Genomic DNA, 69,258 nt, shown 5'->3' with positions numbered 1-69,258 from the left:
AGGTGTTCACGCAGTTTCTCGATGTCCTCGCCGAGTCGCTGTGTCGTGTTCTCTCTCAGTTCGCGCCTGGGGCGAGACTTGCCAGCGCCGCGCTGGTCGAATAGGACTACACGATACGCGACCGGGTTGAAGAATCTGGTACTCCCCGGCGTTGTGTTCGCACCGGGACCTCCGTGCAGGTAGACGACTAGTGTTCAATAAACTCTCAATCTCGGCGCATTCAGTTTATGAGTAAGAAATCATTTCGCCACCGCGCGCTGTCAGTACGGAAGTCTGGTCGGTTGACCTACCTGGTAGACCTGTTTTTGACCCGTACTGGGCATAGTACAATTCGTGAATTGAATCAACTCGCAGAAACCCAGAGTCAAATGGAGGATTATGACTGTACCCAGCCGTGCTGGGCTTTGCAGGAGTGTACGACATTCTTCTGATCAAGAGTAAAACCCACCGGAAGTCAAGTAATTGATCGAGGGTTCACGTTCAATCCTGAAAGGTCAGCTATGCGTGGAACTTTATTCTCTCTGAGAAGTAGATTGCAAGTTCCTTATAATAAGCCATCTAAATATGTATGTATTAACAGTCGCCCGCGCTCAGAGCCCACCGCGGGATCCGGGTGCCGTAGCCCTTCGAGGCCGGACCAGATCGGAGTTCACACTCCGCATTGATCGTCTTCGAGCTTGCCTGTAAGTGATAATGTGCGAATAAACAAAAAGCTGACACTGGCTGGTATAGGGTTGCAGGAGAGGTACGTTCTTGCTGTTAACAAACAACCTGCTCCCACTGTATTAGCTCTGAAGTGGGGCCGCTGGGCTTCCAACATCGCTGCCGCTGTGATTATGTGAACATTTCTCCACAGCTGGAGCTCCCCAAGTCCACGGAAGGTTTATATTTACTCTGGGAGTCAAATAGGAGCCATCGTGGAATGAATTAGACGTCCATATATTCACGATCTTGGCAAGTCGAACCTCTTCTTGGCATGAAAGTGTAGAGTAAAGGCCAGGGCGAGTCGATCAAATAGGAAAAAACGTCATGCATCTATGATATATCTTCAAGTTCCGGAGCAAGGGTCAATAGGTTGGAAGAAATTCTCTCTTTCTCTCATCTATCGTATCTGCGTATCTCTTCTCCTCCTCTCGTCGCACGGAGACAGGATGGGGGTATCAGAGCGCACCTAGTACGCGCCTTCCTGCTCACCGCGACATAGCTCTCTCCCCTTCCTCTCTCTCCATCGACACCACCAAATCCACCAGTGAATCCAAATCCGTTCGTGTATCTTCAGCATCAAGCAACTAACCACCAGTTTCAAATCTTTCGCGGACTTGAATCGGTGAGGTATGCACCAAAGCCGGACGGACGGATCGGAGAGGTACACGAAGAGATTATACAAAGAATCCCGGCAGGCCCCTGAACATTTTATACAGGGGCTATGACAGCCACTGTCCAGCAAAAGCCATATGTTTAGCCTGAGAAGGTAGTCGGAAACAAAAAGAGGCCGCTATGATCTGAAATGGTTTCGGCAGACTAGAGTAGGTGAGACTCGTCGATCAAAGACTCCGGGCCGGGGAGAGGTCAAAATAAACGCCAAGAACTCCATGACCAGTAGAGCAAGAGGCGGCCACCAAGAAGTTCGTGGAAATGCCGAGATCGGCAATAGTGGTGAAGTAGTTGTATGTTGGTTGGTGTGGGGTGTCTTCGCCAGTATTAAAAAGCGATACAAAAGGAAGAACAACGGAGCTTGCCAGTGAGGGCTGGTGCTGTAATGGCTGGACAACAATACAGGGTGCTGAATGCAAGGCTGAGGTAAAGGAATTCGTTACGTCGTCAGTGTCAGGTTTAAGTAGTGTGCATGCTCAGGCTAGTCGGTATGGGCTGGCCGGATGTAAGTTATTATGCTAGGCAGCATGGAGAATCATGATCTCCAAGTCACATAGGGTCGTGTAGAGAATATACGACTGAGGCGGACAACTGCTCCTCGAAGGTGGGAGTTTGTTGAGGAGGTTAAGTGGTAATCGAATAATTGCTGGATCACATCACTATACAGCAACCACAGCCCCCTTTCTCTTTCGGTTCTTCTTCTTGTGGCTCGGGGGCCCTGATCACGGGTGAAGGGTGGGCTTGTTGTATCGGAGTTCGAGGACTGGCTAGCGGGCTCATATTCGGCTTCTCCTGGATCTTCGGGATGGTGGAGTATGAGCCCGTCCGACCGGGCGGCATAAGCGTGGGACTGCGGGCCTCTGTCTTCAAGGGCCACTCGTCTGGTTTCTCGTTCTCGTCCTTGCTCGGTTGAATCAGATCTGGCTCAGGCGGCTCCAAGAAGCCTTCATCGGTCAGTGGTCGGAACTCTCTATCGTAGATGTTGCCAAATTTACCCTCCTTCTCCCACTTCTCTTGCTGTAGTCGTCGGGCCACAGTCGGGAGCAGCTGCTGATCGGGAGGCAGTCGAGGGTCGGGACGGTATGCCGAGACCATCCATGGCGGTTCGCCCTCGGGCTGCTTCGCACTGACGGCACCTGGAGACAGCTCCCGCTCACCAGATCTCGTAGATGGCCGTGTACCACCACTGCTGCTACCAGAGTTGGTATTCGGGCCACCTCGAGTCTTGGGTCGTCCTGTCTGATTGTTCGCCTTTGCCGGTGCTGAGGATTTGCGAGCTGCTGCCGTCGTGGCTGCCTTCTTCGGTGATGCATCAGTGGCGGAGCGTTTCGGCTGCGTGAGCGTAGTTGTCGTGGAGTCAAGGCCTTTAAAACTACCACTTCTTGTTCGCCGTGCCTTTGGCATGAATATGCTATTATCCTCGCCTGGACTACTATCCCTCTTGCGGATCATTGGCGTGTCTCGCTCCAGCTGCTCGAGTGGAATTGGTACGGGACTGGTTTTCGCAATAGGGATCTTTGACGAGCCATTGGTGCCGGGGATCGAAATCCAATATCCCTCCCCTTCGGCTTCTATTTCCTCAGGGAGTCGTAAATCCCAACTAGGGACCGGCGCTTCTGGAGTCTTTGGCTCGACTGTTGTGATGGTTGAATTCTTTCTTGACCTTGGATGATCACCTCCCTCAGCATGCTTTCTATGCCCGTTCATCTTCTCTGTACTCTGCTCTCGCCGTGGTTTGCTGCGGGCCCGCGCCTTCGGTAGGATGATGCCGGCGGCCTGCAATTCTTCGCTCTCTATCCTGGCGAGCTTGTCGCGATGGATCCATTTGGAGCTCTCATCATCCAACACAAGATCATCCCGAGACACTTCTTTGTTGGGTCGTTTGTTGTCAGGCGGTGGAACACTCCGATTGTTCCCATAGAGGTCTAGCAAACTGTCGGCAGGGCTAGTAGAATCCTTCGTGCTACCACCGTGTTTACCCTCCGGCCCATGCGGAGGTGATAGGTAAGCTGCTTCTTTTGAGAATGCAGCCGAATCTGTGCCATTGACCTTTTTGAAAGCCGAGTCCGTTCCTGTGTTCCCGCTGAAGGCCGCTGAATTGCCGTTCTGTGGGAGAAAAGGTGACCTGGGGCCGCTGTTGGCGCTGTCTTTTCTCGTCGTTCTCTTTTGGGGGCTGTGGGTCGGTTGCTATAGGTGAGAAAGACGTCAGTAAATGAGTCAACCTCTAAAAGACAGCATGGGGTGGAGGGATATGAATGTGGTTTACCTCTAGGTGACTGGCGGAGGAGACATCCCAAGGAAAGCCATTTCCGTGGGAGCTACTGGGAGGAGTCAGAGTGGAAGTGCTCTGTGCAGCTGACATGGCCGCCATGGCGATAATCGGCGGCACGATGCCGTTCGGATCGTGGGTAGGGGTGCGAGGATGAGGTGGTCGATGGATATCGGGTGACGGGGTACACGGCGTAAGCGTCGGAGGGCCGAAATTGCGGTCTCGAGATTTGGAGATGCGACACAAGACGCGGTCGAGGAGCCAAAAGGCAGATGCTGAATCGCTATCTGTTTGGCTGTGGTTGTTACCAGCTATGGCTCTCGCACCAATCTTGTCGCTCTTCGCGAAAGAAGCATGTCCATCAAAGCCGGTCAGAATCCAGAGTGATGCAGCCGAGAGCGCGCGCGCAGGAGCCCCTATCCGTCAAGCTCCGCGTCGAATGCTGCACCACACCGGTCGGGTGGGTTTTGCTGAAGAGAAATATCGCAACAAATGAGAAGGAAAATTGCGGTCGAGGCGGGACCTGTGTCGATAAGAGGCAAATGATCAAGGAGCGTGGTCAATTGTAGGTTGATGGCGCGGGTATCTCACCGGGCCGTGGATGGTGGTGGTGGTGGTGATTTGAAGGAGAGGATCGAGGCGAGAATTGGGACTATTCTTTTTTGAGGGGGTTGGCTGGGCGGAGTTGGTTAGGTTACTTTAGGTTACCTAGTGTTAGTTGGTTGGCTTTGGCTTAGTCCAGTGGATTGGACTGAGAGGTTCAGTATGTGGAGGAGGAGGTCCCTGTCGCCTCAGGAGGTGGTAGGTGCTCCTCGCCTTAGGTTTAGCTAAAGTGTCAAGTGTCAATATCCAGCCAGGTCTCGGATTGTTCCTTCTTCTCTCTTTCCAAAATCCCCCTGAAGAAATCAAAATCAAGATCAATCAATCCATCAATTGAGTTGCGGAAACGGTCAGGGACCGGTCGGGTCGGACGGCAGCGGGAACGGCTGACTAAATTGGTGCGGTTTTCTACAACGCAAAGGCATAAGATTCACACAATGGCTATTGATGCTATCTTTCATTTGTTGCTGCTGTACAGCCAGCACAGTAAGGTGAGATAACTCCACGGTACTGTACTGTACGTATGCCAGCGTGATCAGGGGAGGGTCTGAGAGCCCTGCAGCTCATCTGTTTTCCTGCCGTCTGTCTGTCGCGGCCCACCACCATCTTGACATTGCAGCTATACCGCATACACTGCAGCAATATCACCCAATAACGTTAAGGGCTGACCATCATCGCTGGGTCTCCCACCAGCTCCAGCGAGTCGGAATGCGCAATGCCAGATGAAGTGCCGCTCACAGACAGCCAATGCCCACAGTCCAACCCCCAAGGGCTAGCTGGGACTGAACGAGCTAACGTAGAGCACATACCGTCTCCGGTCCGTCTGGGAGGGTGAGAAAAGGGGACGGCCGCCTCTGAATGGCTCACTTCCAGAAGGCCTCGAAGGGCCAGTGCCCCCTGGCGATGCAGGGAATTATCGACCGGGGGAGGGTTACGATATTGATATTGCGTCCTGCAAATAGGGGCGTATCCCACTCATGGCACTGTGCGGCGACAACTACTTGCAACATTAAATCAGATCTATGCTCATCGTATGTTTAGCATCGGAGTCTACTATACCGGCGCAGTTCAGCCACATCTTTGTTAATGTAGAGTAGGCTGCAAGCCTCTAGCATTGACATTCTGTTCAAGTTAGGACCTGCCTGAGTATTTTGGTTGGAATATATGCTGAGATTGGGAGTGTGCAATTCGCCGTAATGTCACAGTGTTGATTACCACCCACCTTCCACTGTGACTTACCAGATTTCTGAGCCTCCTTTCACCTCATCAACGAGAAAGTGTGAAGTGTCACATTTGATATTGGCACTGAGACCTCCAATCTCCGTCACCTCGCAACACCTAAGATATCAGCATCTTCTCAAGATATCAGCTAGCTTGAACCTACTTTTCCGACACCCTTATCTTCGGCCTTCAAGCGCGTCATCGAATTCACAAGGCGATAGCCAGGCAGCCTTGCGATTACATGCATTTCCCGGAAACATTGCTTCCACTGATCGCCGTCCATCCTGGAACAGGCCCTGCTTACCTATAAACGCAACTTCATGCGATCAATGCTTCATTGCCGTCCTTGACCGACTGCCAGAATCATCCTCATAGCCAATATTCGACAGATTCAAGACTTGGAGAAACCAGTAGTCGCCAAGATATCTTCTACTAGCATCTCTACGGAGTCGACAGACCTTAACACGGCATCTCTACCTACGAGGCTTGCATTTCCCGATAAATTCGCAGATTGTCCACGCTGCTGGGTTGTGCAATTTACCCAATTCCTGGAAACCTGGAAATTCGACGTTACGTGGTCTGCCAATCCTGGTTCCCCGGAACAATATCTCAGCCGCATATCGAGGCCATGCAGCATGACATCGACAGCCGCGCCTGAAATTGCTCCACGCCTTCGCCGGACTAGATTTGTCTGCATCTCGGACACGCATAATTGCACCGTCAAGCTTCCCAAAGGCGATGTGCTGTTGCACGCAGGCGATTTGACAAACCAAGGAAGTTACTCAGAGGTGGGATCTTCCCTTTAATATCCATGTTCAACGCGAGAAGCCCTCTTCTGCTATTGCCTATGAATCCACCTCCTTTATCCATGTCCGCCATCAGATACGGCCAGTGGCCGTGAGCTTGGACTCCTCGTACAACTAACAGGAAACAATATAGCTCTCCAAAGCGATCCAATGGCTCGAGAAGGCAGACTTCGAGACCAAGATTGTAATCGCAGGTAGGCTGTCAAACCGCCACAATATGTGACATGTTCGATCAGGCTTTGACTCACACAATCTAGGAAACCACGACGTCACTCTGGATCAGGCTTTCTATCAAGAGTTTGGGTCGTACTTCCATAATCAGTCCCCTCAAAGTCCATCAGACTGCCTAGCTCTGCTGACAGATAGCCCTACCATCACCTATCTGAATCACCGCGCTGCAACTATTCGACTCACAGGCGACGACGGGCCTCGCACGACATTTACCATCTTCGGCTCCCCATACAGCCCTCGCGATGGCATGTGGGCATTCAGCTACGAAAGAGAGCAGCCCCAGCCTTTACCGACCTCACCGTGCAGCCATCACATCGCCTCCTCGACACCTCCCTCAGCTGAAGCCATTTGGTCTGCCATCCCACTAGACACCGATATCGTCCTCACCCACACTCCGCCACACAACCACTGCGATGAGTCGGCAAGACGACGGCGAGCAACGGGCTGTGAGAGCTTGCGTCGAGCTCTCTGGCGGGTTCGCCCTCGATTAGCGGTCTGCGGACATGTGCACGATGGGCGCGGTGCTGAACGAGTGCGATGGAACATTGAAGGTGGCTCGCACGCTGCATACATGGAGGCGAGTCTGGAGAAGTGGGAAGATCCCGGGGCAGGACAGGGCAATAAGAAGATCTCGCTTGTCGACCTGACGGGACGAGGTGGGCGGCGGGCCCTGGTTAACGATGGAGGATCAAGCGATCAGCAGGGCAGATCTGGCAGTGACCTTACACGGGACGCCGGGGCCGGGGACGCGTCCGACTACGGTGATGGCACGGCGCTTCCGGGCTCCGGCACCCTTGGGGTGGGCGGGGATCCTACGACTTCGCTACGGTGCGACCGGGCGGCATTGTACGGCCGGATGGGCCGGCGAGAGACATGTATCGTCAACTGCGCCATCGTGGCAACGAGCTTTCCTCATACGGGCGGGAAACGATTCAACAAGCCTATCGTGGTGGATTTAGACCTGCCGGTTTGGGAATCGGACGAGAGCGAGTCAACGCAGCCATGATCGCAAGCTAGTAGGCATGTTCTAGCCGTGGTCTCTACATTTGCCTCCGTGAATGATATGCCGACGCTTCCGGTCTCTGTCTTCACCCACGCCGAAGGTAAGACAAGGAGAATGATGGCGCCGTGCATCAACCGTTAAGGCAGACGTGGTCACTTGTCGCGGGTTCTTTGGAATCACGATGGCATCTAGCACAGCCCCCAGTCGCAACGATGCCGCAAACGGGCTTAAATCACGCCGTCGTCTGCCCCGTATGACGCGGCTTGTGCTTGCCACTATCTCGACGGCTAGGCACCGAGCATGGCGTAAACTGTCTAGCTAGAGACACTATGACGAGAACATGGAACCGTATCTCTCAGACTGGATCTAAAAGAATGTCTAGTAACACATCTGGTATGGCCGTAAACGCTGCAAACATAGCAGCCGTCCAAACCCACGAAGCGTATACGCGGATTGATGTACGGCCGCCAGTCTCCGGGCTAGCCGCGCGCGACGCTTGTACGCTTCAAGCTATCAGTTACCAGAGGGTGAAATCTCGCCATGGGAGCACCGTTACCCGAGATCGTCGACTATGTCTATTTTGTCTGGTAATACAGGTCTTAGGTAAGTGCGGATATGCCACGGCACTAGAGGCGCCGTGGATATCAACGGCCCGCTGACGGACGGCCTGGGTTCTGCCGTTCGACTAAGCCCGCTGTTTCACCGGGATCACTTGACAAAAACTTAGCTGCGGAAACAGCCGATCTCTTTCACGGCCGGCAAGGACTTTGGTCTGTATGTCTTTCTTGGCTTTTCACAAGACTACGAGGTGCATATCACAGAGTTCAGCCATGCAAGAGGCTCCGTGCCATCGACGTACGGGATGCATTCAGCATGCACGGAAAACTCGTCCGATGTTGCCTGAGCGCTTCCAAAATACCCAGCAGCCAATAGAGCTCGTTTTCCGGGAGCCCAGATGGGTGGTAGGGTAGGACAGACGATGCAGCTGCGCAGAAAAAAACTGCACACAAACGTTGCGCCATTAACTACGCGGGGGACATCTATCCAATAGCATCAAGCCGTGACAAGGGGGGTTTTTCACCATCCCTCTCGCTTTCCGCGATGCACGTGTGCCTCAGGAAAGGGCGCCCATGGTAGTGGCAAGCAGTGTGGATGGATCGGGAACAAATCCTTATCAGGCAGCCAAGGGGCTTCTCTCGTGATTCGCTCAGGACGGTCGTCGAAGAGCGTTTCTATCGGTGAAAACGAAGAGGGGAGGCAAGAAGTGGCTTGAAAGAGTCTTCTCGTCGAACCATTGGTAGAAGAGGAGAGTCAGGTCTTTCCCCGAAGCATACATTCACCGCTATCTAGAGGACGATATTGGATGGTGGTCTGTCGCAGAACTTGAACATTCGGTGAAAGAATGGAAAGACAGATGGATGGATGGATGGATGGATGGGCTTCTCCCGAGCTTACCAGCCTATACGGCCTCCTGATATGGTGATGGTTTTTAAGTGCTTACCACCCCACGCAGAAACTCCGCTGCGGCGAACTCGAGTCAGACAGAATCGAAGAAGAAATCACTGGCTTCGGTAGTCTCCAATGCCTCGCGAAGCTGATAGTCACAGTGTCGTGTAAGGCTTGGAAGCCGCATTCTGGCGCTGGTGAAACAGGCACATATCACGCGAAGGAGGGGTACCGACAGACATTAACGGCCCCCATCCTTGCGTAGTTAGGCCTCTTGATGGCGGGGTAAGTTTGGGGGTCCTCATACCAGCACGGACGGCGTAGATGTCTTTCTCCTGGACATTGCAGATTCTCAAGCAACCGGCTTCAAATCCGTCGAGCCGTTGCTTCCTGGCTCTCATTATCATATCTCAACTTGTGTTCTTGTAAGGCTCACGTGTCGCCCCTGGCTCGTCTGGCATTCTCACTGCTTCTCCATTCCCTAGAGTGATCGTGGAAACATCACAAGTCCCCGCGATCGACGAGCGTTGACGTCTTGATCAACCCGCTGAAAAGCAGATCGATGGAGTTGGCACGAGCTTCAATCCACTTGGCAGCAGGCCGATCGGGATGAGGCCAGACGAATGGGAAGACCGGCATCCTGAACAGGCAAGACTGGCAGGACAGTCCAGCAGCCGATTCAGGTGATCATCCGCAGGTGGGCTCTCTGGAAAGCAGACGATTTGCTGAGTGGCACGAGGGAGCCTTGCCTCCAGCAAAGCGAATCCATCCGCGCACCCGCCTCCCGAGCCTCAGGACAGCACGACGGTTTGCGCTGCAGACCGCCCACTGATGATCATCGTTATGAAACCTCCTTCTGGATCTGCCGGCAGCCAACGAGATGCCCGATCTCAGAGACTCCACTGGCACCAGCGGCGGGCAGTGGCTGAGCATTCAGTGGTCGTAAGAAAACCCACCCACCAGCTGCCTCTGATTTGCTGGGGTTTCGACGACCTGCAGTTGAGCCAGGTGCGCCGAGAATCTGGAAGGCAGTCTCTAACACCACCCTCTTGAGTGAAGCCTTCTGAGACAACCTTTATGGATTCAGCAGGGTCTCGACGGTCTTACTGGCCGTAGCCATCTCTAACTGATACTTTGATGCCCTCCACTTTCTAGTAACGGCAGCGCACGCGGGCCACCATGTTGATGGCCGTAGTGGGTGGTCGACTTGAATCTACCTTGGCCTGTCGTAAGACTCAGTACCTGCGTTGAGGTCGTCGATGAGGTCGCAGGACCGCTCAGTCGGCCAGTAACCTGCTCGAAGGGCCATCCAAAGTATCACGTCCATCAATCTGTATGTGACAGAAACTGCAGTAGTTTATTGCTCCAGGTCACGGATGGTGTCATCAGCCCAAAACCCCAAGCAACGGCGTCGACACCTCAGGCTTGATCATGGCAAAGCATTTGACAGCAGACCACCTCTTATGTGGCCGGCCAGCTGGCCATTCTGGCCACGACCGCAGCCCCCATGCTAGACTCGATTCTTGAAGCAGTAAAGATAGCAGCTAGTAGACATCGAGAGGGCGACCTCGGCGCTGAGTGCGGCCAATACTGCCTATAACCAGCAATGTGGAGAGTCTCACGAGCTGCACGTGAGTGAAAAGGGAATAGCCTGTTGACGAAGTCCACACGGCTGCGGCCAAGTAGCTCCCATGCCATGCTGGCTACGTGCACGCCTCTGGATGGGGCAACTAGGTACAATCATGCCTTCGCTATCAAGATTCACTGCATTCCGGGCATGAACGTGAACGGGGCGACGGGCGATTGACTGCGGCCCACCGTGCCTGACCTGTGTCTGTGTCGTTCGGTGGGCACAACCAGGGTGACGACCTTCATGTCGTTGCTGACGAACTGCTGCAAGAATTCAGCGACTCAGCGAGACGAGGTAGGCGAGGCTTACGGCCTGACCTGTGCTAGACCACGAGCAGCCCGGGTCCTGGTGCAGGAGCCGGGCGAAAGAAAAGGGGCACAGTTATCGACTGGTGAACCAGAAGATGCACGACTTGCTGCCGATATCAGAAGCCAAAGCGTTCGATCGGATTCTTTTCTGAATTCGAGTTAACAAGTGGACAACCAGACCATTTACCCTGCTTGCTACAGCCAGTCGCTACGCGTGGGCAGACACACTCTCTCCACTTACACCGAGCTGGGGAAGCGGAGCTGGTCTTTTCGAGTGTGTGTGGACTGTAACGGACGAGTAACAGCAATAGCTCCCCTTGAAAGCAACCGAACACCTCAGAACTCAGGCAATTGCGCGTTGTAGTTATTATTCTTAGTTCTGGCGACGATAGTATGCCCTGCCGAGTCGTAAACCCCCCGGCCGTAGAGTACATTAGCGGACGGGTCTGTCGCTCCTGAGGACCCTCTTGAAGCTGCAGCTAAGAGTCCTTAGATATCCGCACCAAGCTACTCCCCCCTCATACGAGAGGCCTCGTGAACAGGACAGCTCTAACGTGGGCTTCTTTTTCTGGCCGTGAACAGCAGATTGTCGGCCGACTATCGCGTCCCGCCCTGTGTCAATCTATTGATTTGATTGTTTTGATTCCTTTCTGGGCAGAAGATCTCCTGCCTTGCTCTGTTGGCCAAAGCTGTACGAAAGTGACCTGTTTGCTCGGTTCATGTCATCCTCCCTGGGTCACTTGGCGCGTTGACTGACTGAGAGCTGCTGACTTTTGACTATTACTCCGAAAGAGTCAAGCAACTACAAACGACGAAAAAGCCCGCTGCAGCCGCACCTTCGCTCACGCCGAAATAGTAACGTCCAACTCATTATTCGTCACTGTTGACAACCAATTCATCATCAATCCTGAGTCATACGGATTGTAGTGCTCACGACACGTTGTATTGAGTTCTGAGCCTTTGACCGAGGAAACAAACAAGTGAGAGGAGTCGGCGAACACGGCAAAGTACCTACATACCCTGCCCACATTTGGAGACGCCAGACGAGACACAAGCTCCAGCCGCCAACCGCGCGAGGATCACCGTGCTCTTACACACCGCCATTGCCAATTACCTCATCCGCAGCCGACGGAAACAGCATCTGCTACAACGCCCTGGGGCTTAACTCGAGTTAGTAGTTTAGCTGCAGGTGGCACGAGGCAGAACGAGAGCGAGTGAGCAGGCATTCAGTTGCTCTGCCATCCATTCTCGCTCCGCTTCGTGACTGTTTTGGTTGATGCTCTGACCTTCGACATTCGAACTCCAAACCAATTCAGTCATTTCTCTATTTCTCGCCAGGAACTACTTACTCAATCCTTAACGACCTCGCAATCTGAAGAGGCGACCTGAAGAGGCGACCTCGGTTCGTTCGCAACTTGCCGCTAGAGGTATTGCCACCACCACCCAGCCACCACAGAGGTACCTGTCCAATTGCTGGAGACACGCGTGCACGAGAGCAGCCAACCCCAGAATTGCGTTGCAGCAAAGACGCAGAGACGCAGAGAAGGTCGTCATTAATTAGGCCACGAAACACCACATAACGCATTCGCCATCGACATTGGCAAATTCCGATCAAATCCATCCGGTTCCAGTGCTTGTCTGTCTCTTGGATCTCCATTCTCGGCCCCTAGTCCGCTCTTGCAAAGCATCCGTTCATCATTGACACTTGCTCTGCTTTCATTTTCTGCCTCTCATTCCTCTGCATGGCCAACGCGATCGACGTCAACCGCCTCAGGTCAGACTCGCAAGCCAGCTTCTACCTGTCGCAGCTGTTACGTGTGCTACCGATACCTTTCTTGCCTATATCTTTCTTCTCCGCGACGTCATCGCCGCCATCATCCTCAATTAGCTGTGTCTTTTGGTTTCACCCAAGCATAGGACGGACCCGTGTGCGTATGTGTGGTGTGTCATCCCGGAGAGACACAAGACTCATTGCTTCATAACCGGTCTTGCTTCTTACTCTGCTTGTTTCTTGTCTGGCTGGTATCTGTCTATTCATTCGACAATTTCTGTTTGATCCTCCCAGCGAGTCGAATCACAAGCCAGCCGCAACCAAGCAAGACTCAAACCTGTGTGCTTCCTGGCGGAAGATCTTGTGTCCCCCTGTATTACATAAGACCGCGAGCGAAGCAAAGAGAAGAGGGTGTGTAGGACCTGCAGAAAAAGGAGCCGGCTTACCTTACCAACTCTGCCTGGGCCTACTCTGCCCTTCCACTACATTACCTTACCGCCCAAGAGGTGCCTCGCAGCCATTGCACACACACTTCTCGCACTTGCAGCCAGTGGGCATTGCCGAATCAGCTCCTGCTCCTGGCCTATCACCCCCTACGCAGGTGCATTTCCGCACGTCGAGCGTGAATTCAGGCAGTATTACAGGCACAGACAGACCGAAAAAGGGCGACAGAAGCCGACAGAATAAGAGGGAGGTCCGCCATTGCATCGCGATATTCTCCGAACGACATAATCATCATCACCATCTTCGTCACCAGCACCAGCACCAGAACACGAATATACCTACCACCGACCGGCTTTGTCTTTGCTTCGCATTGCATTACGAAAGACGGACGGATCTGTAAGCCATAACGCTATCTCCATCCTTACCAGATCCAGGTCGAAATCCCAGGGGTGGCTGAGGTCTTTCTCCAAAGTCACTCGTCTCACTCCAGACCTCTCTAGCGTTCCGACACGGGCCATCTTGGCACGCCTTCCTCCACGTAACGCAGTGGACTCTTTCTCTCTGAGAGGAGAGTCAAGGCTAGCCTAGTTCTACTGGTACTGTGTCAGCGTGCTGAGGAAAGAACGCTCTCCGCTTTTGAGGGCCCTCTTCTGGGTCGTGCCTCCCCGTTCCGCCGTCCAGCAGCGCCGCCTTCCTTCCATTTAGGTTGTTGATCCATTGCTCATCCTCTAAGTCAGCAGGAGTGCTTGAGGAGAGGGTACTTACCTCACTTGACTATTGTTAGGTGTTTAGTTAACTTAATTATTAGTGTAAGTCGCTCTTTCCTTTCCCCCCATCCACATCCACATCCCATGCCAGACCATACCATCCCACCCAACTAGCATCCATCAATCATCAGCTCTCCCACCACCTGGGCACTTTCTCTACCTACCCTCCTTTGGAGCCCTGTACTGTACTGTACGTACTGTACCAGCCAGCCCAACCCCTACCACCCACCACACTCTAGCCACCACCCCCCTTCAAGCCTCGCTCCCGCCCACCACCTACGCTACTACGACGGGCCTTCTCTCACTTTCCGTGCCGCCGCCGCCAGGCGATCCGAAGTGATCTCATCACCTCAGCGCCTCGCCCTCCACTCGCTCTCACGCTTCTTCCCTCGTCGTCCGTCCCTTTGGCACAAGGCGATCCCCGACAGCCGCCGTCACCAAACCAATCCACACCATAACGAACACTCTAGACCGATTGTTTTCGTCTTCTCTTCACTTCCAACTATCTGCATTGCATTGGCTTGCCTTGCCTTACCTTACCTCATGATTCCTCACTCTTTGTCAACTTCGTCCTGCCGTCTCTTCAGCTGGCCCCAGCCTTTTCTGCATTTTCGCCCCCTCTTATAAGCCTGCCCACTCGCTCGGTCGCCGCCTCAACAAAACGCTGACAACAGCAGCCCACGACCTCAGGAACGGCCTTCTGTTTTCCCCTCTATCTCGCTCTGCGCCATTTGATTTGATTGTGTATCGGTTTTGGTGGATGCAGCCCAGAGCAGCGACCACCTCACAACGCAGTCTCATCCATCGTCACACGTCCGGCACGTCACCATCACACGATCCCCCCTTCGCTTGGCCAACACCCCCCCTTCCCCAGCCGTAACACGTGCTGGGCCCCCATCCTGCCGACCACTGTCTGTTGATCCACCAGTAGCGTCGTGGTCTTCATCAGAGATCACGATACTTCCGCAACTACAACGGCGACAACACTGAGGCCTTATTCTTTCGCTGCTGTCCGGCAGTCTTGTCGACAGACTACGACAACGGCGACTCTTTCTCCACACTCTTGGACTCCACCGCCAAGATGAACGCTCCCTTACCACCAGATCCCTACAAGGCCCTGGGCGTAGACACGAGCGCTGATCCCGCCTCCATCAAGACTGCATACAGGAAACTGGTCTTGAGATGTCATCCCGACAAGGTCCTAGACCCGGCTCTAAAGGCCGTCAAACAGGAGGAGTTCCAAAAGGTGCAACAAGCATATGAAATCCTCGGCGATGAGGACAAGAGGAGAGAATACGACCTTGAGGTCAAGGCACGGAGGTTACGGGAAGAGCTCTACAAGAACGGTCCTGCCGCCGGGACACCGCCCAAGAAGTACTACAATGTCAACATTCGAACTGCGGAGCCACCGGCGGCGTCGTTCAGCGCTCCCCAACCCCCTCCCCCGACCAAGGCTTACAACCCTTATCCTCAACCTCATTTCTCACAATCGTGGGAGAGCAGGGATATGCCCCATCGCCCTTCAAAGCAGCCGGCATTTGAGGAAAAGACGGCTCGTCGAGCTGCCAGCTATGAAAAGTCAAAGCCGCGAGAAGAGGACCTCAAGGAAGAGCGGAGGCGTCGGAAAGACGAAGAGCGTGAGAGGGAAAGGGAAGAATATCTCAAAGAGAAGGAGAGGGAGAGACGCAAGGAGGAGAGGAGAGAACGAGAGAGAAAGGAAGAGAAGGAGAGACAAAGAGCCGAGGCTGAACGCCGAGAAAAGGAAATCATGAAGCAAGAGAAGAAACGCCAAGAAAGGGAGCGTGAAAAGGAGCGCGACAAGGCTCGAAGACGAGAACAAGAGGAGAAGCATCGGTCGAAGTCAAAACCTGCTTACGTCGAGCCCTACTCCCAGTCGGAAGATGAGATCCCGGTAAAGTCGATCAAGAAGTCGTCGTCAAGCAGCAAGAAACACGCTGAGAGCCCGCCACGGGATAAGTCTTCCCGAAAGGAGCGGGACCGCTCGACACCTCGTGTTGCACGGGAGGAGAAGCTGCAAGATACGCTTGCTTTCGCAGCGGATTACATGGATATGGCTCGCAGAAAAGTCAGCAAGGTGCCGTCATCGCCATATGGCGAGCCGCCAGTACCGAACTACGCCTCGGCATATCCCGATCCGGAAACATGGACTGGACCGCCGCGACGAGGCTCCCATGACGCCAAGTATGCTGCCAAAGGCGATCCTGTCATTATTGACTCCGGTAGCCCTATGCACAAAGGCCCTGACGTTATCAGTGTCTCGCCGCGTGGTGAGCCGCCGATTCCGAGTCTACGAAAATCATACACTTCACCTCCAGGGACTATGGCTCAGCCTCCATCTGCTGCACCACCCCGGATACCCACGATGCATCGGGCTCAGACAATGCAGCCAGAGTATGCACGCGACAGGGGACCGCCACAAGCCCCTGCAGCTCCACTGCCTGACAAGTATGCCAAACACTCAGAGCGACGAAGGAGAAATTCCTTCGACGGCTATCCTGAGGATGATCTTCCCCCGCGAAGCAGTGGGCATCACCGCAGCAGCAAAGCCCAACCCAATGTGAAAGTATATTACGTCGACAAGGAGGAACCTCGTGTATCAAGCTATGACGAATATTACCCCAATAGCGGCAGCTTCCCTAAAGTCAAGGTTGCGCAGCAATACAGACCTGAGCAGGTCTACACCGCAAAGCGGTTCACAGAGGACGACGTCAGATACTCGAACCAGCCACACTCTCAAGCCCCGTACACACAGCAATATGCGCATGCGTATTAAATTACGCCTGCGCTTATATGCACAACGCGAGGTGCCGTGCGCGACATTTTGTGGCTAAAAATGTCTCAACCTTAAGTCACTGGTCAGACTTAACTGCTACCCGTGTCACAAATTCAGGGGCCACCTTCGTCATTGCCCCGAGTTATGGGACGCCACGGTGCGAGCGCCTAGCATTTTCGCCGAGTTGTGCGAATATGTGACTGGCGCTCAAGGACTCGAACGCATCTGTTGTCGGGTTGTACAATTTTTTTATGATGTGATGCGGTAGTCCGTCCTTTTTTCCATCATCATATATGTGAAGACATCAATCTCTCTATATCTTGGCGTTTTCATCAGTCAGTTTGGGTTTTGGTATTCATGGGTACATCTTTTCTTCTGGCGCATCGGGGTCTTTCTACTTTTCTTGGTTCTACTATTGGACATGAACGAGACATTTCATGAAATACAGCAGTAACGAACCATTTTGTGTTATCTAACGATCATGACATTGGGGCTGCATAGGCTGGACGTCGGCTTTAGGACATACAGACGCTGAGATATGAGACCCGAGGACGAGTGGCGCGGAATGGTCCCGAAAAATTGGCCTGCATAACGGTGCAGATCGACAAAAGGCTGGAAGGAGCGGGACGCCTGCTTCGGGGGGCTGGTCGCAATATATTGGCCTCGAAAGGTGACGTGGCCGCTTCTCGGTCAGGTCGACGATTCACCGCGAATCAATAGCTACCGAGTGCAGCCTTGTGGCCGCCTATTGAGTTTTGACCTGGCCTCAAACCTTCACACCAACTCAGCCCTCGCGTCCCTTATCTGTGCATTTCGGTGTCCCAGAGCTTGATCGTCCAGCCAAATGTACGCAAACAACACATTGCTATATGACGATGTATCTTCTTGGGCGGATACCCCCACATACATATACAACAGAAACTTGCATAGCTACGGGAAGAGGGAGGCTATAATGTCGGGCATCGTCATTCATTCGTTTATATCATTCTTGGCGTTCTCGGGCACAGAGGGCGGCAGGACAGCGTCAACACTCTTTAGAGCAGAGCAAGGAGAGGGGGGGCAATTGACGATTCGTCCATTGTGGACGCACAAAACAGCGCCTCGGCTTTGGTCTTTTCTGAGACTCGGACTCTTCTGTGTCTCGGGAGGCTGGAGCGAGATGCTTGTTGTGTGACAGCCTTGTGCTGCGGTCCGCTGGGAAAGCATTGGAGAGGGCAATCCTAAGGCCAATGACCACCCTAGATTATCTACCATGTTTTGCTGTGGTAGCTAGCTAGTTTTATGAGCATCAATGAGAACTCATGACCATCTGGTATACTTTTATCAGAAACAAATTTGTCTCAGCTTGCACAAGTGTGGTTTTTGTTCTTATCATGACTTGATTTTTCTATTTGCCATCTACTAATGATGATGTTGATGCATGTATTGCCGCACCTTGAGTGCAAACAACCATCGCTGGAGAGTATGCTAATGATAATGTGTGGGTATAGTACAGGAAAGAACAGAACGCCGCCTGACTTGATGTTTGTAGGAAAACGCGGATACTTGTATGTGCAACCAGTCCCGATATTTCGAAACGAGAGGAAGATGCCGAGGGGAAGATGTGCGCAATGTATATCTATCTATAAATACATGGGTAATCAAGATTGCCCTTCTAGGTTTGTATTTTACCTGATTTAGACAAGAACATAGAGCGAGCAGATCTATTCATCTCATGTTAGCATTAGGATCGATACAAGTCTCATAATTGAACGAAATGAATGACTTACCAGACTCAAGCCCAGGATCATGGAGCACCAGAAGCAGACATTGTTGAGCGTCTTCTTGCCGCGCACCCACTTTGTGCGCTGCAGCACGACGATGGGCAGCTGCAGCATCTGGCAAACGAAGCCGTAGCCGCGCAGCTTCTTGGTGATGCATGCCATGACGATCTCATGGCCGACGGCGCTGATGAGGAAGGTGATGACGGTGGCCAGGGGCTTGCCGACGTGGGAACGGCTGGCAGAGTAGACGTGGCGACGCAGGAAGCTGTACACGGGCACATTCCACTCGCGCGAGAACTCCATCCAGTCGGTACTGTTCCACCAGTCGCTGTAGAAATGGCGATCGGCGAAGTGGGTGATCTCCGCGAAGGCGCCAAGCACGTACTCGAAGATGACCAGGAAGACGAGCAAGAAGGTCAGCATGAATGGGAAGAGCAGCCAGGAGACCGACTCGGCCAGGATCAGCAGCGTTTCTGTCGCACTGGGCTGGCTGGCCAGACGCGCGGATGAGCCGGCTAGGATAGGCAGAATGAACTCCTCTGAGATGATTGTCAGGAGGAAGATGCAGCCGAACACTGCAATTATCTTGGAGATCAAGTTCTGCCAGTCGATGGACTCGTTGCGGGGGTACTCCAGCTCATAACAGAGCGTAGGGCACAAGAGATAGTCGATATAGTTTGACCACGTCAGGTTACGCGGGTAAGTGACATTGCCCATGGGGCTCGTGAGCTCACGGGCAAGATCTTCACGTAGTTGCACAACCTCGTCATCATCTCCGGTTCCCAATCCCTTGCCTGCAGACTCCGCCCGCCTAGGGCTAACAACAGTGCCACTCGGATTGTCGGGAGTTGGGTAGAAGTAGGCGGGTTCTTTGGATGCCGTAGACGGATTGTCGAGATCCTGGAGACGCTTCTGAGTCTCCGATAGATGTCCGTTGTAGAATGCATAGGAGTGCATTTTCATCAACAGCACCATTGTGTGCAGCAAGAAAAAGACTTGTGCCGTCCATGTCCACTCAAGGATGAACGGCAGCGCAACCCACAGTGTCAGCCACGCCACCTGGTAGATGCTCTGTAACGCCATACCGCCCTTGCCCCAAGTCATCGCGCTTCCGGACTGAGCTCGACGGAAGACCTTCTGGAGTGGAAATGAGACCGCCGTGCTAGCCACCATGGCGAAGTCCGCGAGTGCGAGATGCCATAGCTTTATGGTAAACAAGCCCCAAATCTGTACTCTCATGGGGTTTCCTGTCTCTTTGATGTTGCGTAGCATGGATGTGATAGCCATAATGGCCAGCCCGATCCAAAATAGATTAAAGAAGCCATGGAAATCTCGATAATCGGAGTTGGGATCAAAGTGCGACACTCGTGAGGCGAATTCGATGGTCGGAAAGATGCGCCGCCGTTGCTCGGCGCGGACCTGTTTTCGAGCGGAGGAGAGTGACTTTGCTGATGGTGGTGCATCTTCTGGTACCGGTGTTGAGCGTCCGCTACGAACATATTAGCTGGTATATCGAGGAGTGGTGGGAGAAAGGAGACAGACCTCGTCATGCCGGTGGTGGCGCCGTTCTCAGGTACGTCAAGGTGCCCATTGCTCTCGTCAGACAAGTTGCTAACATGCGACAGCTGTGAATGCACTGGCTTCCGCGGTCGCGGTCTCAAGACGTGATCATATGCCCCGTTGGATGCGGGCTCAACAGCCGTCGCCATTATGAATCGGGATCGTGTGGGCGTCGTTAACAGGGTCAAAACCCGGGTGCGCGGTTCGTTCGGGATACCCTGGTAGGAGGAAAGACGGGATAAATAGCCTTGATTTAGCTACGTGATGGGAAGCTTAAAGCTAATCATAAGCCTAAAACGGCCGCAGAGGAACAAAAGACCACAAAACAACGAATTATTTTGCTTAAGCAGAACAGTTCAGAAGTGAAGGCATCTCCATGTTGAGCTTGGATGTTTCAGACAGCTTTAGCTTTTCTATCTATCGATCGATCCTTCCCTCGATGGAACCTCAAGTCATCCCTCTGTCAGTCAACAAACAAAAGTCGCCTCGGCAGGCGTCAGCCTTAATCGAGTTACGTCACGGCCACGTGATTAGTGGGATGTCGTGGGCATGGCGCTTTCCAGGTGGGAATTGGGAAAGTGCCGCTGGCGTCCTTCTCCGGAACTGCGGCGATTAACAGCTTCCCGCTAGAGTGGTCGCCTAATTTCCTTCATCTCTGATGCTAAAGGTAATGGCGGCAATCCAGAGGGATGAGAGGCAGAGGATTCGAAGACGTCAATCTGAGCCGGATTCTCTCAAGGCGCTGCCTCAGCTGGGCTGTGATGAGACGCTCCTCCACCCTGGATTAGGAACAGCCACCCAAAAGCCACAAACAGCAGTTGCGAGGCACGTCTGATCACACAGTCCGGATTGGGTGTGATCAACACGGCCGGGCTCCCAATATGGTCGATGACATATTCAACGACATGTTGCTACTGTCCTGTCACTTTACCTCACTGAACGTCACTTTCAGCTGCCTGGATTTCCTTGACGATCATCGCTGCTAGGGCACACAACCAAGACAACCCAAGATGGCACTGGCTGGAAGAGCCCCAGCAACGCCAACTCATACATTGCGCACCCAAGGGGACCGTTGGGGAGCCTCAATCAAGTCTCAAAAGGGTGGTCAGAAGCGGCAAACGAGTGTCTGCAGCCAGCCACCCCAGAACTATCCCGCAAACTGGAACTTATCACGGACTAGAGGCGGCTCTCAGAAGCCCCAGACAAGATCAGTGCGATGTACACGAGTCTATGGCCCCCAAGATTGCGTTAACTAAGCAATCCAGAACTTCCTAGGCGAGCCTTATTGATGAGGGGTTCCGGGAATGCCGTGCGGCCCAACCGTTTGGGGGCCGCACTATGCAGGATCGAGTCTATCGTGCTATCGACATGCCCTGCATTGACTTCCGGGTCTGTCATGGCTAATTTCCGTCCATCCAGTCATGTCCTTGTCCTGGCCATGTACTGTACAGTTTGATGTCTTTCTTGCCAATGATTTGCAGGATGTGACACAGAAGTACACCACCGTAGGAGCATGACAGTCCTGCCAGGGAGTCCTACAGGTTCAACAGGGGGGCCAGTCTTATGCTCGAGCTGGTAAACTCTAAGCATACCGCAGCCTTGTCTGTTTCAACACGCAGTCTATCAGCTTTGGCATTCGCCCCCCCCCCCCTTCCCCCATGAGGGGGTTCATAGCGTTAAAAGCCAAGCCCCCGATGCCATATCAGCATATTCACTTCCCATTGAGGGAGTGTTAAGTCCATTCACGAGCAACCAGTACAGCAACTGTCACCACGATGGCGCAACAAGGACACGCACCAAGATGGGCAAGCAAAGAGGACTGGCAACAAATCCGACCGTTACTGACTCAGCTCTATCGCGAGATGTCGCTAAAGGATGTCAAACAAATCTTGGAGAAGCAGCACAACTTCTATGCCACGTATGCCAAAGCCAGTGCTTTTGCGATCGTCACCCAATCTCCAGGCTAACAAGCAGATTGAAAGATCTCGCATGTATAAGGCGCGGTTCAAGAAATGGGGTCTGAGCAAGAATTTCCAGACAGAGCATGTCCTCTCATTGTTGCACTCCCAGCAGCAACGCTCTCTCGAGAACAAGACATCCGAGTTCTTCATCCGAGGAGTCAAAGTCGACTCCCGCAAGCTTCAGGCTTACTTGAAGCGGAAGCCAGATGTTGTTGAACGATTCGAAAATGGCGCTTGTCCTACAGTCATCGCGGCGGGGGAAGTTGCATCACGAACCCCTTCCCCATCACCGCCTCCAGATTCGATACCGATGCCACTCCCGAGATCCAACACAAAGCAGAAGGAACTGCTCGATGGCCTCACCTTTTATATCGATGATCTGTGGCCGACGGATGTCTGGGAAGACGGCTATCAAGACTACCCAAGTACAACGGCCCGCCCCACTGACTATATTGAGAGCCTAAGATTCTTGTGGGATGTCCTCGTCCTGCCACTTGAACGTTTCACCACCCACAGAACGGCCCATCTGTGCGATCTCACTGACCTCGTCAACAGTCCTCTACCAGGAGTATTGCTCGACGAACCTCCGTTGCTTCTCAGCTGGGCGCTCGGGTTAATGGCTTTCTTCAACCACGTCGCAAGTCAGAGCATCTTGCGGGAGTTCATGGCATGCTTGGTACATCTGACTCAAAAGAGCTTGGGCGAGAAGCATAAGCTCGAGGCTATATGGCTGTTAGCGTACGAAACGCTGCAAGAACGAAGTAGCGAGGCATTGGACGACGTATACAATTGTGCTATGGTCATAATCACTCGATCGCGGAGGGTAGGCGATGGCCTCGTCATCGAAGGCGTCAAGGAACTTCATCACCTGTGGAAGCCTGGAGGTGGCCGAACATATTTGATACCCGATAAGACGGCATGAGATGCGTCACTTCAGAAATGACACTTGGCTAGACTTTATACATCAGGATGTCAATGAGCGGGTGAGCGAGCATATTATATGCAGTTTGATATTCTTGATCCAGGACGCACAACATCATCGTATATAGCAATGCACTTCTTACCAGCACATATGATTTCTGCTCATGTTTGGCCTTAGTGCCGCATTTTTTTTTTGGACTACATATTGGGGTCTAGTAGCTGTTGGCCAACTCCAACAGACTACTGGGTGAGAGTCCATTCGCAATAAACTGTTTTCGGATATTCCCTTCACATCATGTTCCCTATTTATTGAGTGTACCTCACACATTGAACAAGTGCTGTCAATCAGAAGGTTCAATAATGGTCGCCAAATTCCAAAGCACCGCCTACCTACTTAACGGGAGCTTTACCAACACTCTAAGGTCGCTAAGTGTATTGCGTTCAAGGAGGCTAAAGTCAGCTTTGCTCGGTTTTATCTCTCAGGAACATCACTGATGATGTCATAGCCGCCATCGTCGGGCTTCAATGCATTGAGGCTCACCCAAGACCTTCAGGGGTGTCGAATGCTCCCATCGACACTGGGGAAATAGGACACTGCCTCATACAAGCCACGAATCTTGTTAAGCACCAATCAGTGCCAGATATGATTGTGATTGGTATTACCTAAGTCCCGTTAGCCAAGCAAGGACTACAAAGTTGTGGCCAATTTCTCGGCCTCGCGCTCTTCACTGCAATTTTAACCTCACAGGAAACCTTCCCAGAATTCCTTTCGAAAATGAAAGAATGCGTATTGGCTCCAAAACAGTCTCCCAAATGCAATGTATCGTGCTAAGCACCAATCATAGTCCCCATCCAAGCGGCAGGCAATTGAGCTGCACTGCACTTTAGCTTCATCGGAGACATGTTGAGCGGGAAAGCATTTATCTGCACCTTTCTCAAAAGCGGCAACGGCGGCTAGCCGTGCAGCAGGGCTATCGTTCACTGCAATCTTAGCATACAGGGGACACTCTGCGCAGCAGGAGACTTAGGGATCCATCATCCTAGATACCATCCGAGTCCAAGCATAGCATCAAACACCAGGCTGTTTAAGAGGAGGGCATTCGCCAACCCATCCGTGAACATAACACGGAGGGTGAAAGAAAGACTTGACGTTCCTATGTTATTGCAAGCAGGAGACTCAAGAACCGCAGCCGCATGGGGTCTAATCGGTATCAAACCTCTCCTTCGTTTACCACATCACACAAGACACAGATACAATCTAGACCAAGAGGTATTCAAACAAGTTTGATGTTTTGATATCATTTCATATCGAGACACACTATCTGGCCTTCCTTCATTCCTTCTTCCCTTCTCAAGTCACCAAGCCGCCGCCGATTCTCCATGCCTGCTTGCTTTACGTATCTAAAGACAGACACAAGCATCTAAGAAACCAAGACATAACGTCGCTCTCCCCCACGCAAGAACCAAAATGATAGTCTCCGTCGTCTTCGCATTCCTTTCCCTTCTCTTCTTAAGTCGTACAGGTCATCATATTCCTCCTCATATCTCAAAGCATCGAGGGCCCATGCCATGCGTCAGTGCGTTCAAACCCCAAGTCTGATCTGGTCTGTTGTTGCGAATCTCCCACCGCCCAGTCTCCGTCTCTTGTCTTTTTATTTCTATCCGCAGGTCTTAACCAAACAAGAAATTGGAACAAGTGAAGGAGAAAGCTTGCAAGAAGCAGCATATCGATACCGAGTGTGTAAGAAAGGAGTGTGTTTGAGTGTGAGTTTTGATTTATCAAAGAGCCGCCCACACGCTCCTCACTATCGTCATAAGACCTCCTCGCCCTCCTCCTCCTCTCTGAACTTGATCCCGCCCTCGACCTGGATCCCGCTCTTGACCCACTCCATCTCCGCGACCTTGCTGAGCGGCCATCGGCTCCTCGCGCGCTTCAGCAGGCCCTCTGTGATCTCCATCGCGCCAAGCAGTCCGCGCTCCTCGAACTTCTTGACGTCGCCCTCGTGGTCGCCGTCGTCTCCGGCGTATTCTATCCATCGCCACTCCACACGGGCGATGCGATGGCTTGTGCGGCTGCGCATGCGGTGGGCGTCGCTCATGCCTGGGTTGGGGTCGAAGGGTAGACGACTCTCTAGCAATGCGTAGAGGAGCACACCCAGGGACCAAGCGTCTATTGCTCGGCCATCGTACGGCTGGCCCATGATGACCTCCGGCGCGGCGTAGTCATCAGAGCCACAGCGGGTTTCGAGCTTCTCGTCATCTGCTACCCTGCGGGAGAGGCCGAGATCAGTAAGCGTAATGACGCTATAAGGATATGTCTGCCAGTCTATTGACTTGTTGGACAGCTCTGACGGTGAGAGGTTTACAAGGACGTTCTCTAGCTTAATGTCGCGGTGGACAATCCGTCTTTCGTGAAGATATCCCACGGCCCCAACCAGCTCGGAGAATATCCTTCGTAGGAGGGGTGGTTCAAGTAGCTCCCGGTGTGCGGTTGCTACGTCAAATAAATCACCGCCAGGGCAGTAACTTAGGACGAGAATTGCGCGAGTCAACTCAATATTCCATGCCCTCAGATCGACGAGTGATGGGTGATGAATGCTCATCATAATCTCGAGCTCGCGCTTGAGGCTCATCTCGATCCTGTCTTCTGAAGCGCCACCCTTAGGTCCATGTTCGCAAACCTTGACGGCAACTAATTTCCGTCGATCATAGTTGATTTGAGGTTCTGGGGTCAATAAGCCAGTGTCTAGACTCTTTCTTTCGGGCTGTCCATAGTCCTCCTCGTCAGGGTAAGCCGTTTGGCTCGTTGCAAGCATTACACGGCTGAATGTGCCCTGACCGAGCATCTTGATAACCCTCCACCTGCGCAGCTTTCTGTCTTTTCGGCCACGGGCCTCAAAGTACTCATGCCGGCGCTTCTTCTCCTTGAGCGCAGTAGACTCAGAATCCTTTGCGCTCTGAGACGACTCGCTTGGCGGTGGACTTGGCGGCTTCTCTATCGGTGTAAGACCCCGCGCTTCTGATAAATGCGGCTCTCGTCGCAAGTTGCCCTCGAAACTCCCCTCCTCCGGCTTGACGTGCGAGCCAGACACCGTCACCATACGCTTCGGTATGCTCATTGGGTCCGGGATGTACTCGCTGATACTCCTATTCCTCGTATGCGGCCGCTCGTCCTGCTTGTGGGCAATCTTAGCGCCACTCTCGCCGTCTCCCGTCACCAGCCCGGCATACGCCTTTCTCTTAGTTTGGTGGGCCATGGCTGCTGCTATTGACTCGCCGTTTGTGGACACTAGAACCGACTCCGACAATATCGTTGGCAGGGATGGCGACTCCCGCGACGGCGGACGCGCCCCGAGCCGCTTCCATGGCCCGGGGGAGTCGCTCGAGAGCAACGGCGAGGGGAGAGGCGTGACGTCGCCCATGGCGGATATGACAGGGCTGGGGACCGTAGAGCTGGCCGCAGAGGCAGAGCCAAAGGCGTTAGCTAGGGCTGAGGTCTTGAAGCTTGGTGTCCTCGTCACGGGCTTGAGGTTTGTTGCAGATGTCTTGCGCTGTAGGGAGAGTGCGCCAGGGCGACTGGAGGTAGAAGCGGCCGAGGAGAGGTTCGCGTTGCTGTTAAGGCTATCGGTGCGGACTGGAGTTGTAGGCCAGATGTCTGTCTGTATACGTAGACCGTTGCCCGCGGGGCTACTCCCCAGCGGACTCCGCTGGTATCGAGACTGGTCGTCGACGCCCGAGTCGACTCTCTGAGGTGTAACTGCCCCCGACGGTGAGTCTATGAGAGGTGGGGACGGCGCTATCGTATTGGAACGGAATTGGACCTGGTTCGAGGGCAATGGAGGGGTTGTGAAGGACGGAGAGGTGTTGGAAAGCGAGTCTACAGTCGGGGCAGTAGAAGCAGGGCCGAATGGGTCGATATTTGCGTTCTGAGCAGCATTGCGCCTGTTGAGAAGTTGAGCGGCGGCTGTCGCAGCAGCCGCCTCTAATATGTGGGAATGGGAGGTTTCTCCGACAGGTCTGTCATGGTTATCGGGTCCCAAGGTACTCTGGTCTTCTGTCTGACGGAGGACCGGGGGCTTGCGGGAGGTCATGGCTGTATGTATAGTACCCAGACAGGTCGGTCTGGTGGTGGTGGAACCGCTCAGCCCAGGAACCCGTGGTTAAGGGCGAGTTTGAGCGGGAGTCAGAAAGGTCGAGCCCGCTGCCCTGAGGGAGGGTGGCAGGAGAGCGCGATTCGCAGCGGCGTGGGCTTTTGCGAGTCACCCTATCGGGGGGCATGCGAACCTTGCCCAGAGAGCCCAGGCCTAAGGTTGGCTGCTGCACGGGTAGCGATCGGAGCTTGTTTGCTGCTACTGCTGCTGCTGCAGGCAGGTCGGTAAGCGGGCCTCACGTCAGTGATCAAGATAGGCGCAGCGGACGCTGTCCCTGGTCTGGGATGTCAGCAGAGCGTAGCGCAGCTGTGTGCTTAAGCTGGGAATTGTGATGTGGATGCCCTCCTTCCTCAGCTTGTCGTCGAGTCGAGTCGAGTCGAGTCGTGTTTGTCTGTATGTCTGTATGCGTGTCTGACTGTTTGGAGTTGGTGTTTCGGCCGACGACAGAGCAATAGGGCGCGTGCGGTGATTCTCCGGTAATTGGAGGTAACGTTAACGTGAATTAGCTATTCAATTGCAGTGCAGGACATTGCAGTGCGGTCGGTCCAGCAGAGTAAAAAATGGTGGATTTGGAGAAAAAGAGGGGTGCCGCTGCCTGCTTCCTGCCTGGTCTCTGCCGCGATTTCGAAATTGCATGCGAGCCGCCTGACCTCGAATCGGCCGGTTGGGTATGGCTTGTGTCGGAGGCTGTGTATGCACCTGCACCTGCACCTAGAGAGAGCGAGTGGGCGAGTGGGCGAGTGAGGGTATCTCGTATCGTAAAATGGTAGATTAAGGTGGATTGGGAGTGGTTTACCTTGGAAGGTAGATGAATGGGAAAGAGGAAAGAGCAAAGCTTCATCGCATTGGCACTGGCATTGGCACTGTCACTGCAGTGTAATTGCAGTGCCAACCAGCTCTTCGATCGATTTGACACTCACGGCCTTCAAGTGCCGTCTAGACTGCAGAAATGTGGGACGGCCAATTGAGCTATGTAAGTTCCGGCAACTGAGAGACACAATCCAGGCGCCGCCATACTATGTAATTAGACCGCGAAAGTCTACACCCTCGCTAATTACTCGACTCAGGCCCAAAGCAGTTTAACTACGGCGTGGAGATGGCGAGATGACGATGATGCAGGTACTGACACTGACTAGAAGCCGCGGGAGGCTCCTTCGCTTCGATCTTACTCTTACCCAGCAAGACAACGGGAGGCTCTTCAGATATTCGACCCGCCGCCATCACCAACTTTGGCTTCAACATGCCATCTCGGCCAGGCGATTGATATAGAGTACGTAAGAAGAATTAAGGTATTTCTGGAAATGCCCGTGCCAACCATGGACCTGCTTCAAGACACGAACAGCGGGTACGGGTACGGGTCCGGGTTCTGGGCAAATGAATGGAGGCGTCCGTTAGCCGATGGACCATGCCATGCCATGCCATGCCATTCCTGTCTCTCTTTCCCTTCAAATATTCGGGATTGTCTACACGGCAACTAGAAACGAGATGGCCATTGATACAATGTACTCGAATATCCAGGGTATCACGTCAAAGGACTGAAAGCTGTGCCGTCTTACCTTCGGAGCAATATCATCGCAGCCCGCCATCTACCCCCGATCCGTCCATACAGAGATACCCCAAATAAATCCCACGCTACGGGGGGTCGGCTAAGCTTCCCAAGGTTCACCCAGGCGGTTCTCTAGGGCAGCGGGTCCTGTCTTGTGGCACTATTGATTGGTCTGACTGCGGTGCTCACTCGACGGTCTTCACTCATCTCATGTCGCGAGAGGTTAGACACACGCGGCAATCCCCAGAGGGCGGAGACTCTTCAGATTGCATCTCGTTCCTCAGAGGCATTCGCTGTCTCTGATGATGTGGCATGCGTAGGAAATGCCCTCCATCATCATCTAAAGAGAAGGATGAATCGCAATTGAGGTGATCGGCCTGGGAGAAGGACTTGGCTCGAGCGGCTCCTTTGACCGGTCTGCAGGGTTCTCTCTCTCTCTCTCTTCGGGCGTCTTTTCAGGATCCAATTGCCTGCTTATCTTGCATCTTTAATTAGACGTCGAGATAAGCAGCGCCGTTGTCGGCACACACACTCTCTCTTCAGCCCTGCTTCGCTTCGGCGACTCGACGTCAATCCAATCTACTCGAGATAGGGAGTTCCTTGTGGATGCGTTGTGCGACCCGGAACTGGACAAAGCAAGGCTCAATTACGTCTTCTCCGTCTTTTGAATTTACCTGATTTTGTTGCAAGTGAAATCGCTCGTCCGTCATGCCGTCCGTACACTCTCGATTCGTCGCACCTCTCGAGAGCTCGACTTTCCCCACGGTGCCTTTCCCGCTAATTTCATTCGCCCGCCCGCTAACGTGGACTAGCTCGCGCCGCATCTGGGCACTGGCTGCTGCTTTCGGACTCGCGACTGACTCGCTTGTCGCCTGCTCTCCCACACGCCCACGACTCGAAATAGATTAAATGTATGACTCAGCAAGGCATCATTGCCTTCACAGCGCGAGGCTCTTGTAGTTCGATCGATCAAATTGGTAAATTGCTGCGATCGGAGTGATGGCGCACACAGGTATACACATAGGGACTCAGCAAATCCGCCAAGAGCTCTCAGCCCCAGTGTTTCTCCAACCTCCATGTAAGCCGGTAGGGCTGAGCTATATTGGCCAATAGGACTCGCAATTGCGCAGCAAATTCGGTGTCCTGGCGTATGACAGTCGCAAGGGATTCTTACAGTCAGACTCGCTGCCGCAATCTTCTTCAGCCGCTCGATGCTCATGTAGCTCTGAACTTGGTCGATCTCGGCGAAGCAACGAGCAGTTTCATGCCAAACGTCGGTCTCTTGGCTTGGAGGACGTTGTGGTTTGGTGGTTGTGATATGCATGTATGGCTATCCGCTTGTTGGCAGTAAATCAATTAGTTGGAGGATGGGCTCGATTTTGTATCCTTATAGCTTATCTCTCTCACGGTTACTGCCCTGAGAAGAATAAAGAGTCTTCTTCACCTTACAGAATACCCCCAGAGTCCAGCACCAGCCATGATACCCCAACAACCACAGTATAAAACGAGACAAGGCCCGTGCCAAGCCAGCCCACAATAGGTACGTACGCCGTCGCCGCCAGAGCAAGGAACAGAAACGGCACAATCGACAGAGCGTTGAGGAGCAGCGTGAGAAGCGAATACAGTATGCGGAAACCATAGGTGCCCAGTCTCTGGAGCAGCCAACCCCTCTCTCGCGGGTCAGAGCAGAGAATCTTGACAAAGACAGAGATCCCCATCAAGGTGGTAAAGAGCAGCCAGCTGATGCCTATGAAGTTGCGAACGGTTTCTTTTCGAAACGTCGGGGTGCGAGGCTTGACCGTCTCAGCTGGGTCGGCGATCTCAGATACTAAGACTGTGAAGGTGATTTGCCCGCCCAAGACAGCGATGCCGATGATGCCTGTGAGATACCCGTCGAGCCAGCTCCAAAACTCTCTGTCTTCGGGCATTGGCCCATCGGCACGTCGCGTCAGGCTGTGAACCGGGTTTATTGTCGAGTCTGCCGTAGTCATTGCGTCGATACGAACAACTCAGGAGTTGGATGATAAAGCAGTTGAAATCGAAGATAATGGCAACAGTTGAGTCTTCGCTGTGAGATGACTTATAGCAGCTGAGGCTGAATTGAATAGTAAGCAAAGCCTAAGATCCGACCGCGAGCCTCTTCATACTTTACAGGGTTTCCAAACGTGATCTCTGTTGAAGTATTTCCGAAACAAAACGACAATTTTGCATTTGATCGAGGGACAGAGTTCCAATTATATGTATTCGAAGTTTTGAAACATTCTGTTTTCTTGCATCAAGTTTGACCATTGAGATGTTGACCAACACGTGTTGCCTGAGCTGCGGCTGAGATATTGATTCCTGTACGACAGTCTTGATTCGTATTTGGCCTTTTTGGGGATTTCGTTGCCTTGTCGCCCCTCCACGAGGTCAAGATTCTGATTGCGCCAGTGAGTCCAATGTCTCATCACTTCGTGGCCCTCCCTGGTATTCTAGTTTAGTATAGTTTCGCACAACCACGCGTGTGTCAGCTCGGGAATGTCTATAGCCTCTCAAGTGGTCGACAACACTAGGTCTTTCATAAACCCGTGAGCCACTACAACAGGAGTACCGCCTTTGCCAAGTTGCCACTCGCCCTGTTCGTCATCCAGGTCCGGCAATGCCATGCGAAGCAAATGTAATTTGCTATCTGCCTGTCGAGCGATCCTGCCAGACGCGAAGCGCCCACGTCCTTGAAAGCAGTCTGATAGCCGCTCCACCATGAGGCTTGAGAGTATCACGATGAAGCTGATGCTTAGAGTAATGATGACGCCGAGGGCATTGAAGTCCCGTGCCCCGCCTGCCAGAGAGACAAGTTGGTTTTGACATTGCCTGTCGTCGACATCCTCCAATGAAAGGTTAAAGATTCGCATCTGATCTGTAGATTCAGGGCCCTTGGAAGCATATTCAATCATACTAGCTTGAATCACTACTAGGCTGGTCAGATACCAGCCGAGAGCTTCCTTCTGCCACTGATTTTGGGGAAGAGGAGGCGAAAACCCCAAACCATAATCACTTAAGAAGAGATTTTTGGCCCACAGTGCATCTGATCCCAAATACTTCACTTGAAAGCCAGGATCTCTGAGCTCAATGAACTTTAGTAGTCGTTGCGTAGTCACGTTCTGCGCGGGGCTCAAGGAGAGGGAATCTAGATTGGGAAACATGCGGAGGTGACCATAGGGAGGCGTACACCTACTCAGTGTCGGATTGCATATATTCCACTCCATAGCACAACCCAATGCGCTTTCCCTCTTCTTGGAGTCACAGTCTTCCCAGTGGCCAGAGCAGTCGGTGACGGAGAACCATGGGTCCAGAACCCGCTCATCGTATATCATATCTCCTGAAGTGCTTCTGTTGAGAAAGAAGAAAAATAAATCAGAGTCCGCGCGATTGAACTCAGATGGGGGTCCCCTGAAAATCCAGTCGTAAAGACGGTCGTCGGGGTCCTCTCTGTCATGCCACATATCCAGACTAACTTGCTAGGTCAGACTCAGCAACATTCAGCTTTAAACCGATTTCAACTTACAAGACGTTATAGAATGGAATCGGCGCATGATCTGATATATATTGTATGATGTCCCCAAGAGACAAATCAGAGAAGAGCTTTTCTGGATCCCGAAGAGGGGAGCACGTCATGTTGACTTGGAAAGATATACGGTCTTCGCGTGGGGCGTTGATACCAGGCATTTCGTGTGAATTGATCTGTCCAGAGATCATGGAAAAGGCGCCATCTGGGCCGAGAGTACAGCTCGTAGCATCTGGGAAAGGACATGCAGCGGTAGTCGAAACATAATAGGGCAATTTCTTGTATTTGAATATAGACCGTGGGTTGCTAAGAGTCGATGTGTTGAGGTGCATTTCAGAAACGTAAGCTTTTGCTTGTTGCAGCTCTTTCTTGATCTTCAATGGAGGGTACCCTTCGTGATCCAAGGGTTCGTGATCCGGGGATTCAGTCTGAGTTATATCTCCACAAAAGTTTGGAACCATGCGACCTACTAGGTTTCTGGATTCTGAGACTCGAGATACTAATATCGATGAGACCAGAAAACCAGTAAAAATGACCAGAGCAGGAAATAGTAAGCATATTGTTCGACGTAGCAGTTTCCGGGGCCGGTGTTTTGTCCATGTGTAGTAGAGTTTGATAAATTCAAAGATAGACTCTGCTATACTAGCCGAATTACGAAGAAGCACCTGGTGTTGTAAATCAACCAAATCTACGGCCTCCTGGGCAGCTTTCCGATGGTGAAGGTAGAAGGTCACAAGACGCCATAGGCTAGATAAGGCAACCGTGACTACGACGGTGAGTGCTGATAGAAGTGCGTTTGAGTAGCTATTACGTATAGTCAGGGTCGCTCCTATGGCAGGAGATCTCGAATGATCTATCCATAGTCCTGTTGCAATGTCAGGCATAGGGCGAGTAACATGTTAAGTATCTCCGATAGCTGTACAGGGCAAGAACGAGTATGAATCCTCACAAGAGATGGGAGTTATAGAGGCTCGGAGTCATTCTTATTTGCCGAATGCTGTCTAGAATGAGGATGACAGCAACACCACTTGCGGCACGTCTGTTCGCCGTGTCGATTGTGAGATGAAAGTGGAAGGAAACAAAGCAAGTGCCAATACGACAGACTTGCAGACAGAGATACTTCGGCTCACTACACTCGGATCAATGAGGTGAGCTGGATAAGCCTTGCTACTATAAGCTTACCCTAGGCCATTTCCTTGAAGTAACTGAGGTAATCTCCAAATGATTATTATACAACTCGTCCGGTTTTATAAAAGCGACTAAAGAGTATGACTTACTAGGTATTAAGCTGATTTATTCTTGATAATAGTATATTCTCCCTTGTTCAGGCTTAGATTGCTTAGATTAAGACGCTTGTTTCTTTTTTATTTTAAAAAAAAAGGTAGCTTTGGGAATAAGTGGTGAAGTGATTAATTTGGCGGTATAGTGTTGAGAAGGTGGGGCTCTGATATATATGGTATGTGAGGAATGGTGAGTGTACTTCTTGATTGTCTCTAGATGTCCATTTAGGCACTCCAGTTTCTTGCTTATTCATGGATGCTTGGCCCACGGCGTACATATTGCTTAGCCCACGGCCAATAGATTGCTTACCCCACGGCCTACAGGCTCCTTGACCGCAGACTACAGATCGCATCAAGTCTCCTGATATGACACTAATACTGCTTCTGCATGAGCCTTTATCAATACTATCCACTTGACTATCGATATCTTCTTTCTTAGTGCAACATAAGAGATGAGGGGTTTTTGCCTTGGGGGGTTGGTTCCTGGGGTTGACAGTTGGCGTCTATGGACATGGTACCCATCGAAGTCCCGTCTCGGCGCGGGTACGAGCCTACTGTGGCACTAGATTGGTTTCCAATACTCTGACCATCTCGTTGTTTTCTCAATATGTGTTTGCGTCCATCTACCCCACAATCGCCAACAAGGAACCGAGTGATGACATTTCCTTATCCGAGCCATACGTAGGCGTGGGTTGGGTAGACTCAAAATCGAATTTCCCGTCAACCCAGTGACTTTGACCTGGGAATAATTCCGACAGTGTAAGCTTCCGGTGTTCTGTTCCACTTACTTCGGGCCGGGGGCCGGTGTGAGATGATCACATCGGGGGCAAGTGCCGGCAAGGTCGTATCGTGCTGGAGAACCTCCGTACAAAAGTCGGTCAAACCCGACGGTGAGCCGCCGATTTCTTGAATATCCTGCCCCAGCCCACTCAAGATAAGAGAACAGTGACATGATCTATGTAAACTGCAGGATGAAGCCTTGGCAATTCAGATACGAGGCAGCGTTATCGGACTGATGCTCTTAACACTAGAGATGACGGGTTGCCGTTCATGTACTATGCGAGATAGGTCCAAGACTTAGAAGAGTTGCCACTTGTAGGAACAAGGTATATATAGATCGAACATAGTCTTGCGTCTTCACCTATGGTCTCCGCTGCGTAACACTCAACTTGTGCTCCGTATATAGTTCTCCCTTAAGCTGCATCGTCTTGGGTTGTATTACGTGCGACGCCTCCGGCTGGTTGGTCAACGTTCTTACATCTCTTGATTTATGCACATATGCTCAAACTTCTTGCTATCTTAGACGGCAGTCATCAATCACCAAAATGAGATTACGAGACTATACCAACGTTTTCCTCATTGCTCAGCTGGTTCTAACAACAGCAGTGGTCAGTCAACTAACACATATGCACGATGGCGTATAATTAATATGATATTCAGAGTTTAAGTATTGTTGAAGCCACCATTGATGACCTTCAAGATGCTTTGAGTTCAGGTCAGATCAACGCTGTCCAACTGCTTGCGAAATACCTCCATCGTTATGCCCAGTATGACCGCCGGACTACTCGACTCAACTCAATCCCAGTCATCAACCCTACGGTCTTTTGGGAAGCTCAGCTCTCTGACGAATACCGAGCAAGCACGAATGGAAGCATCCGCTCCACTGTGGAAGGCATTCCGTTCACGGCTAAAGACAGCTACATGATGTCAGGCTTACCAGTCGCTGCTGGCTCTCCGGCGTTTCGGAACTTGACCGCAACCAAAGACGCGTTCACAGTCGGCCGACTCCGCGATGGCGGTGCCGTAGCTCTAGGCAAGACTAACATGCCTCCTATGGCCAATGGTGGCATGCAGCGGGGTGTCTGGGGTAGAGCAGACAGCCCATACAACAAAGATTTCCTTGCTGCTGCCATTGGTTCGGGTTCATCAAACGGCTGCGCAGCATCTACTGCCGCAAGCTTGGCGGGCTTCGGCATGGGTGAGGAGACCGTCTCCTCAGGCCGCGCGCCGGCCTCTAACAACGGGCTTGTTGCATATACGCCGTCCCGAGGCGTTCTCTCAATCCGCGGGAACTGGCCTCTCCAACCGAGTGCAGACGTTGTTGTCCCACAGGCTAGAAGCGTCAAGGATCTGATGCATATCCTGGATATTCTAGTTGCCACGGATAACGATACGAATATGGACTTCTGGCGGATGCAGACGTGGGTCGACCTTCCCAGTCCTGAAAGTGTGCGTCCCGATTCCTTCCTCTCGCTGGCTGACGCCAGCGCCCTGAGTGGCAAGCGCATCGGCGTGCCGAGGATGTTCATTGGCGAGTATGACAAAGCTGCGCAAAAAGTCTTTGTCGACCCTCGAGTGCGTGAGCTGTGGAACGACGCCCGCGTCACTTTGCAAAACCTTGGTGCCATCGTGGAGATCGTCGACTTTCCTGCTGTAACAAACTTTGAGATAGCTCCCGCTTTAATTCAAGTGGCCACGAATTACCCTCTTCCGAGCTACGCCAACGGCACCACCGACCCAGACGGGTTAGATGCATATGCTTGGGATGACTTTCTGGCCATGGTCAACGACACTGGCAGTGTCACCACCCTCACCGAGGTTGACGGGGCACTTATTTTCCCCCAGATTCCCGGCACTCTTCCCGACCGATACACCAACGTGTGGAACAACCGAACTACTTCGAATATCGCAGCTGTTGATAAGGTAAAGGCCCGTAACGGCACGAAGCTTCTGGAAGTTCCCGGTCTGGAGACCTTTGTTACGGGTCTCGAGAGCCGCCGCAAGCATGACCTTGAAGACTGGATGGACAATTACTCCCTGGATCTCCTTGTCTGGCCCTGCCAAGGCGGTGTCGGTCCACAACTGGTGGAAGATGAAGAACGAGCCGCAGAGCTTGCTTGGCGGAATGGCATTGCCAGGGCTTTTGGTAATGCTGCCATCCGCAAGCTAGGAATCCCCACGGTCTCTGTTGCCATGGGGGCCATGAGCGGTATCGGGATGCCTGTGGACTTGACATTTGCAGGAAAGGCTTATGATGACAGCTCTCTAGTCAGCTACGCCTACGCCTTTGAGCAGGCCCACAATGGCCGTTTCCCCCCGCCGCGAACCCCTGAATTGCCTACCGACGCGATTCCACCCAAGGGGAACACGACCATCTTCACTGGCCAGAAAGCTCCCAAGGTGCAGGCTGGCGCCTTGCGTGTTGCCGAAAACACCATTCAGATCACGGGTAGCATTGACACATCTGCGTGCGGTGACGTCGACATTGAGCTTGAGATGTACCTCGACGGAGTCGCTGTCGATTCCGTGCCGCAAGGTACTGACTCGTTCAGCGTCACAGCTAATATCACTCTGCCTTCGCCTGGCGTCACCTGGTATGGAGAAGAGAACGTGCCGAGTATAGATCTGGCGATGGTTGTCGTGTTAGTCACGGCATCGAACGGTCGTTCTGACGGCAAGATGCTTTTTGTTTAGAAAGGGAAAAAGGTCCTGATAAGTCAGGGGCCGCGCAATAATTATATGACCATACTGTCTCGGAAAGAGCCGGCGCGAGAGCTTAGAGGTAGATGTCAGTGCGCACCTTGGTTACTGGAGAAGAAACTAGACTTTTTCTTTAGAGAGTAAATCTCCGTAAGAACGAGCAAGGCTGAGCCTCTCGGTTGCCTGACTTTGACCAGTACAGCATCAACCAGACCATTTCATTAAGACAAATGTACAAAGGCCACTGTCTTCACGATAAACAGCAAGGAATCTATTCTGTCACGTATATCCAGACTGTCTAACCCTTCGTTCAATGTTATTATTTCACAGCTGGTACGATGGCCCAAAATCTAGGACTCTTTTGTACAGTTACACTTACTCTCGGTGTCCATAGTAACCTGGGTCGGTGTGAAGGTGCTGGCAGCGTGACAGCTCCTCATTCCCAGGCTGAGACTCATTGTACCACCTTCTTTTGCAGCGGAGCCCCATTCCTCCACGGAACCTTTCCCTCTTTGTGACCAGTCTCCTCCACGAAATCCAACACAATTCCCTTCCTCACGATCGGAGAGGCCAAGTTGTCCAAAAGCACGATATCACCTCCGAGTTTGGGAGCGACCAGATCGGCGAACTTGTACAACGGATTCTGCCACGCCACTACACGCGTGTACATGCCAGAGAACTGCATCACCTCCTTCGCAACCTTTACTCGCCTTCGCTGATAGTTCTTGAACACCCCGGTGAGGCGCTTGAGATCCGGATTGGGATGCTTCTGCAGTAATGCATGAAGACGATTGGTCAGCTCCACCATGCCCTGCCATCCGGTGTTTAAGCTGAGGCCAGCGTTGGGCGTAGTCTTGTGTACGGAGTCTCCAACCAGAACGATCCGCCCGTAGTACCATTTCTTGAGAAAACCTTCCTGGTAGTCAATCATCTTCGCCCATGTCTTTGCCTCCCACAGGTTTCTGAACTTGATATCCTTGGTAATCGGTTGATTTAGTACCTTGTGCGCCAGTGCCTCAGCGTCGACGTCTGTGTATCGATTCCCATCATCGCAAGGATGGTCGAGGCAATTGTATACGAAGAAATATGCGTCGTCAATACCCGCAAGGACGTGGAAAGATTGGCGTGCACCGCGGACCTCATAGACTGACCCCGATTCTAACCCTGGGATCTTCGGCAAGTAGCCAATTAGTCCATTGTAGTAGGTCTTCATGGGCATCTCATCATCATCCACACGCTTGTTGGACTTGAGCATCATCTCTCGCATGATTCTCCGTACGGAACTGTGGACGCCGTCGCAGCCGACCACGATCGAGCCAGCGTACGAAGCCCCGTCTTTGCAGTAGACCCGAACGCCATTGGTGTCCATGTCGATTCTAGTGACATCAGTCTCTGGGAACACATGATTCTCCTTGTCGGGGATGCTGTTATAAAGTAGTTCGAGCAACTCCGTCCGGCGGAACAGCATCCAGGGGTGTCCATGGCTGTCAAACTGTCAGATGTCCTCCCCGTCCACCATCACACTCCTTTCCGGGAACTCACTTCGTCTCAATCGCCTGAAACATATCATTCTTCTCCCTCAGCGAGCCGTCCGGGCGCAGGTTGTACTTGGACTTGATGGGCATGTACAGCCGCCGCGCCTGCTCCAGCAGCCCGAACTGGTCCATGATCCTTACGCCATGCGGCCACAGCGCGATCGACGCCCCGTCCGGGTGCACCACCTCCCTGCGGCGCTCCAGCAGCACGTAGTCGATGCCCGCCAGCGCCAGCGCGTGCGCCATGCCCAGGCCCGCGGGCCCGCCGCCCACGATGATCACGCGGAAGTGCGCCGGCGGCAGGATCGGGCTCTCGGGCGCCGGCATGGTGACTGTGGAGGTGGAGGCAGAGGCGGATGAGGGCGGCGACGGGCGGTGGTCCCCATTCGAGTTTAACAGGGGCGCCTTTCTGCGGGAGAACAAGGGGAGTGACATGTTGGTGAAGTGTGGGCTTGCCACTGGTAAGAATCGACGGCGAGTTCACAAGCTGCTCTGCTCTGCTCGGCTCCTTCTCTGAAAACAAGACCAGGAACAGCAAGAAGCAACCGAGAAGAATGAGAACTGCCTGATCCTCGAGAATTCTGAGGATGGAGCAGGGGAGCTCCCACCGGCCCTTATTCACCTGCTCTTCCGTTTCAGGCAGTCACCGCGCAAACCGACTCCAGCAAGCGTCAGAGACTGTGTGCATTACTGGTTCGTATCCTTCAGCCCTATCATAGCCGTTTGCTGTTCTTCGTCAGGGACAAGCATTCATTCACTCGGTCAGTCTGATCTCTTTCTGGGAATCCGCGGTAGGGTAGCAACGACACTTGCCGGACAGGCATCAGATAGGCTTTTTGGCCCACGCATAACCGAGCCATCTTCGACCAGACGAAAGAATTTTGACTCTGTCCAATTTTGTTTGCGCCAAGCTGGCACCTTCAGATTGTCCCCGCGGAGAACAGTAGCTGTCATCATGTATTTGTCAACACACTCAGGTTGTGAAAGGGGGTGAAGTGTGTTCAAGATACGGGACTTAGCTCCAATTATATGCGAGACTGCCGTATCTTCGATCACTGTGCCACCAACCCTAATACATAAGGCCGAAGATGAAGGGCTCAGAGCTTAGATTTGTAATTCACGCCACTTCACAAACAATAACAGACATATCACAGACACGTTGCAGCAAGGGGAAAGAAGACAAAGTTCTTTAGACGAATTCATTCATGTTCTACCTGAGTCATCAAAGGCGGTGTATCATGCGAAACTGTAAGAGTACATCCCGGGGAGGTCCCAATCCAGCATTATGGTAGAAAAAGGTAGCAAAGATGCAAGTCGGGGTGTCAAAGCCGAAAAAGATCCGTTCCAACTCCGAAACCACTTTTATGCCTATCGCCTTTAACCTTTAACGACAGCCATTTAGTCGACCTCCTCCATGGCGCTGTCGCCAGTCTCCGCCGCAGGGGCAGAGGCATCGGCGGCAGGAGCATCGGCGGAAGCCTCGGGCTCCTCATCGATGTTCAGGCCGAGAGACACCAGCTTGTGGATGCGCTCGGCGAAGCCAGCAGGCTCGTCAATGGTGAAGCCAGAGACAAGCAGGGAGGTCTCGAACAGCAGCTGGACGATGGACTTGACGGTGCGGTCGTTCTCACCATCAGCCTCGACCTTCTTCTTGAGCTCCTTGATGATGGAGCTCTTGGGGGAGATCTCGAAAGTCTTCTTGGAAGACATGTAGCTGCTCATGGAGGTGTCACGGAGAGCCTGAGCCTTCATGATACGCTCCATGTTGGCAGACCAGCCGAACTGGCCAGTGCGGATGGCGCAAGGAGCACCAACCAGCTTGTGGGAGACGACGACCTTCTCAACCTTGTCGCCGAGAACGTTCTTCAGCGCCTTGGCGAGATCCTCGTACTCCTTCTCCTCCTCCTCACGGGCCTTCTTCTCCTCCTCGGTCTCCTCAAGCTCGAAGTCCTTGGTGATATCAACAAGCTTCTTGCCCTCGAACTCCTTGAGCTGAGTCATGGCATACTCATCAATGGGGTCGACCAGGAACAGAACCTCGAAGCCCTTCTCCTTGAGAGAGTCAAGGAAGGGAGACTTGGAGACGGCCTTGATGGACTCGCCAGTGATGTAGTACATGTTCTTCTGGTGCTCAGGCATGCGGGTGACGTAGTCAGCCAGAGAGGTCTGCTCATCGCCAGACTTGGTGGAGTTGAAGCGCAGCAGCTTGGCAAGAACGTTGCGGTTCTGAGAGTCCTCGTGAATACCCAGCTTCAGGTTCTTGGAGAAGGCGCTGTAGAACTTGTCGAACTGCTCCTTGTCCTCAGCAATCTCCTGGAAAAGCTCCAGGGACTTCTTGACAATGTTCTTCTTGATGACCTTCATGATCTTGTTCTGCTGGAGAGTCTCACGAGACAGGTTCAGGGGAAGATCCTCAGAGTCGACAACACCCTTGACGAAGCTGAGCCACTCAGGAATGAGGTCAGTGGCATCATCAGTGATGAAGACACGGCGGACGTAGAGCTTGATGTTGTTCTTGGTCTTCTTGGTCTCGAACAGGTCGAAGGGAGCACGCTTGGGAACGAACAGGATAGCTCGGAACTCAAGCTGACCCTCAACTGAGAAGTGCTTGACAGCAAGGTGGTCCTCCCAATCGTTGGACAGGGACTTGTAGAAAGCAGCGTACTCCTCCTGGCTGATGTCCTGGGGGTTACGAGTCCAGATGGGCTTCTGCTTGTTGAGTTCCTCCTCCTCGATCTTGGACTCCTTGATCTTCTTTGTCTTGGGCTTCTTCTCCTTCTCCTCCTCCTCATCGTCGACCTCCTCGATCTTGGGCTTCTTGTCGTCGCCCTCCTCAACCTCCTCGGCGTCCTCATCAGGGACCTCCTTCTCGGTCTCCTTGAGGACGTGGAGGTAGATGGGGTAAGAGATGAACTCGGAGTGCTTCTTGATGACCTCCTTGATCTTGCTCTCGTTGAGGTAATCGGTCTGCTCATCCTTCAAGTGAAGGATGATCTTGGTACCGCGGCCAATCTGCTCGCCCTCAGTATCGGCAGTGATGCTGAAGGTACCGCCGGCGCTGGACTCCCAGATGTACTGCTCGTCATCGTTGTTCTTTGAGATGACGGTGACACGGTCGGCGACCAGGTAGGCAGAGTAGAAACCAACGCCGAACTGACCAATCATGGAGATATCAGCGCCAGCGGTGAGGGCCTCCATGAACTGCTTGGTGCCGGAGCGGGCAATGGTACCCAGGTTGTTGACGAGATCCTGAAGCGTGATGTTAGCATGATGCTGTGAAAACCCAATGGGCAATCGATTCATGTGTACTTACAGCCTTGGTCATACCGATACCGGTATCCTGGATGGTGAGGGTCTTGTTCTCCTTGTCGGGGATGAGGTCGATGCGGAGGTCCTTGCCGGAGTCCAGCTTGCTGGGGTCGGACAAGGCCTCATATCTGATCTTGTCCAGAGCATCTGAGGCGTTGGAGATGATTTCTCTCAGGAAGATCTCCTTGTTGGAGTAGACGGTGTTGATGATGAGAGAGAGCAGCTGAGAGATCTCAGCCTGGAACTCGAAAGTCTCAGACATCTTGGGTAGTGATATGTCGTGACGGTCGTGAAAACTGATAATGAGGGATGTCAGTTGCTGATGTCCACAGGGGTTGGTTGGAGATTTAAATTTTGGTGAGAAGGATCAAGAGGGTTGAGGCGGTGGTAGCTGTGGAAACTGGTGGAAACTTTGCCAAGACCAGGCGGACAAGGCAAGGCGAGGCAAGGCTCCAAGCTCAGTCTGCAGACGCAGGCACCAGTTTTTCTTGAGCTCAGGAGCTACAGAACCGCAAAGCAGTTTCTTGACAGTGGACAGAGCGAGGTTTTCCGGGAATTGTGGAAGGAGTGCAGGGAAGAGCAGCAATGGCAAGGCTGATAAGATGTATATGTAGTGATAGGTTGGGGACGAGAGAGCTTGCTTGCTGACGGCGATGAGGGGCACCTGTATAAGCTTGGGAATGCACTCACCAGTATGTGTATTAGGGTATCACTGTTTGGGGAGAAAGGCCGACTGAACCTTTTCTGGGGGGGAATCTAGACGCTTGAGAGAGGCGAATAGAGAGTGAGGAGAAGCTTCTGCTGATGCGGATGATGGAGGAGAAGGAAGATTGGGGAGAGAGAAATAGCTGGAGGAGGAGGAGGAGAGAAAAAGTAGCTGCGGCAGCTAAAAAGCTGTCTGGGCGCACCCCCTGGGCCTTCGTGGGCCTTCGTGGGCCTTCGGCTGTGCAGGTCGAGATTCTATCGGATTCTATCAGCCAGCCTTCCATGCTCTTCTCTGATTCGCTTCCCATCGCCACCACGGCAACCACCCCATCCTTTGAAGCCCCCTGATTGGCTGCTTACCTGGCGGGTGAAGCTTGTGCAGCCAGCCAGCTGGGGAAGGCACCAAAAGGCACCACAGGCACCTCCACCTATTTTTTTCCTCACTACGAGACTACCTAGGACCCTGCAAAAAGAGCCCCAACTGCCCGCTCAAAGCTCCCGGGTTGCCTTGCAGAAAGCCAGCAAACCAGCCCCCAGAGAAGACCAACAAATGGGAACCAATTGATGGAGTCTTGAAGCCTCGCAGAAAGCAAACCGAAATGCATAGAATCTTCCGTTCTCTTCCCAACCTCTCCAGCCGCTCCTTCTCCCGTCCATGTCCTGGCTCCTGCCTGTTTCTCCTGCCTAGCAAGGCTGAACTGGCCCAATTGCTGGCTCTGTAGATCCTTGCGACCACTTCCACGCTTCCAGGCAGCTCCCAGCCCCATCTCACCCCATTCACATGGCTGCCGGATCAAACCCTTTTTCCGATCCGAACACTGCTCCATCACCATCAATGATGAACCTTTGCCTTAATGACCAGTACTTATCAAGTTGTGTCTTTTCGTCTTCCTAAATTTCAGAGAGCATGTCACGTTGGTCGAATCTTCCGGGAAACCCTCAATGTTTCCTTTTGAAAAGTAGCTATCATTGCTTCTTGTGGTCAGAGTGGTAAGGAGGAGCGGCGTTGTAGAGCATTGCACCACATAAGCCGCCGATCGCCTATAGGCCGTCAAAACCACGATCCACAATGCATTACACGAGACGGTTCGCTTCAACTCACCGGACCAATCCACCATATCCAGTGGCCTGGACCGAGCTCGAGTCAGCTCATGGATTACCTTGAGTCCCACCTATGAGACCTACCTTTGAAGCCACCTCTGGCAATGGACAGCGCGAAGCATCGCGCCGGGTTGACGCCGGCTCCTGTGTATCCTGGAGTTGTGCCCGTCGTGGCCGTCGAAACGATTCCGAGAGCGAGACCAACCAGCAGTGGGCCTAGTTGAGGGCCGAATACCTGCTTCTGCCGCGGATCAAGGCCAGTGCCGTATGCGAGGATCCTTTATGGTCGGGAGCATCGTCAGATCATGGTGTGGCTATTGACCTACATGATAGGGTATTGCTGGTGTATCCATGAACTTACACCAAAGTCATTGAGCACACAATCTCCGTCAACAGCACCTGCCCGCTGCTAATCTCCGATGCATCGAAGAAGCACCCGCCGCCCATGTGTCTACCAAGCGCGGAGTTAGCAAACCCTTGGACATTTCATTTAGATCGTGAGATGCATACGCATCGGCTCTCGCCTTGCCCCATGAGCCTAGGAGCATGCCGCCTCCCAAGGCCCCGCCGATTGTTTGAAAAATTATGTAGATGACACCTCTGGACGCCGGGCAAAGCCCGCACAGCATGGTGGCCCAGGTAATAAGCGGATTCATGTGGCCTCCAGATGCAGGGGCAAATGCGTAGATGAACACAGCCAGCAGCAGTGTGTTGTAGATGCCCACGTAGGCGGCGATCTGGGCATTGTGGTAATTCATAATCGTGACTGCGAACTGCCCGCTGATATACACCTGGGTGGCAGTGGCCGCCATCTCCACAGTCTAATATCAACGCTTGTCAGCGATTGCCTAACCTTGTGTATATGTCAGTGGAGCCTTAAGAGACGTACAGCCGCTCTCCAGATGGAAGCGTCCGTCCATCCGCTCAAGAAGTAGTCACGCCGCCGATACCATGGCGTACTGTAGATCTCACTCCTGTTCCGCAACGTTCCCGCAAAGGAACCATCGAAAGAACCGTCTGTGTGGTGCTGTGCCGGTTTCCGGATCTCATCTCGGTTCTCGTGGAATTGCGCCCCGGTCTCGGGGTCGGGGTCAGGGTCGGTGCCGTTGTTCGGCATAGCTGTGGGGCGCTTTTCCGTGGGTCGGCTCCCCATACCTTCGGCAGCTCGGGAGCGGCAGCAATCCTTGGCACGGGTATCAGAAGTCTCACGGGTGTTCCGATGAGCAGCAGTGCAGCATCAGCGACAGCCCCTGCTGAACGGAGGATTTAAAGCTTCTTTGCAGGCAATCTTCGGCATTTTATTGCTGGGTGGCTTGAGGGACGAGTAAGCACCCACCCCTGCTTTGTAACCGCGTAAACGGCCGGAGCGGCACCCAGCATCCCCCAGCTCTCTTCGGCAATAGCAGGTCCCTGCAGAGGACTACATATCCGGACTTAAGCTTAATCTTGTTCAATGTTCGCCGTCCTGGACTCAACCGGAGTCAATACTTAAAAGGAACTACGCCTTTACGCTCACATTCAGTGCACTACAGGACTTGAAAGCATTGGAATTTTCCCCGTGTCCTTAACAATCCTTCTGCGATTCAATGTTGGTGTTCAAGGACCCCTGAAGCACGCAAGTGCCGTCTCATACAAGGAACCCGCTCATGTCCACAAAGTCAAGCGCTGATTCTAAATGCCGCCCTAACTCGACGCAGCCCTCTTCCGTCGTTCCAGATGGTGTTTCTCCAACTCGAAGTCTCGAACATCAATGCCCAAACGGTTGAGGTGCCACGTGCCAACAGGATGGATACGAAGAGGACACTCAGGGGCTTGATATTCCTTTGGTCTTCGTAGCTTGCTTCGAGTCTCGTTCCTCGCCTCAGCCTGCTGGAGCATGTCGGGCTGCCTGCTGCGAGGTACACATGGTCGACTGGGCCGGTCCTACAGCGGCTCTTCCGGGATCATTGGTGTCTCGTCCGGCACTTCTATCGCTCGGTACCGACGCCATGCTCTCATTTCCTCCTAGAAAACGTCGTCGACAACTTTGTTCTCATCGACGTCGTGATCCGAGACATCGGCAGAGCCCGAAGTGAAGTTCTTGAGTGATTCATCCGTGGGACGCATCCTGCGAATATCGTGTGCAATTTCTGATGCGACAGGAGGATATTTGCGCTTGAGCTCGGGGCCACGATCCTCTTGCCCATGGTCTATGTCTCTGTTGGCGTCCATCTTGACGTCAGGCACGCTTATAATGCTGATACTCGATAGACTTATTCGAAAAGGATTGTCATCTTCTTGAGCATATGTAAATTTGCTATTTTTCGAATGGAACGAATGTGGTGTGTCTGTTAAAAAGCTCCGGATTGGGGCTCAGAACCTTGTCGGGAAACTCCCCCCACAGAGTAAGCAGGACGCAGGAACGACGTGTTAGCGCCCGCTCTTTCACAACAATCACCGAGCTGTACGTGAGTTCTGTGAGAAGCGACATCCCCGAAGAAGGTTCAAAGATGCGTCCATCGCGGTTGCCGTAAGATCGTTATTCAACCGACAGGCTAAGCCCGTTTGAAAAATGCCTGTCAACGCAGGAGACAAAGGATCTAGCGGAGAACCCGTCCAATGCAATGTTGACGATCTCAGGATAACACGGCTGCAGGACCGCGGCAAGGTCGCGAATATCCTAGGAAGTTGTCCTTGTTGAGTGCCAATTCGTCACACCATATCCGATTACTACCAATGCCAGGCTTGGCGAAGGAACAAGTTTTCGGCACATGAGACTAATCACCAACCTCCTTAACAATGTATTTCAGATATCAGAGCCATCTATGACTCGCGATGCAATCTGAGCATCGTTTTCCTCAACCAAACCTTTCATCAGCGCCATGCCTCCCAAGTATTACGTCCATGAGAACGATGACGAGAATTGGCGCCTGGCTCAAGGCTCTGAAGTCATCCGGCAAGCAAGTATGCCACTTAGTGTGACTAACTTGTGCGATTGCTCACTCACACCTCAACAGTGGGCGGAGCTCTGATACGAGCTCCAGTTGACTTGTCTCAAAAGAACTTGAGGATTCTCGACAGTGCCACAGGCGATGGTGAGTACTTTCAATTCGCTGCTATTGAATGTGAATGAGGTCTGATCATTTTCAAGGCTACCAGCTCGCACAGATTCAAGCTACCCTACCAAACAAGGAGTCCGCAACGCTCATCGGCACAGACATCCAGGACCGCTTCCCCAAGCCTCCGCCTCCCGGGATTCTCCTTCAGATTCAAGACATTCTGCAGCCATGGCCTGAAGAATGGAAGGGATCCTTTGACTTAGTGCGCCAGCACCTCTGCCTGAGCTCTGCCGGGCCACGCCAAGCCGATGTGGTCCTTCGTCTTGGAGAGTTGGTCAAGCCAGGCGGCTGGATCCAGCTTCTTGAGCCAGAGAACGTGATTGCTGAGGATGATGGTCCAGCACACAAGCAGTGGCTTGCGATGCTGACTGAGCTGGCGGGACTTATACAAATCGACGTGCATTTCTCGACGAAGCTGGAGAGCTATCTCAAGGATGCAGGCTTCGAGGATGTCCAGAGCGAAAGGGTTGAGACCGCCATGGGCGCGAAGGTGCCACTGGAGGAGTTGCGAGAGGGGAGCATCAAATCCGTCTTACTTGCATCGAAGAACGTTTTCGGTGCTGGGAAAAGTAGGTGCCTTTACACCGGCTTTCTCTTCACATCCTGCTAACTCAAGTCTTAGTGATACCCGGCGGCTTCAAGTGCATGACGGCCGAGGAATTGGAGTCGTGGCCAACTCGCTGGGAGCAGGAATTGAAGACAAAGGGCGGGTACTTCCCGATGCGGGTTGCCTGGGGGAAGAAGCCAAGGAGCTCGGCATGATCCGGCGTAGCTACATGGGAAAATCGTCTCCAATTTTTTACTGAGTCGCGTTGTATGAAGCCCAAATTCTAGAGTGAAGGTCACTCGTTCGAAATCTTCAACCTGGATTCCAAACACTGCTTCGAATCGCTTCGGCGAACAGTTCAAGACACGCAAGTGCAATAATTTGTCAGCTGGGCTGAGGAAGTTATGCTCAGAAGTTATGGTCTTAAGATATCTTGGGGACGATCTTCGTAGCATGTGCCGCATCCTATCTCGTTAGCCTAATTCGGACTGTTCGGTCAACCAAGCCACATTTCGCACTACAGGATCCGAGCCCTGTGCCTCTCATTCCTGCAGAGACCTATGCCAAACGTGCGTACATATACGCCCGAAGGATTGCATAAGCAAGCTTAGAAAGGTTGATTGCAAACCAAGGACAGCAACGCGTATTGCTCGACGATCACCCATCAATTCAGGTCTTGGCTCTCAGAGCTATAAGAACGATGATTTTCGACAATGGGACGTGAAGTTTGGAATGTAGTCATAGCATCCAACGCAGCACCCGTTTCGCATTTGCTCTACTAATCTCAACCCTAATCTTGTAACATCATGGCCACTTCACAGAAATTGAAAGATGTTAGCTTCGTGCTCGTACCTGGCTCTTTTGCGACCACCAAACTCTACGAGGATAACCTCGTAGCAGCATTGCGCGGAGACGGATATGATGCCCAACCGGTCGAGCTGCTATCCGCCAATGACGGAAGCAGGCTTCCTGCCCCTACAATGGAGCAGGACGCCGAGTACATCCGCACCAACGTCCTCTCTATTCTAGACGACCAGGTCAATCCAAAGAACGTCCTGCTTACTGTTCACTCATACAGCGGTCTTCCCGGCTCTTCTGCTGTCAAAGGACTAGGCAAGGCGGATCGAACAGCCCAAGGCAAGAGCACAGCCGTCATTGGGATTGTTTACATCGGCTCGTTTCTCCCAGCCCTAGGACAATCAGTTCGAGACATCAACCCTGATGCCCCTGAGCCATATAAGTCTGGCCTTCCGGGGGAGTACTTCCCCCTTCTGCCAGCAGAGTGTGGTCCTTTCATTTTCAGCGACTTTCCAGCAGAGGAGATTCCCAAGCTCTTTTCCCACTTGACCCGACACAGCTCCGATAGCTACAGCGGCAAGGCGTCCTACGAGGCGTGGAAGTATATCCCGAGCGTGCAGATCATTCCTGGAGCGGACGCCATCGTTCCACCGCAGTTGCAGGAGGAGATGTACCAGAATGCCGTGGCTGCTGGCGGGAAGGTAAAGAGAGTTTATGTCGAAGGTGCTGGACACGCTGTCAATGGCAGTAGGACAGAGCTCGTCGTTGATGAGATGATAAATCTGGCGAAAGAAGCCAGTAGTACTGCCTGAAGTGCCTCTTATGAGTCCTGATGCTTTAAAGTAGACAAGCCCCTTTTCACTCACTCGTTATATGGGATATGGAGTTAAGGCAATAGCAGCTGTGGCATCGGCGTCAGCTAATATGTTAAATGAGAATATAAAGACTGCAATTTTATACTTCTGATACTCCTCTGCTTATGTTTGGAGTGATACCTTTTGTAGTCTTCCCATAGACCAGGCAGGGGGCATCGCAATGCCAACACAGAGCAATCAATGACCACTCCGAGTAAGAAAAGCGTGCAAGTCTACAAATTTCTGTCAATTTAAGGATGACTTGAGTATTATGCTAATACTCATGCTACTCGAAAGTTTTTGGCCAGCCTTGGTAGTCAAGCTTCTCCTCGTAGTGACAACCTCAATTGATTGATGGCTTTTGTCTATTCCGTGCGGCAACTTCCTTGCCTTTGCCTTTCCCACTATATTCCGCATCATCAAGTTCGTTCTCAAAATCGGGTTCCTGAGGTGCTGCCTCATTATCCGGTACCGAAACCTCCCCATGACTCGACGGCAATTCTGGCCCAGGCGTCACAGACCTTGTAGAAGGACCTGGTGCGTTGTCCAACACAAACTTCTGCCAACCCGTGGGTATCGGTGTATTTCTCGGCTTGGATTTCTTCTGCAAACCCTCTGGCTTCTTCAGCTCTTTGTTGAGCCGAACTTTCATGTCGCATGCTTGCATATAACCCAATCTCTTGAGAGCCTTCTCGTTGCCAGTCCAAACCGCATTCAAGTGCTCTTTGACCCACTCGACAGTGAAGTCAATGTCGTCGCTCTCGTTCTCGAGCTTGTCCTCTGCAAATCGTTCTTGGATATTGTGCTTCTTGACGATGTTCTCATGGTATTTCTTCTCCTGGTCTTTAGGAAGACATTCTACGCGAAGATCTTCCAACTGATCTTGGAGGTGACACTCTCGCTCCTCACCTTCCTCGACCCAAGCCCTGTCCTTGCATTGTTCGCATCGACCTCCGTAGATGTACTTGGCGACTAAGTGTCGATCGTCGCCTTCGCAGAGGAACGGAGGAGGATCACCTTTGTCGCAGTAGACGTGGTACATTGCCCTACATTGACAAGCGAAATAGAGGATCGCGATATAGCACATTTTGGCCGATCATCAGTGCTCGTTCGTGTATCGGTTCTCTCCAGCGATGGTCGTGGCTGATGAAGTCAGTGTGCTTCATAAGTACGGTCTTGCTCCCTGCAGAAGGTGGAAGATCCTCGCGAGAAGCGCCCGTCGACTTGTCCGTAAAAACGATGAGAAGAATATAAACGCGATCGTACTGATATTTATACTAAGCGTGAATCCAGTGATAGAATCGGATGACTGACTGACAATGTTTCGGCCATGAGACGTGGTGGCCGTCCATATTCACTGTTGTTCCTCTCGGGAATCTTCCGCGCCGCCCGATCTATACTCAGGACGAAATAATCCGCATGGCTGAGGCAGGAGCAAGAGACATGCGCTGCTGTCTGTCGCGCCTTCCCTGATGGATGTCGAGGCTATCGAGCTGTTTGCTAAAAATAAGCGCTGTGTGACGTACGCCTCGACCATTGGTTTCTTCCGTTTGCAACATTTCAAACGCAAACAATATCATCGTTTGAAGAGAAGAATAGACATGGATTCGTTGGCACCAGAACTACAAAAACTTCGCGACGGCCTTTCGATAAGCAGGGTTGACACCATCAAGGAACAAGGACCACCTCACATTTCAATATGCGATCGAACTACACCTAGCGCCTGCTGAAGACACCGCTTCGGATTAATTGTGCAAGAAACTAGGTGCAAGGAACGGCGATATTCCAAGATTTATATTCCAAGATTGAGATCCTGTCATAACAACAAGGAGATTGCCGTCGAAGCAAAAGCATCAACAAACTGAGACCACTCTCAGGAGAGCACAGTCCAGTGCCTCCTCCTACCCAGAACACCGAGTCTGCCGTGGTAATATTATCAAGTATGTTTGGAATAGGGAAGTACCTCAAGTCTCTCCTTTATAATAACCCTACCCAATCATGCCTCGGCTGGTGGTCATCTGCCTTGGATTCATGTCAATATGTTCCGAATGATACCACTTTCGGCCTGGCGCTGCTGGGATGTGACACAATACTCATTTACGATACTCCTCGAGTTCTAGGTCGCTCTAGGAAACTCGAATGCTCTTATATTTCTAGACCACTGCCACAAAGCTTGGCAGCATCACACATACTACCTCCGTTCTATCAATGCTAGCTCATCTCTCATAGCTCGTATTGTACTTGACAAATATCGGCCGATTCCTATCAACCTCGATGCGAAGACCAGCCGTTCCCGATGCGGTTCTTACTGTCCGACTCCGCTATGGTGGGATTCAAGAGCGCCACGGGCGCCGTCCTAGCCAATTGCACATGGTTCACACCCTCAGCCGCACCGACAGCGTCAATAGAGCCCTCGCGTAGTACAGCGATGGCGCCAACGGTCGAGTTCTATATCGGCTAGTCGGAATTGTCATACGGTGCGGAGCTGGTAGCGTTGCTATCATGGCGTTGCGACGGGGAAACTTGACCCGAGCTTATATATGACTGGCCTGGTGTCTCCCATGGGGCCGGTTCAGTTCATAAACCTATGGCTACCCACCTCCAGACAGTCAAAATCTACAAGGACCTTCGTCACCTCTCCCCGGAACCACGACCCAGCCGCTTCAGGGAAGCAGACACGAGCCATCGCTTCCGGATGCCGATCTCTTCATACCCACGATCCCACGCCCACTCTCGCTCCTTGCCGTCGCACTCCTTCTCGTAGATGTGCTCGACTTCCAGACCCTCCTTGGCCAGGGCGTCCGCGCCGAAGAACTCGCGCATCTTCTCCCGTCCCGAATGGAAACCAGCGACGACCCAGCATCTCGCCTCGGGCGTGTCCTTAAGGAACCAGGAAATGGACTTATGTAGGTTAGTGTGCTGCCACGGCATCCACAGGCAGTCGCAGACGAACACGCGGTCGAAGGCATGCTTGTTGCCTTCCGCGAGAGCCGTCGATAGGTTTCCCCATTCGTGACCCTCGACTATGACCGGCGAGACGGACTTCAGGGGTGAGAAGGATAGCTCAACATTCCGAGCGACGTTATCGCGCAGAGTATCTAGTACGACAGGGGACGGATAGTCCGTGATAACGACCTTGCCTGCACCTAGCAGCGCCGCCATGATGGACGGCAGAGCTGTTCCAGCGCCGAGTTCGATGGTTGACAGGCCCGTGACATTGAATTTTTCAAAAGGGAGGCCGAAGCCCCTCATTTGCGGCGCCTCATTGCCCGACAACTTCAAAGTGCCCGCCTCGAGGAACTCAGCCAGCAGCAGGGACGAATTCCATAGGTAATGACTAAACAGCCTACGGTCCTCCTCGGCGGTGGGCTCAGCAAGGCTGATCAGTAGCGGTTTGGGCAGGTGCGGCGACGAGTACGATAGGCCGTGGTCGGCGTCACCGTGCTGGTTGGTCACGTCGTCCGGGAAGACGACGCCCAGCGAGCTGCCCAAGAAGTCCTCCGGATCCTCGGCGGGCGGGCCGGTCAGCGAGATGCGGGAGATCAGCGACATTGTGTCGGAGCCGCTCCACCGAATAATGCCTGCCGGCCGGCCCTCCGATGTCTCACTTGCTTCCGGGAGGCGCTGCGCCCCCTTCCGGGCCCGAAACGTGGTGTACCAGTCGATCTGGAAGTTTAACTGCTTAGTGTTCCCGGCCGGGGGCGGCTGAGCCCTCTAAAACACACGGTACCTAGGAGAAACAAAAGAACGGGACCGCTCCGCTCCTCCAGCAAGGGTCGCACGAGGCCTGCGGCAAGGAGAGCCCGTCAGAGCAGAGCAATGACGTTGTTTTTTTCCTTCTTTCTGAGGAGCTAAAAATGATGGCGTGAACATAGGGCTTGAATCATGCACAGGCACATGCACAGGCACTGCCTCGCGGGTGTCGTGAGCACCGCCTCACGGGCAGGCGCAGCACAAAAGCGGTGGACCCTATTTATAACAGTGGACCTCGGGAGCGCAGCACAGCACAGCGCACCACACGAACCCACTAACGGCGGCTCCGGCCCCCAAGCGCCCTATGCGATCACTGCTGTCAGGTACCCTCCCGTCGCTACTTACGAAATTTTTACAGAGGGGCTGTTCATGATGATGGAGGGGCAGCGCATTTTGCCCTCTGTCACCGCTTGATGTCGAAATGGACCCGTCTTACTGTACTGGAGCTGTATGAGACGGACGGGCAGGGCAGGATGGGCGCCCCGGGGTCGTCACCTTGGTCTCACTCGGAGGATCAAGTGTTGGTGGAGTGAGTGAGTGAGATGCGGGCCTCATAGACGGGCAAGTGATCATCAACCGATTCGAGTCACATTGAGCAAGGAGGCATTGATGCTTGTTTTTAGAATCATGTACTTGATTATACGCGCACTCTGATTTCGAGGCGTCTGCCATGTTCGGCAATTACTTTACTTGGTTGGCTGACCACCATTAACTCCCATCACCATCCCAAGTGCCCGCCCTTTCGTCCCTGCCGTTACAGAAGCCGCACTGTGGCATCTACCTTGGGTATCTACAGTCCCATCCATTGCATTACCAGAATGAACCAGTACAGTCAAAGCCAGATAGGAAGAGGCAGAATCGACACGAGGTAACAAGAGCAAGCAAGGGACGAAACAGTTCAGAGTTTGAAGAGAAAGAGATCTTTCTTTATAACAGCTTTAATATCATAACGGGATACAGATGTGGAGGAGAAGCAGTAGGAGTACAGTACACTCCCGCGGACAAGAAGAAAAACAGGGTATCGTTCACACCAGCCAGCGCCAAGGCGGTGATTTAAGTAAAATGTAGAAAACAAGAGGATTCAGGATGAAAACAATTCACAGATCCCGGTGCCCAGTGGCACATATGTCATAAGTGAGTCTCGCCCTGAGAAAACCTCACATTCCGTCGTAATCAAAAAAAAAAAAAGTAAGAGTGTCCCGAGTTATCACATCGCGCCGTTCCAATGCTCCCGACACCAGATACACTTTTTTCCCCTTTTGGATATATAAATTCCCTTGACCTTTGATGTTTGCTGTGGTATTGGTTCATCATTCAGTCGTCATTATTGGGCCCGCCCAGGCCCGGTGATTGTTTCCCGCGGGTGTTGTTTGTTTGTTTGCGTGTGTGATGTATATGGTTTATATTGTGAGGGGGTGGGGGAAAGAAAGGTGAGAATATTTACTGCTGAAGAGGCTTGAAATCAAGCATCTGCTTCAGCTCCTCGTCAGTCGGGTCGTCCGAGACCCACGGACCCTTCTCCTCATCAGTTGCGCCAAGGAAGCCCTCGGCGCGCTTCAGAGTCTGGACGTCCAGGTCCGTGACGTAGGCCTTGCCGTCGGAGAGCTTGACGCGCACTTCGTGCTCGGTGGAGAGCATCATGTCATCCTTGGCCAGACGACGGGGTCCGTCGAAGACAGCCATGACGCGCTTCTTCATCGTCATCTGGCCCTTGTCAAAGCCCCATGACGAGGGATAGTCCTTGCGGTTCTTGCGACCCCGGGTCTTGACCGGGAGTGGGACACCGCCGCGCGAGTGCGTCATGCCTCGCGACTTCTGCACGCCATTGACCGGATTGCCCTTGATCTTCTTGGTGGGGGAAGAGGTCTTGATGCCGAGGGCCTTGAAGTCCTCCTCACCCATGGCGTCCTCATCCTCACCCATATCATCATCCTCGTCATCCTCTGATGCCGAGGAGGTCTGGGTGGTTGTGGGCAGGTTGGCCTTCTCCAAGGTCTGGTGTACCTCCCGGTCGTTCTCCACCTCTGCGAGCCTCTTGGCGTTGATGGCCTCGGCGGGATCCTCTTGCTGAACAATGCGCAGAACACAGTCGTCCAAATGCTCGTAGAAGTCCTGCGCATTGGAGAAGGTCTGCGAGCAGGTGGAGCACTTGCCAGTGGCATCCGGTGCGTAGCCTGTCAGCTTCTTGCCGCTGTTGGCACCAGAGGGCGACGTCTTCTTTCGGCTGTTGGGCGGTGTCTGCTCGACGCCGTGAACGGCAGTCAAGTGGCGCTTGAAGACATCTGCGCGATTAAACGACTTCTCAGCCGCTGAACCGGAGCCAGGGCAGAAGCCGCAGACCATGGTACCCTTGTAGTGGGTGAGCGTATGACGGTTCTTGTCATATTTGCGCGCGAAACCCTTGATGTGGTAGTCGCATGTCTGGATTGGGCACTTCTCGGGGCGCTCCGTTTGGTGTGTGAGCATGTGCGCCTTCAGGTCCTTGAAGGTCTTGCCGCAGTCCGGGTGCGGACATCTCTGCTTCTCCTTGGACTCGTCGCCGCTGTATGGTTGCTCTGCTGAATAGCTGGAGTGGAATGAGACCATGCTCGGACGGCGACCCTGGTCCATGGGAGCCGGATAAGGGCTGAAGTGGTAATTACTATTAGGTGGCATGAAAGGGCTCGTAGACCCGGTGCGGATTTGCGGGGAAGAGGTGAGCGCAGGCGAAGTGGGGTAGGCCGAGTTTGGAGGTTGGAAGGTGTTGTCATACTGGATCCCCATGGATCGGTTGATCTCGGGATGGATCAGAGAAGGATCTGGATTCACAAATCGTGTTAGCGTCATGGCCTTGAGTCCTGCGGCTGGAGCATCGACTTAGGAAACCAACAAGAAGACTCTAGAGGAGCAACGAAATGACCGCTACTTTGAGAAAAGAAATGAGGAACCAGGCGTGGTGTGGTCGGGCTGCACCACGACGGCGCAGGAGGAGAAGAAAAAGAAGAATTTGATGTGGGAGACGTGAAGGCAACGCTGGACTTTCTGGACATTGGTGGTGAAATTGGCGACGCAGCCGCAGCATTGGCAAGCTGCGTGTCGACAGCCAGGCCAGGAGCAGTTGCAGTGGTAGAAGACTCGCATGAGACAGAAGAAGAAACAGAGCCGGATGGGTTGCGAGAAAGACTTGAAGAGGATCTAGGGTGCGACAACTCACCAACAAAGCCAGGAGGCTTGGTGTCTGTGAAGGCGAAAGGCGGGAAGTCATCCATACCTGGTCCTGCGAAAGAGTACTCGGTTCCGTTCGCGAAGTACTCAGTCTGGCCTACAATGCCAGGGCTCATGCCCATGTGCGGACCAGGCCATCCAGGGACGGGTGCTGGCTGGCCGTGATTCGATCGCGGCGAGCCGACTGCTGACGATGGTGCCGAGGGGATGGAGGCATTGGAGAGGTTGGAGGACGGTACTCGCATCTCGCCATCCTCGGGGTACATGCCAGGCGACATTCTGCTGTCGAACATGAATGTTGGCTGCTGTTCGACATAGAGGCCATTGGAGTCAAACCCCATTGCTGGCGGGTATAGGCTCATATCAATGGGTCCGAATGTTGCAACGCCTTGGGGAGGCTCAGGGTAGTGCGTGTTGAAGTCCTCGGGGTCGTTGGACATATGCCTCGGGAACATATTGAAAGATTGTGGTTCGACTGTGGCCATGTTATGCGCGCCGTGGTGAATTTGTGTATGTGGTTGATCAACAACTCCAAGCAAGGCCCCCAAGTGAGAGCTTAGGTTGGAAGTTGATGTTAGTCCCGGTGATCAGACCGGCACGGAAGAAACGCTGTTGGACCTTATTGCCGACCCGCTGGAAATCTCATTCCAAGCAGAGTCAGAAAGATCTCGAAGTGAGGATTTGCGAAGCCGTTTCGATCAATACTGAGCAGCAAGCTGTTGGTGGATCACCTAGTGGGTTGAAGGCGGATACGGGGGGAAATGTCCGTCGTGTAAATATGCCAGTCGCGTGTTAGCTACTTAATGGTTATCCAGTCGTGACGATGTGAGTGTTGTAGGTCGACTTGTTTCTCCAGCAGATCGCACAACGGATAATCTTTCCTTTCGAACTCTTGGCACTGTTGTTCCTAGACTCTTGTAATGTTCTGATCGTCCCCTTCCTCCTGACTTTAGGGACACGCGGGGGGATGAGTGAGTTCTGGGTATGAGCAGTGCGTATGAGAGTGGAAACGAGGGACGAAGACTTGGGATATAGAAGCCCAAGACACAGTTGTATGATGTCCTTCGTGAAGTGTCAAGCAGTAGTGTATCTCTCTATACCGAAGAAAGGGGATAGGAGATGACGGCGCGAGATGGGGCAGAAAGAGGACATCCTGTGGGAGGTGGAATGGGGGCCGGTATTTTATGTAGTTTGGAGGTTTGGAAGAGGGCCCCATATGGAGGAGCCCAGTCGATGGCTTGGATCTGTCGTAGGGCCGAAGGAGGCAGAGCACATCACAGGTACGTACCCAGAAAGGTACGTAGCTACTTGGTACTCGGAGAGGTACATGGATGGGTACGTAGAGTATAAGCCCTGTCCTGGGGACCGCGGTGCTGACAGGGGTCTCAAGCCAAGAGACAGGGGAGCGAGGAGAGCAAGGGCTGCTGTGCTGGACATGGATGGTGGAGTGGAGACTTGACCTGGGATGTGGATGCGATGACTTTCTGCCGGTACGTAACTCTCCAATGTATCCCTCTGGAGTACTTTTCTGACGCTGTGTCGATCCCGCGGCCTCCAGGCGCGTGAAAGAGGAAAAGAGGGCCCCAAAAACTGGAACACGCATTGGGGGAGCGAGATATGTGGAGGATCTGATGTACCTCGAGCAATGATTCTCTTTTCTGTCACACGCACGCACATTGCTATTGCTTTATGGTGATGGTAATGTTAATGTTAATGTTGATGGCCGCTCTGCCTTGCAGAACGTGACCGCTTGGGGACTTCCCAAGGACTCTTCACTTTTCCTCGTACTCTGGGGAACAAAACACAAGAATGGCCGCCACCAGAAGAGACTATAAGAGAAACATGCCCGGAGAGGCCCAAGTGCGAGAGGCTATCCCATCAACCAACTCTGCTGTTGCTAGGCTCGTGTGCGAGGTGTGGCAGTCAGAGTCTGTTTTAGTGGACGAACTCAGCGTGTTGGCGGAGCGGAGAGGGTAGGCGGCGGTGGAATTGTCAGAGAGACAGGGTCCTGCCGGTGCAGAAAAGGGCACCCGCGTCCAGCAGCGACACCGCTATCACCCAGTAGTAGGCAATTCAGCGGTGGAGCTGTCGGTGACCTCGGGATACTCGCTCTGCTCCTGGCGCTACACGCACCCACCGCCTAATCGACTAAGACTGGCGCAGGTCATCGTCCGCGCGGGGAATGGGAACCAGATATGATGAAAATTGTCTGGTCTGTTCGTCTGTCAGTCAGTCAGTCACTTACCCACAGTGCACCGGATGTTCCGCCGAGCACCCTAAGCAGACCTACTAGGTTGAAGTCAGTCATCACTGCCACCGCTGGACAGCGTCGACGACAGCAAATTCGGGTATCCCCCCCCACAGCAAAACCCACGAGGAACAGGAACTAGGGTAAGTAGTCACCAGCCCGATAGTACTCAGACACCTCGGAGTCGCTTCATCTCCTCGTGCGTTCATTGGAAAAGATCCCGCGAGCACCAAACCCAATCTTCCCTCCAGACCCCTGCAAGGCAGTCGTCGTGATCCCTGAGGTGTCCAGTCCCAGCGATTGACTGAGCCTTCGCCTGGGTCTCATCTGGCGTGGGTACTTCTGTCATGTACTGTGCAGGCGCCCTCCGTGCCGGTAGGTACAGCACCACGACCTATTTGCCAGTGGACTGCGGTCGAACCAACCTGCCATATCATCCCATCTCCTCGTCCCCGGCCCAGAAGGAGGTCCTCGAAATGGGAGAGACTAGAAACACGGTTGAGACAGGCCGAGGGCATGGCTGGGCGTAGACAAGGCGATGTGCCGGCGGCCACATGTTTCTCAAGCGGATCAGTTGTTTTGAAAGCCTTTTCTCTCTCCAGGCAGGCATGCCTCCTGGGGTCTCTCATTGCTTCTTCCGTCCCCTGAAATTCGATATGGGCGGGTTCGAGACTAACAGAGGCGTCCCCGGGTCATGCCTGGACCGTGAGATTGCCAAAAACACTTTCACTGTCATCTTAGAAACATCGTGAAAGCCCCAACATATCTGACAGACCCTGTTCGGAGCATGCTCCCTAGGCCGTCTGCCGCTACGCCGTCAAGGGACTCATCATGTCTCCCACCCTTCGTTGCGGCCGAGTGAATCACAGGTCCGCATCTGGACTCATCTCCTAAGGGTCTCTGTGTCACAGCCTTCTGGCGCAACTCTAATTATTGAACTGGTAGAAGCTGTCTAGCGGCATCCAAACACTCGCTCGGCATACCGACAGCCTGGTGAGAAATGACTGCCTGCTCGTAGCATGGGCATATTTGCATGCATCGTCGCGGAGTTGGCTTTTCCCCATACAGTCAAAATTTCCCAGAGGTGACACCATCGTTGTGTTGATTCGAATACGACATCTCGAGGGAAGGGGTCACAAGCCTCCATTTTCTTCTCGTTTCCCCGAGTACGCCTGCCAGACAGGAGGGGACAACCCAGATGCATCGTACAGCAAGCCATGGCTCGATTTGGTGGAGGCTCTGTGGACTGCTGGTTTCGAAGCCTTTCCTATTTTTAATTCTCCAGTACACTACGCCAGCGACGCTACCACACCACAGCACGACACCACAGGCTCACACGTGCACCTGTGTTGCGTTGTATTGTGCTGTGCTGCGTACGATTAACCTACACCCAATCCAGGACAGTGGACCGCAGCGAGGAGCAGCAATCGGTAGTGCGCTGTCATGGTGGTGCTCCCTCCCACTAATCAACGCTAACAGGTGCTCTGTTGCTCTCTCCCAGTGCCTGGCAAACGGACATGGCATTGTGGCACAGCGGCCTAAGTACTCTCTAGCATGGGCCAATTGAGTTGTGGCTGGCATCATGTAGACCCGCAGCGTCACCACTGATTCGGCCAATTTGCACAACTGGATCTCGAAATAAGTCTGCACAGCCTTATCCCGCTGTCGCTTCAAGCGTCATCCACCACACATGCTGCTTCTCCCAGTGCTAAGGTAGCTAACGGGTAGCTTAGATCTTGGTATTGGCTTTTTGCTCTCAACTGCATCACGATTGAAGGCCTCCGCCTATTTGTGCTTGTGACGATACCTACTTCACGCAGTATGACATCCATCGCACATGAAGTACGCCTGAGCTTGAGCGCCCAAGGTGTATCTCCGCCGTCATCGTCGTCGGTATGCCACTCCACCCCCGGAGATGCTGGGCAGAACACACCCCGAGTCTGCCCTGTTATTGGGAGGCGATGACCGCATCGTCACATCCTCCCCGGCCATGGCCTGGGGTGTTTCGGTCTTTCTTTGGGTTTTCAGACGGCCACCACCATTACGCGCGCTGCCGCAAGGAGCGATTACTGCTACCTTACCACAGCAGCAGGGTGCGGAGAAGGATGATGGTGGATGGTGGTGGTTGTGGTTGGCGGCGGTCGTGGGTGGATTGATGATGTACATCATCGTAGACAAGTGTCCCCGTAAGCCCGGCCGCACCTCCCATCGTATCATGCGTGGTCAGCATCTTGTTTGCAGGACTTGCCCTGAACAGGAAGAGCCCCAGCTCCCCTCTAGCGTCGCTTTCGTCCGACCCCAAAGGCGGTCAAAAAAGTCTGTCCGTAAGTGGTAACCTACACCACGGCCAATCTCCTTTTCAGTAAGAACTGCGATATGAAGGTTTTGGCAGAAGCCTAGCATAACATTGACCGTGATCCTCACTCTACAGACAGGCCAGTGAAGGGGGGACAAAAAGCGTATTCCGTCCACTCGGTTGCCATTAGCATAAGATGAGATGTGTTCTGTGTTATCACTTTCATTGCGTAACAAGAAACAATCCGGGTCGGGGACCTCATTTACACAGTGGGGGCAGGATTCCGGGTGTCCTGGAGCAGCAGAAACAAAGCGTTAATCAGTTTGCTTACTGGGCGAATGGTGCTGTAAGACAATGTTGTCCACCTTGACCAACTCTTAATGCTGAGCCATTCACCAAAAAATGTTAGTGTAGTTGTCAATAAGCCCATACAGAGCATGCCGGGCCAAGTTGCTTCACGGCTCATGAACTTGTAGGCGCAACCACTACAACCCAAGCAGCTCCGGTTTTGGCATCAGATCGGCTTTGTCTCACAAGAGCAATTGTTGCCGCAATTTCCAACATTAGCGGGCAGACAGTCACTCACTGCCGTCCGTTCCTAGAAGACCATAGGCCCTGAAGGTGCGGGTATTCGAGGGAATCTGCCTCGGCCGGCGCCACGCTAAAACATGGCCCCTTGAAGCGTTTCGTCAAGTGTTGGTTCACTGAAAAGTTGAAACAGCCCAAGCAGCGCGACCCTATGCATGCCCTAGAGTAGAGCCCTGTTGGCGTAAATTTCCCACTAATGTTGACATCCGTTAATCCTTAGAGTGTGGACTCAAAGCCGAAGCACGTCCCAGTGCGGAATCCGGACCGGCCGTCGGAATTTTGCAATTCGTGCTCGCTAGTGTTCGAGCTATGCTACAGTGGGTTTGGACCGCGGAACGTGCCAGGCAGTCAAATGAATATCAAAAAGTAGTGAACCATCGACTGATGCTTCGGTTGTTTCCTCTGTCCTACTTGGTCCACCAGCCGTGCAGATGCCCAGATTGCGAGACTACCATGCTTGGCTCCCTTTATGCCTCTGGTCTGTGCTTCAGAGTCACTGCTGGAATGAACTTCCGTCAATGTGTAACCATGAGAACAGGGATAAACAGAGTGAAGGACGGCACCGACCCGCGTTTGCAAGGTGATGCGATGGGCCCGTGTTATCGAGCTCGCCTCTCAAAACCACGAGAGAACTTTATGCCGACTCGATTCTTGCGTCTCAATTCGGCTTAGTGGTGGCTGAGGGCTCTCCCGGCAGGTCGTTTGACGGCTTGATTGGTTCTCATACGACACCCCTGAAGCCCTGGCGTGTGGGGGAAAGCCCAAAGCCAAAATTTATAAAAAGAAGCGACGAGAGGCGGTGCAACCTAGCACCCGGGTCGGCACTAGCACCAGCCCCCGAACTCTGAGTGATGATGTGGTGCTGCGTGCCTTTCCTAGGCGTGGTACTTCAGGTACTCTGAGCTTGAAGGGGCTTGCTCTTAACGGCGCGTCTTATTGACGGGGTCTGGGTTGCTGGGAACCACTGTGAACCCCCGACAACTCATCCAGAGTACCTCGCAGGAGCATAGAATACAACTCAGATGATACAATACTTGTCATTATTGCAGGATAGCATCCATCACATAATTCAATTGCTGCAGTACCACTGATATTTCCTCAAAGCGCTGCGCTCGTCTTGATTCGTGCAGCATGATTAATAACCTGCAATATGCGAAATGCTGCCTGATGCCTTACGCGACGTCATTTGATTTGTTTTCCTATGTGCGAAAATCGGTCCCGGGATGTTTGGGTAGAGAAAAGACTTTGTAAATGCCGCCAGTTCGAGCGAGTCGCATCGAATGGCTTGTGGCTTGAGAACAGAGGCTTTTTGATGAGACAGGCAGGTTAGGCGACGGCTTGTAGAAGCGCGGAGAGACATTGCTCCAGCATTGGGCTGAGAACCCCGATTACCACGCTTCTCCCTGGGAAACATGCGATCAGAGACAACATTCCGCGCTTCCATTGTCCCATGTTCCGGACATCGCCTTGAGTCAGATGAATCAGACAATACTCAAGGGACGTCGTAGTAATACAGTCTTGGGCGGCAGCGAGAGCCCTTCGTATTCCATTCCTTCTCCCACATGTAGTCTCTTCCAGAACATAGCTTCTGCGGTACCGCTGCACTGAATAACTGGTGTGTGTCTTGGCTCCTTCCCAATCGAAGGGTTTGTGGCGCGCTGTGCGGCGGGAATAGCGAGATGCAACCACGATGCAAGCCTTGTACTGTCGTGGTGGAACCGTGGCGAGCGCAAACTTACCACTACTGCGCTGAGGGCATTCAGGAAGGCCCTTCTCCGTCCAATGACCCGGCTCCAGTTCCCTCTTTTACATAGTCCCGAGCGTCTTCTTGATGTCGATTCGTTTTGGCTTGGGCCAACTTGCATGTCGATGTCACTAACACGCGTTGTGGGTGCCTCCACGAAGAACGCAACTCAGCCCTACGAGGAGACCCAGGCTGACAGCGCCGGAGGCGTTTACCGCCTTTTCGGGGGTGGTCGTTGCATCACAACGCCATAATTTGTCTGGGCAATGCGAGCTCTGACGACCTGAGGAGCAATATGATAGGGCGACATATTATCAGCTTGACTGTGAGTAGTATTTCCTCATACTCATGTCATCTCCCATGACTCTAGCCCGTGGGGATCGCACTACGCCAACCAGTATCCACGGCAATTCATCTTCGACTACAGCAGAGCGAGTCAGAGGGTAACGCCTCCCAGTGTCCTTTCGTGTCTGTGAGTGGTTGGTTTGTCCCCCGTGGTAATTAGCGGCCGTTAATGGTCATGCCGCCACGACTTCAACCCAGAACCAAGGGCGGTCATGATTGGCTGTACAAGAACTTGCTCATGTACATAATAGGGGACGCTTCAGTTTTGTGGCCTTGAAGTAGACTCGGGAGATATGGTGGAGGGGCAGATCAAAGCGACAAAGACGATTGGGGGCCGGATCCGATGTTTAGGGCATAAGAAAGAGCCGCAGATTGGGTAGACAGTGTATGATGAGAAAATGCGAAAATAGCAGGGTGAGCAAGATGGAGCCTGAGAGGATGGCTTGCAGTACGGGATATGTCACCGAGGGGCGCAGGTAGGATCGCATGTAACACTGAAAGCAGTATGTAAGATCGGACGGTGTCGATGGCGGTGGGAAGAGAGCACTGCGGACCCGGCTCGGCAAATATCGCATTTTCCGTTCCAATCTATGCAACCATTGCGCTACAGCCCCTCATTGGCGAGCTGCTCACGAAGTGTGTCATTGCTCTTGTGAAGGAAGAGCGTCCCAATTCCCAAGCTCTGCGGCAGGCGTAGGCCGCAGATTGATCCACAGGACATTTGACAGTGTTACGAATTGTGATTTCTCTAGGTCATTGGGCGGGCTTGTTCACCGAGAATATGACTGCCTTGTAGGCAGTGGCAGATATATGTCCCCCGTTGCTTGCCGCTGATTTGACATTTAATCATGTCCTTGTCTGTGGATATGGTGAAGGTGTTTTCTGTTGGCGACGGGTTGTCCAGCACTTTTCGAGTGGATTGGGACGATCCTTTGCCCCAACCGCGTCTGCAGCGGTGCCATCCGGTGATGTATGGGTTATGGTCCTTCTCCAACGAGGGCGGATGAGTGACTGATAGCCCCTTTGAAATATGAAGGAGGGGAGGCATAAGGCTGAGCCATTCTCCAGTCTCCGACGAGGACGGGTGATGGATGCACTTTTGGCCCCCAATTCCAATGCCTAATTATCGGTGTGGTACCTCGAGTACTTGTGCCAATCCCTGCAAGACTTCTTAAGATCCTCATCGCTATCGCTAGCATCTGCCCCCTCTGGGTCGAAACATGCCTAAAGTGGTGCGGACTAGCAGGGCCACCTTGTAAACCGAGCATGAGGCGCCTAGATGAACAGCGCTGTAACCCCCCAGGACGCTTTCTAGGGCATCTTGCGCCGCCTAACAAGCAGAGAGCCGAGAGGGATCGTGTCTTACGTCCAGGGTGACGGCATCCTAGTAATGCCTGCCTCGAGTAATGAATGCGACCCTTCGGAGAGACTGTCGTCCCGCGCTTGTTGTTTCGTCGCTCATGGTTGCTCGCTTGCCTCTCGCGCGATGCAAAGCTAATAAGGGAAGAGATTCGTGACTGAAGATGCTCAAGATCCGCGCCAGCCCCTGAATTTGTTGATCGTGCCTACGATTAGGGCAGGAGAGAGGTGTTGGCAAGGCGCACTTGTACCTTAGTCGAAAGCCACCAGGGCAGAATATACTGCGCAGTCATGCTATGCAGTAGGTCTGGCGCGGTTCTTTGGGCGCTGGTGGCTGCTCATGGCTTGCTTTGGCAGGCAGGAATCGGGAAAGACAGCAAAGTAAGCAGCGCTCAATCGGCCTTAGCTCTTGCCAGATTTTGTGCGGTACATGACGAGCGATTGGGAATTGTCCCTTCCCAAAAGCAAGCAAGTGGGGTGCGACTTCCTTGGGAGCTTGAGTCTGCAGACCCCCTGTCCTTAGCCTACTAGGGCAGGCATAGTCTGTAGTGTACCTTCCCCAAGGTAACTTAGTAGGGCTTGGGCGCTCCTGCCCTGAGATAGGACTTGGGAGTTCTCTCCCAAAACGGAGTCTGTGCTTTTTGGTCCAATAAGGTTTGCCAAGACGGCATCCCCGAATTAAGCGAAAAGGGCGTGTGGGGTGCACCTTCCTCTCACTCGCTCAATCACTGCCAAAATCTGTTGTACAATGTCGACCGACAATGTGGGGAGGCAGTTCAACGATGGATCCATTTATTGCGCTGTGCTCACTGTTATTGGCCACGAAGCTGACTTGTTCCGCGTCTTTGAGCGCCTTCATTGTCAACTTGGTCACCGTTGAAGAAGAGATCACCACAGCTAGGCCTTCTGGGAGCTGGAGAGGCGGGGAATCGAAGGAGGAGGAGAAGATTCCTTGCAGACGAGCTTGCCCCAAGTACCCAAGCCACCGGATCAAACATGACAAGCAGCTGCAAAACCGCCAGGACTGAGGCCCACGCTCTTCCAGGAGCCTCATCGCAAGAATCAGGGGGCCGAGGCATCTCCACCAAGAAACAACATAGTCTAATTACCGATCACCGGCGCTCAGGTTCTGTGCTGCTGCTGACTGAAAAGCTCCCGGCGGGCCCTATATTTGACGACTCTGTCCGCCGGAGCCCCTGTGGAGCATCTACCCTTCCATACGCTGGGGACACCAGGATGACGCTGGGTTTGGACTGCACTTGACAAAGGGGATGGCATAGGTGTCGGTGCAATTACTGATACACCTCACAACGGAAGATGACTGCATCAAAGAGTTCCGCCGACATAGAGTCGATGTTGCAGCCCGCACCTTGTACAGCATAAGACACGGCAACAGAGCACTAAATCTGACTAATCCGTGATGGTACGGTACTTTTACGCTGCATCTTTCTGGTGGTGTATGTGGGCATGACATCGAGGGGCCGTTTACATTTGCTGAGACCGTCCGACCACTAGAGATAGTCGAATCTTGGTTCTGCAAATCCTCTGGGTGATTGGAGGCAACGTTTCGCTCCATCCCACCACTGATATCCCCAGACCTAAGTTGCCTACACAAATACGGTCCCGACAATGAGCCTCTGGCTCCGTCTTGGCCTCTTAGAGTGATATCACCACGCAACCAGTTAGCCGGGAGCAACTTGGCCAGCGAGTGCCAACAAGACGGACCTCCTTGACCAATTGACAAGACGGAGAATCCTACCCTTGCAAATCCTCTCGTCATCGGGGGCCATACTAAACATGGATTCTGGGAATAGGCCAGTGTCTTTGCTGTTTCGATTACCATACGATTTACTGGGTGTGTGCGAAACTTCGCCCCTAATCATTTCAATCCTGCGACGGAAGGACAGGCAAGGATCGCTGAGATTCTCCCACGAGTTCTCAATGCGTCAAATCCTTCGGGGGAACACACGCGCTTATCAAAGCAGAAGCACACAATACCCCCCCCCCCCCCNNCCCCCACAAAAAAAAACCCCCCCTGGAACGGTCCTTTACAGAATAGTAATCCTCATCGACGGAACTTTGAACGATGCGCTTTCTAGGTCACGTCGCCTCAAACCCGCAGATCTAAAACATGGACCTGCACTGAGGAAATACATCTCGACATACTGGGCGAAAGAGGCGTTAAATCCAATCAAGGCATGGTAGGCGAAGGAGCCATCTGGCCAAGCCCCTCGGCCATAAGCGGTTAGCGACATTGGGTCTGGCTTCGAAGGGAAACGTCCCTTGGCCGGCGCCAGGGTGACATCAGGGGTCGGCAAGCGCTCCATGCCCAGTCAGATCTCAATGTGGTGGTTGTGATCTTGTGCGCATAACGCATCAAATGGAACAGGTCAATTGAGGCCTGAAGGAATTCACTGTTTGCTTCAGGATGCCCTTGGATGGTCCATCCCACCGACCGCCTGCCCTGAAAGGTTTCTCGGCCGAAGACCACCCTACTGACACGCTACCTGACCGGAAGTCATTTGATCCATCGTCTAGGGGTGTGAAGACTGCTTGCGTTTCGACTGAACATTGGATACTCTAATCTGGTAGTTAAACGAAGTCCGAAGGGGCGCATACAAAATCGACAGGGGCTCAGTAGCATAGGCCCTGTCAAAGTAGGCTATCTGTGTTGATGAGACAATGGAACCCTGCTGCACCGTCGATTATGGCTTAGAGTCTAATTAACAAGTCGTCATGATCTCCAGAGACGTTGCAACCCTGATGGGAGCACCCTGGTGCCTCACGCTTCCAGCCGCCTAAGATTACCTAAGTCGAAAGCCCATGGCCTGAACAGGCTCTGTATTTGCCTACTTCCTGGACACTACTGTAATACCGTCCGCCACTGTCATTCATGTCGCGCCAGTAGGGCGGGTATCAATTCCGACAAACGATACAGCAACACAAACAAGCCATACCTTGCAGAAAGGCTTCAATAGGAGGGTGTGCCTGAGAAGAAGAGATATCGAAAGCAGGAGCAGCCACGCTAAGCATAAAGTCATCGTCTCTGCGATCTGCAGCTCTCAATGGACATGTTTCACCTTCCCTTATACAATTCGCGACATGTGTTATAGGGTCGCTTCCCGTGGCGGACACGGCCGAACGGCACCGTCCAATGGTACCCGCGCATCCGAGACATGAGCGGTACGGCCAGCAGCCAAAACCGTGGGCCAGAAGCTTCGAGGTTGCGCTGTCTTCGCTCTTGGCACGTCCCGAAATCGTAGCGCACACATCAATAGGGCAATAGGGCACCCTTTTGCACACTCGCCTGTACATTTTGGGCGACTGCTGCGTGTTATGCAATGCAGATTTTTTACAACTGATCCCTAGGGAGAGACGGATAGGGCATGTAATGGAATATGCATCTGTCCCAACTTAGGATCGCGTGCTGCGAGATGGTAGCTGAGGGCCGGGGGGACGGGTGGTCGATCAGGCTTCTGCTCCACGAGTCAGGTCGCTGGGACGCGACTTTTAACCTTGCTAATCGCCAGCATGTCGTGAGCATCTGGGGCGTTAGATAACCACGGATAGCCAGAATAGTTACGTGGAGTATTTGGACCCTGTGGGTTCTCTGGACGCTGGCAGGAAATAGTCGTGCCCTGGGGGATCTGCGAGATTACCCACGGAATTTGGACCTATCGGCAATTGTGGCTCTTCATTCATTGGCTACTGAACGAAGTTACCTAGGGCTCATCTTCACGTTTCCGCAGATGCTATGAGGCTCAGTGATACCCATGCGAACCATGCGAGCCACGATGCTCTCGTTGTCTCTCGAAATGTGGACTCGGTGGGTCGTTATACCTAGTCGTGCCGGCCGCCGTGATGCGAAAGAAGGTGTTCGTTCATATTTGTGGGATTGATGGTTTCACAAGGCCATAGCCTTGCAGGCTCATGGCTTGCCATTTAATTCGCCCGGTCGAGTACGTGAGGGTCAGGCCAAAGCCCTCTGACAACTGAGATTGTCAGAGAACTGCAGTAAAAGTGTGGTCATCAACCAAGATAAGGACCTAATTGGCAAAGGGACATTCGTGTCCTACCGTGACATGCGGTCGCAGACTCGCTGGAGGCGCACGACGAACCATGGTGCCAATGCTGTCAGTGTTCGTGCAACCTGTGAGATTCAGGGATCCAGGCCTGTCGTCCGCTGCTTATCCCAATTATCCCATGATGCAAGTCCCCGTCGCGTACCCGCATCGCCGGAATTGCGCAAGAGAGCAATGTACAGCCAAGCGCAGTTGTCGATATTATCAGGACACGGTCAAGCCAGCACACCAAGTCCTCAAGATCCCCGCATCGGCCCCGTCCCGTATCTCGTATGCCATCCTTCCGCAGGGTACTTATCTTCACTAAGTTGATCCGATGTAACTGTTCTAATTTTGGATGGCCATATGTCAGGGTCCGCCGTCCGCACCACACGCTTCATTACCTCGATGTGTGAGATTAGGACTATCTAAAACCTTCTCGTCATCGATAATTCGACCCCAATATTGCCACAGTATCAGACATGTAACTCTTGAGATTGCCTGATGTGCATGTAGGGTGTGTTTCTCTCGCATCTCCACATCTCTGATTTGCTAAGGCCGCTGCCGCAATATTGAGAGATGGGGATGGCCGACGAGGACCCCGGGAAGCCAGCAAACTGGATTGCCTTCCAAGCAGGACCTATCAGCACAGCGAATCGTCGCCACGGCGCTGGTATCGTCCGGTTCGAACCATACAGCATCAATCCCAAAGTCGGGGCAGCCGGGATGGTGGATGGACGCCCGTAGCCTGCTGGTGGTTGGGAAGGGGCCCACAGGGACACTGGTTGATCATATCACATCTTCTGATATAGGGCTTGCTCTACAGGCCTTTGGTCCAGTGGC

At 53.0% G+C, this 69,258-nt stretch overlaps 12 protein-coding genes across 12 annotated transcripts; 4 read left to right on the top strand and 8 right to left on the bottom strand.

Moving 5' to 3' along the window:
- Positions 1-14,951: 14,951 nt before the first annotated feature.
- On the top strand, positions 14,952-16,664 carry UCRPA7_8404 (hypothetical protein; the record flags this gene model as incomplete). The annotated part of the gene is made up of 1 exon (XM_007920917.1): positions 14,952-16,664. The coding sequence occupies one exon, from the start codon at positions 14,952-14,954 to the stop codon at positions 16,662-16,664; it is 1,713 nt and encodes a 570-aa protein (XP_007919108.1).
- Positions 16,665-18,340: 1,676 nt separating this feature from the next.
- On the bottom strand, positions 18,341-20,136 carry UCRPA7_8403 (putative sterol o-acyltransferase protein; the record flags this gene model as incomplete). Its single annotated transcript, XM_007920916.1, has 3 exons — positions 18,341-18,367; positions 18,434-19,916; positions 19,970-20,136. The coding sequence occupies 3 exons, from the start codon at positions 20,134-20,136 to the stop codon at positions 18,341-18,343; spliced, it is 1,677 nt and encodes a 558-aa protein (XP_007919107.1).
- Positions 20,137-24,680: 4,544 nt separating this feature from the next.
- Positions 24,681-26,126, bottom strand: UCRPA7_8402 (putative camk protein kinase protein; the record flags this gene model as incomplete). Its single annotated transcript, XM_007920915.1, has 1 exon — positions 24,681-26,126. The coding sequence occupies one exon, from the start codon at positions 26,124-26,126 to the stop codon at positions 24,681-24,683; it is 1,446 nt and encodes a 481-aa protein (XP_007919106.1).
- Positions 26,127-34,715: 8,589 nt separating this feature from the next.
- Positions 34,716-36,864, top strand: UCRPA7_8401 (putative amidase protein; the record flags this gene model as incomplete). The annotated part of the gene is made up of 2 exons (XM_007920914.1): positions 34,716-34,778; positions 34,831-36,864. The coding sequence occupies 2 exons, from the start codon at positions 34,716-34,718 to the stop codon at positions 36,862-36,864; spliced, it is 2,097 nt and encodes a 698-aa protein (XP_007919105.1).
- A 460-nt stretch (positions 36,865-37,324) lies between these two features.
- On the bottom strand, positions 37,325-38,732 carry UCRPA7_8400 (putative fad binding domain-containing protein; the record flags this gene model as incomplete). The annotated part of the gene is made up of 2 exons (XM_007920913.1): positions 37,325-38,354; positions 38,413-38,732. The coding sequence occupies 2 exons, from the start codon at positions 38,730-38,732 to the stop codon at positions 37,325-37,327; spliced, it is 1,350 nt and encodes a 449-aa protein (XP_007919104.1).
- A 1,071-nt stretch (positions 38,733-39,803) lies between these two features.
- Positions 39,804-41,976, bottom strand: UCRPA7_8399 (putative heat shock protein 90 protein; the record flags this gene model as incomplete). The annotated part of the gene is made up of 2 exons (XM_007920912.1): positions 39,804-41,654; positions 41,719-41,976. The coding sequence occupies 2 exons, from the start codon at positions 41,974-41,976 to the stop codon at positions 39,804-39,806; spliced, it is 2,109 nt and encodes a 702-aa protein (XP_007919103.1).
- A 1,409-nt stretch (positions 41,977-43,385) lies between these two features.
- On the bottom strand, positions 43,386-44,673 carry UCRPA7_8398 (putative mip transporter protein; the record flags this gene model as incomplete). Its single annotated transcript, XM_007920911.1, has 6 exons — positions 43,386-43,460; positions 43,522-43,547; positions 43,605-43,798; positions 43,882-43,971; positions 44,031-44,341; positions 44,410-44,673. The coding sequence occupies 6 exons, from the start codon at positions 44,671-44,673 to the stop codon at positions 43,386-43,388; spliced, it is 960 nt and encodes a 319-aa protein (XP_007919102.1).
- Positions 44,674-46,381: 1,708 nt separating this feature from the next.
- On the top strand, positions 46,382-47,380 carry UCRPA7_8397 (putative methyltransferase - protein; the record flags this gene model as incomplete). Its single annotated transcript, XM_007920910.1, has 4 exons — positions 46,382-46,463; positions 46,517-46,594; positions 46,651-47,187; positions 47,241-47,380. 4 exons carry the CDS (start codon positions 46,382-46,384, stop codon positions 47,378-47,380), a joined length of 837 nt encoding a protein of 278 aa, XP_007919101.1.
- A 591-nt stretch (positions 47,381-47,971) lies between these two features.
- On the top strand, positions 47,972-48,775 carry UCRPA7_8396 (hypothetical protein; the record flags this gene model as incomplete). The annotated part of the gene is made up of 1 exon (XM_007920909.1): positions 47,972-48,775. The coding sequence occupies one exon, from the start codon at positions 47,972-47,974 to the stop codon at positions 48,773-48,775; it is 804 nt and encodes a 267-aa protein (XP_007919100.1).
- Positions 48,776-49,278: 503 nt separating this feature from the next.
- Positions 49,279-49,859, bottom strand: UCRPA7_8395 (hypothetical protein; the record flags this gene model as incomplete). Its single annotated transcript, XM_007920908.1, has 2 exons — positions 49,279-49,318; positions 49,375-49,859. 2 exons carry the CDS (start codon positions 49,857-49,859, stop codon positions 49,279-49,281), a joined length of 525 nt encoding a protein of 174 aa, XP_007919099.1.
- A 1,589-nt stretch (positions 49,860-51,448) lies between these two features.
- On the bottom strand, positions 51,449-52,369 carry UCRPA7_8394 (putative nicotinamide n-methyltransferase protein; the record flags this gene model as incomplete). Its single annotated transcript, XM_007920907.1, has 1 exon — positions 51,449-52,369. The coding sequence occupies one exon, from the start codon at positions 52,367-52,369 to the stop codon at positions 51,449-51,451; it is 921 nt and encodes a 306-aa protein (XP_007919098.1).
- Positions 52,370-54,010: 1,641 nt separating this feature from the next.
- Positions 54,011-56,229, bottom strand: UCRPA7_8393 (putative zinc finger protein; the record flags this gene model as incomplete). The annotated part of the gene is made up of 2 exons (XM_007920906.1): positions 54,011-55,368; positions 55,764-56,229. 2 exons carry the CDS (start codon positions 56,227-56,229, stop codon positions 54,011-54,013), a joined length of 1,824 nt encoding a protein of 607 aa, XP_007919097.1.
- Between the last annotated feature and the right edge of the window lie 13,029 nt (positions 56,230-69,258).

This window comes from Phaeoacremonium minimum, assembly GCF_000392275.1.
Source record: "Phaeoacremonium minimum UCRPA7 unplaced genomic scaffold PA7_03_scaffold_592, whole genome shotgun sequence".
Classification (NCBI taxonomy): Eukaryota; Fungi; Ascomycota; class Sordariomycetes; order Togniniales; family Togniniaceae; genus Phaeoacremonium; species Phaeoacremonium minimum.
This window is presented reverse-complemented; position numbering and strand designations above follow the sequence as displayed.